The 72,089-nt window shown below is 40.5% G+C and overlaps 2 protein-coding genes across 3 annotated transcripts; one reads left to right on the forward strand and one right to left on the reverse strand.

Moving 5' to 3' along the window:
• Positions 1-12,321: 12,321 nt before the first annotated feature.
• On the reverse strand, positions 12,322-31,171 carry stx6 (syntaxin 6). The gene is made up of 8 exons (XM_028572511.1): positions 30,940-31,171; positions 29,511-29,680; positions 29,241-29,335; positions 28,554-28,613; positions 27,938-28,066; positions 19,905-20,011; positions 16,919-17,013; positions 12,322-14,978 (listed from the first exon to the last, which is right to left on the reverse strand). Exons 1-8 carry the CDS (start codon positions 30,972-30,974, stop codon positions 14,902-14,904), a joined length of 768 nt encoding a protein of 255 aa, XP_028428312.1. The 5' UTR covers positions 30,975-31,171; the 3' UTR covers positions 12,322-14,901.
• Positions 31,172-32,388: 1,217 nt separating this feature from the next.
• On the forward strand, positions 32,389-42,568 carry LOC114551464 (ELAV-like protein 1). 2 transcript variants are annotated; one of them, XM_028572509.1, is made up of 8 exons: positions 32,389-32,622; positions 33,696-33,745; positions 35,267-35,326; positions 35,614-35,833; positions 38,936-39,039; positions 39,486-39,639; positions 39,806-40,031; positions 41,596-42,568. In XM_028572509.1, exons 2-8 carry the CDS (start codon positions 33,710-33,712, stop codon positions 41,915-41,917), a joined length of 1,122 nt encoding a protein of 373 aa, XP_028428310.1. In that variant the 5' UTR covers positions 32,389-32,622; positions 33,696-33,709; the 3' UTR covers positions 41,918-42,568. The 2 variants fall into 2 exon arrangements, with proteins under 2 accessions (XP_028428310.1, XP_028428311.1); XM_028572510.1 differs by having other exon boundaries at positions 35,614-35,782.
• Positions 42,569-72,089: the final 29,521 nt, after the last annotated feature.

Below are 72,089 nucleotides of genomic sequence, written 5' to 3' on the forward strand. Positions count from 1 at the left end.
TCTTGCCTCAGCATACTGCTCAGCCACACACTCATTCCACCCAGGTCTGATGTTAAGTACCTTACATTTACTTTTACAAAAGGGTTCACTAGAAGGATTAAGACATTTCACAATAACATCATACATAGTACAAAGTTTTTCAACATGTTGCACATCCTTACAATTCATATCTGAACACATTAGGGCCTCATGAGGCAGGGCAATATTATTTAAGAGACTTTCCGTTCGCAGTGAGTATCCAGCCACCACCTCTTTGCTCAGTTTTGACCAGTCCAGTTTACTTGAAAAAGCGACATTATTATTTCTGGACAGCAGGGGAACATTCTCAACATCTATCAGTGCAGCAATAGGTATGTGATCAGAGGTAGCAAGTTCATAACAAATCTCCACATTACCCAGTGAGGCATGAGCATCAGCTGTGGTCACAATATGGTCCAGCCAAGATGTTGTGTGCCACGCTTCACTAACGTAGGTAAAACTTGTGTCAGGCAACAGAGCTTTACTCGATAAAATTAATTTAGACTCATTACAAAACTTCTGCAGGTGTGCTGCAAATAAGGATTTGCTATCAGACATGTCAGCATTAAAATCACCCATAACATAGACACAGGATGAGCTTTTATCCTCTATGAATGAATGAATAAAAGCTAACCTGTTCAGAAATTCGTCCTCATGCTCATATGATTCATACGGTGTATAAACATTTAAAATAATACATTTCTTTTCACTACAGTTACACTCTAATCCAACGGTCCAGGCAACATTTAGATGCACTACCTTCACCATTGAGTCATATTTGATGTTCCACAGTATAGCTGACACAGTGTGTCCTACTCGCAACCCACAAGTGTTGTATGAAACAACACGCATTTAATGTTTTTAGTTGCTCCCAACGGAGCAGCTGGCCTTCATCCCGTCCTCGCCCACACATGTAATAGGTACCCCAGCATTGTTACCGTGCAGCAGCCCCTCATCTCAAGAGCGAGGGGCCAGACGGACCAGACGGACCTCCGTCTTCTCCTCTAGGGCGACGAGGCTAATAGTAGCGTCGGACAAAAGACCCAGCGGGCCAAAGCTGCGGGTCGTACAGCTCCGCCACATCATTACATTCAGCGGAGATACAGAAGGAGCTGAATCTACTCTGTGTCGTCTCTATTTTGCTACATGTCACTTCCCGGCCCAGTTTCATTTTTAAATACTCACTGAGAGTGTTGACATCTAACCTGAGTTGAAACTTTGTAGCAAATACCTTTACCATCTTTGTTTTGACAGCCAGTATATTGCTAACCACACCAGTCCCGATTATGCCGGTCTTCTTTCTCACATACCTCTCTGAAGTGTTTACAATATGAGGTGTAGGGATTCGATGGGCAGGGTTCTCAGGTACCTGCTTCAGTCGTACCTGCTTCAGTCAGCTCCCATCCTTTACCACCGTGCTCCATGGGGGGGGTCTGCGTTCATCCCAGGGCTGGATCTACAGACTGGACTGGTTGACTGCTGTCGGTCCAGCCAGGCAATACAGTAAACCATCCATTAACCCCAGAAGGAATGCAGGGGGCAGGATCAGGACCCGGCGGCTTCTCCATCACAGTCGGGGGAAGACCTGTCACACTGGGCGCAGGGCCCGGTTGTATCTCCACAGCAGAGAGACAGGCAGCCAGAAAAGTAGCGTCCGGGCCACAGTGCCCCTCCACAGCAGTCAGCCGGCTGTCGAGTTTAACAGAAACCTCCCGCAATGTTTCACAGGCAGCTACCTGAGTTCCCATAGTTCTTTTTAAGTAGTCAATGTCAACATTGATTTGGTGCATATTTCCAAGAAGCACAGACACATCGATGTGTTTAAATGAGACGGGGGTAATTCATCCAGGAAGTGCGATACGAATCTTGGGGTCTCTTCACCGCACTCATGAAGCGCTTGCAGGCACATTTTGACATTGTTAATGTCCTTCTTTGGTCCCCTTTTGGGAGATCCACCGTTTGTTGTGTGGAAGGAGTTCTGACAGAACTGCCTTTGAAGACTCAATCCGCTCGGAGCTGAAACTGCTCGTTACTATCGCCACAATATCATCGTGACTTAGTGTTCGCATTTTGATCATAATAAAGTTCAGCAACTCATCCTCGACTACGACTCTACCGTCTTCAGTGTGGTAAATCTCCGGTTTAATTCGAGTAAACTCCCCACAGCACCGCCATGATCCTGATGATGAATTTCAATACTACAACTACTCCTGACAGTACTCCTGACAATACTACAACTACTACTGACAATACTCCTGACCATACTACTGACCATACTACTGACAATACTACAAATACTCCTGACCATACTACTGACAATACTATTGACCATACTACTGACAATACTACTGACAATACTACAAATACTACTGACCATACTACTGACAATACTACTGACAATACTACAAATACTACTGACCATACAACTGACAATACTACAAATACTACTGACGATACTACTGACAATACTACAAATTATACTACTGTAAATACTTAACAATCCTGTTTCTTGCTGCTACATATCTGGTTTCATTGAACCTTCAGAGTCTGAGTTCTGTGGTTTATTGATGATATATAAACACATAAAACACATAAAACACATGATCTGCGGTAACACCGTGAGATAGTCCGCAGAGCAGCAAAGTGCAGCGCAGGTAAACACCATCTCTGCTTCTGGCTTCGGTTGTGTCTTGTAAGATCAGCGGCAACAATGTCAAGGTAAAGCAGCTTTATTTCTACAGAATTCAATTCAATTCAATTTTATTTATAGTATCAAATCATAACATAGGTTATCTTGAGACACTTTACAGATAGAGTAGGTCTAGACCACACTCTATAATTTACAAAGCCCCAACAATTCCAACAATTACAGTAATTCCCTCAAGAGCAAGCAGTGAGACAGTGGCGAGGAAAAACTCCCTCTTGGGAAGAAACCTCGGACAGACCCAGGCTCTTGGTAGGAGGTGTCTGATGGGCCGTTGGGGGTGTGATGAACAGTGGCGATAATAGTCATATTAATAATGGAACAGTGACTTCAAATGGTAGTCGTAGTAGTTCATGTCATATCAGGGCGCGGCAGGGCGTTACAGGATGTAGCGTCGCCCAGCAGAGCATGGATGGACGTAGCGGGAAGCAGCAGGGTTCAGCAGGAAGCAGCAGGGTTCAGCAGGAAGCAGCAGGGTTCAGCAGGAAGTAGCAGGGTTCAGCAGGAAGCAGCAGGGTTCAGCAGGAAGCAGCAGGGTTCAGCAGGAAGCAGCAGGGTTCAGCAGGAAGCAGCAGGGTTCAGCAGGAAGCAGCAGGGTTCAGCAGGAAGCAGCAGGGTTCAATAGGGAGCAGCAGGGTTCAGCAGGAAGCAGCAGGGTTCAATAGGAAGCAGCAGGGTTCAGCAGGACGCAGCAGTAAGCAGCAGGGTTCAGCAGGAAGCAGCAGGGTTCAGCAGGAAGCAGCATGACATTGCAGGGCACCGCTGAGCTCAGCAGGGAGTGCAGCAGGACCACGACGACAGCTGGAACCAGGATCTTGGTGCCAACGTTCTCCAAGGAAATACGCTGGGGGAAAAAACATAAGGACTCCGGGGAGTAAACTCCCCAGAAGCTAGGATTAGTAACAAGCATTTCTGGGACGGGATACACACAAATAGTAATAGTAAAAGTAATAGAAAGGGAGAGGAGAGAGCAGCTCAGTGTGTCAAAGGAAGGAAGGAAGTCCCCCGGCAGTCTAGAACTATAACAGCGTAACTATAACAGCGTAACTAAGAGAGACAGGTCATAAGGAGAGGTAGCCTGTTCGGGCTTTAATCTCTCCCCTGCCGGATCGGGCTTGGCTGGCCTGCCTCCCTCTACTTTTGTTATATATTATTAATCTAACAATTATGAAGAGAAGCAGGTGGGCCAGTTAGGTGAACACTGCAACTCCTCACTCCCTAACTATAAGCTTTATCAAATAGAAGAGTTTTAAGTTCATTCTTGAATGAGGTGACAGTTTCTGCCCCCCGAACCCAGATCGGGAGCTGGTTCCATAAGAGAGGAGCCTGATAGCTGAAGGCTCTGGCTCCCATTCTACTTTTAGAGACTCTAGGTACCACCAGTAACTCTGCATTCTGGGAGCGCAGTGCTTTAGTGGGACAATAAGGTATTAGGAGCTCTTCTAGATATGATGGTGCTAGACCATTTACAGCTTTGTAGGTCAGGAGAAGGATTTTAAAATCAATCCTGTATTTTACAGGAAGCCAATGCAGAGAAGCTAATACAGGAGAAATATGATCTCTTCTCTTAGTTCTGGTGAGAACACGCGCTGCAGCATTCTGGATCAGCTGGAGAGTCTTAAGGGACTTATTTGAGCAACCTGACAGTAGGGAATTAGAATAGTCCAGCCTGGAAGTAACAAATGCATGGACTAGTTTTTCAGCATCGTTTTGAGACAGGATAGTCCTAATTTTGGCAATGTTATGAAGATGAAAAAAGGCTGTTCTTGAGGTTTGTTTTAGATGGGCGTTAAAGGATATATCCTGACCAAAAATAACCCCCAGAACCACTCAGCACCAAGGCAATTCAAAATGCTTTACATAAAACATTACAGAGCAGTTAAAAACAAAGATTATAAAGAATCAGACAGACAAGAATACAACATACAGAGCAGTGTAAGAAAAGAATAATTAGTTAAAGAAAGGCAGCATCAAACAGAAAAGTCTTCAGCCTTGATTTAAAAGAAGAGAGTTGTAGCGGAGCTGCAGTTTTCCAGGAGTTTGTTCCAGATATGTGGAGCATAAAAGCTGAATTAATTTAAAGTTCGATTGCAGCACTCAGCGGCAACTCTGATAGTTGAACGACACCAATGCTAGTTCTTCCGCTGAGTGTCTGCACCGCTAGCCAGCGCAGAGACAAGGTGAAAATGTATTCAACTGTAGCCGTTTCCATCCAGGTTTAATCGGTAAATGGCTTATCTGATAAACGCTGATGGAAATGTTATTTGCCGAATAAATAATGAATTATAACAGCTACTTTAGACACATGCATCTGCATCTCATTGCAATGTTTTAATAGTGTTGTTGTTGCAATATTAATCATTTATCATACATTTCGGCTAGCAAACTTTGTTTCCAAATGTTAGTTTGAATGTTGTGCGATTCAGTGTGAAAATGAATGGAAACACCTTAAAATGTCTCAAATATATTCAATATACCAATCTGACTGCAAAACAGCATGTGACGTCATTACGCAGGTTTTTATTCACTTTAAAGCCGTTGGATGGAAACAAACTTTCACTGGCTTTATTTGCATGAATGTTTTTAGCAAACTTCAGATAATTTGATTGACAAGTGGATGGAAACATAGCTAGTGCAGAGCAGTTTTACTCTGGATCATCTGTAGACGGGTTAACGTATTAAGTTAGCAGCTCATTAACAATGTGTGTCCTGCAGGTGTTTATGTGGAGGACATGGTGGACAGCGGTACGGAGAAGTTGTATGCCGGCCTGTTGGCGGTGGGAGATGAGATCCTGGAGGTGAACGGGGAGAAAGTGGCTTGTCAGAGTCTGGACCAGGTGACCCAGCTGCTGACCCTGAACCCCTCTGCTACAGTCCGGGTGCTCCGGCACCGCAGGACGCCTCCACGCTGAACAGACACAGCTACAACCACCTAACTGCAAAAACAACCAGAACGACCAGAACGCTGACTGAGCAAAGCCACAGGACCTGATCCGCTGGTCAGACCAACACTTAGAGAAAAAAGTGAACTGGAAAGAAACTGTAACTTCACTGCAACTTCCACAAAAATGGCATCAAACTGCTGAGCTGCTTCTGGTCCAGCCAGAACTTAGAACACGTTCACACCTGTTCTTCTGTAGACTCGGGGTTAAGGTACATTTGGTTGTGTTAGCATTCACGCTGCACTTTGTCAAACACCAAACATGCTCACATTGTTTATCTTCTTAAACATTAGAAACATTAAAAGAGAACCAGAAAACCCAAGCCTTTGTTATACTGGCTGGCATTTGTTTACAGTGTTTTGTGTTTGACAAAGTGCAAACACAACCAAATGAGAAATGCAGCAATGCATAATCTTCATCCCTGAATGGCACCAAGTCTACAGAGCTACGGGTGTGAAAGCGACCTAAGTCTGTAAACTGTGTGAAAGGTTGAAACTACAGCTAGTAAATTATGTTTTTGGTTCTCTTCCTGTATTTGGGTTGGGTCATTCTCACCTAAAGTGAACTGAACTCTAGATCTCTGTGAAGAGAACAGCGGACTGACCAGAGTTTGTGATAGCTGTTCTACATGAAGTGAAGAAGACGTTCCACTCAGACAGTCTGACAAAGTTCAGCAGTTTGTCTCAATCTAAATACTTCAGTGAGGGTACATACAGTACACGTAGTACTCTGTGCACACTTGTGCAGTGCATTAAGTTTCGACGGGGTAGTGTTGCACTGACAGGAAATGATTCTTCTTTTGTTTAATGGTAAACTGCAGCTGGGAGGAGCGTTTCCGCCACCTACTGTTACCAACAAACATATACCGGCTTGTTTTCTCACTGACTGACGGCAGTATAGTGGTACTCAGAGGTGGAGATGGAGCCTGAGTAACGTAGACTCAGAGGTCGAAATGGAGTCTGAGTAACGTAGACTCAGAGGTGGAGATGGAGTCTGAGTAACGTAGACTCAGAGGTGGAGATGGAGCCTGAGTAACGTAGACTCAGAGGTCGAAATGGAGTCTGAGTAACGTAGACTCAGAGGTGGAGATGGAGTCTGAGTAACGTAGACTCAGAGGTGGAGATGGAGCCTGAGTAACGTAGACTCAGAGGTCGAAATGGAGTCTGAGTAACGTAGACTCAGAGGTGAAGATGGAGTCTGAGTAACGTAGACTCAGAGGTGGAGCCTGAGTAACGTAGAGGTGAAGATGGAGTCTGAGTAACGTAGAGGTGGAGAAGGAGTCTGAGTAACATAAACTCAGAGGTGGAGATGGAGTCTGAGTAACGTAGAGGTGGAGATGGAGTCTGAGTAACGTAAACTCAGAGTTGGAGATGGAGTCTGAGTAACGTAGACTCAGAGGTGGAGCCTGAGTAACGTAAACTCAGAGATGGAGTCTGAGTAACGTAGAGGTGGAGATGGAGTCTGAGTAACGTAAACTCAGAGGTGGAGATGGAGTCTGAGTAACGTAGACTCAGAGGTGGAGCCTGAGTAACGTAGAGGTGGAGATGGAGTCTGAGTAACATAAACTCAGAGGTGGAGATGTAACTGGACACTTTACGACACATCAGCTGACTTTAAATTAAGCTTTTCTCTCTTTTGGATTCTTGTTTAATTTTCTCTTCAGACCTGCTGTCAGGTTTAATAAAAAGATAAAGTGATATAAAGTGATGTTGTTTCACGCAGTAACAGTGTTGTACATATATTTACAGTATTTAAACGTCTGCAGTATTTCAGTCTCATGGATTTTTATGTTTATATTTTCTGACAAAATAAAGAAACGTTGACCAGAAGCTTTGTGCCTCCTGTTGATTTGTTACGAACTATAAATATTCAGTTTGTTTCTGTTTCATCATATTTATTTAAAATACAGATTGAAGAGCTGAAGTTATCAACAAAACCAATATAATTAGTGCTGTCAAACGTTAAATTTTTTTTTATCGCGATTAATTGATGAATTTCTATAGTTAATCGCGATTAATCGCATGTTTTATCACATGATTAAAATTATATTATTTTGCATTTTAGAGCTGTTTTTAAGTACATATTAACCAGGGAAAGCAATTCTGATCAGTGTATCTTGATTGGGAATCAAATGAATGCAAATAAAGTGACTTTATGAACTTGACTTTAAGATTTGTATTTGTTTATTTATTTATTTACTGTAAACAAAAGAAAAATTTGTGATCTGTCATTATTGCACGATTCCTCCAAGTACCTAACTGAAAAACTAAAAATCCCTATCCTTACCAGAGTCAATATAGTGTGCAGTAACTTCTAAATAATGTTGATGACTCACTGACGTCCAGTGATCACCAGTTAATGAGTTCCAGTGTGGCTGCCTTCTCCGTGGAGTTCAGGCTGTGTGTGTGTGGGGCTGCTGGCCCCCTCCACGGCAACGTATAAGACGGGTCAGAACATGCCAACTGTAGTACGTCTTTAAGACCCGAGTCCTCTACGATGCTGACAGGTCTGCAGTTAGTTGCCACCCATTTTGCAAAAGCTGTAGTAATGTTTTTGGATTTGGTTTCATCAACAGGTTGGTGAGTAGCACTCTCTAAAATAATGCTTCGCCTGAGCCCACTAGCATCAACCTGAGTCCCGTTAACTGGACTATGCTTAGCTCGAAGGTGGTAGATCCAGCTTGACGTGCTTCAGTGATATTTTAATTCAGCTTTACACAATGTGCCTATGGCTTTCGACTTGTCTACGAGCTGTCCGGGAGTTTTGGAAAAAAAAAGCTCCATTCAGAGTTGTGTTGTGCTGTTGTATTTCTCCATCATGCTGCAGCCAGCAGCAGGAGGATGTGTTAGAGGAAGTATGGCAGCTTGATGATAAGTACTTTAAAGTATTTCAGTATAGTAGTGTCTAGAATTAAAATAAAGATTGGACCCCTTCCTTATTTATCAGCAGCATATGAACAGTTATAATATATTTATAACAAACTAACATGTTTGTGTGCAGATTCAAAGGTCCCATGGCATGAACATTTCACTCTGAGGTTTTTTAACATTAACATACGTTCCCCCAGCCTGTCTATGGCCCCCCAGTGGCTAGAAATGGTGATAGGTGTAAACCGAGCCCTGGGTATCCTGCTCTGCCTTTGAGAAAATGAAAGCTCAGATAACCAATCAGGAATCTTCTCCTTATGAGGTCATAAGGAAAAAGGTTACCTCCCCTTTCTCTGCTTTGCCCACCCAAAGAATTTGGCCCACCCATGAGAGAGAGACATCATGGCTTTCAAACGAGCAAAGTGGCAGTTGGTCAAGACCACACCCCCAACCTCCACCTTGCCCTCCCTCTCTCCTCCTCAATAGCTACAGACACAGAAATGGCACATCCTAAGGAAAGCTCATGGTGGGACTAGGGGTGGGAGATATTGACAAAAATTAATATCTCAATATTTTTTTTCAATATCTCGATATCGATATTCAGACGATATTTTTGAAATCCTTCTAGAAGTTAAAAGAAGCCCTGTTCGGAGGCTATTTCAGTGGTTCTCTTGGGAAAATGTACAAGCAAGATGAAATCATAACAATAAACAAAGGGCTCTGTTCTGTAAGATATGGCACACAACCATGTCCTTATTGGAAGCAGTCCTGGAGCTGGGACAGGGCCGGGTCAGACCAGGTTCTGATAGTCCTTCTACTGGGCTGTATAGTCCTTCTGACCGAGACTTATGCTGGGATCAGGAGTTGGATGTGATCTGACTGGCCCAGGTGAGGGAGAGGAGCAGTTCTGTGTGCTTTTTTGATGTTAGAGTAACATGGTCTAGTGTGTTCTTCCCTCTAGTAACACAATCTACATGCTGGAGAAAGTTGGAGGGGAACAGACTTTAAGGACACCTTGTTAAAGTCCCCTGCTACAATATGTATCCCCCCGCGCTGCAGTTCGTTCACTATGGTTAGCAGTGAACCAAACTTTTGCTAACGTTAGCATCGGGGGCTATGTAGACGGCAGTGTGCTGTTTTCGTAGTAAATAAAATGGTCAGTATATTACCGACAGGGCTCCAGGTCAGGTGAGCTGTACTGGGCAACGATCCTGCTGTTGGTACTCCATTCATTGTGCACAACAATGCAGTCCTCCGCCTCTGGTCGTGCCGGAGTTATGTTCTCATTCTGCCGGTAGATAGCTTGCTAGCTCGGCGTGCTAGTTAGCTGGCCGTGCTAGTTAGCTCGGCGTGCTAGCGCCGACAACAACCTGGAGGGCTCGGTCAGGCTATTTCCTCCGGGATGTTATGAGCTGCCTGGAAGGCTCTCGTAACGGCTGTGTTGTATCGTGGTCCTGTATTGATTAGTTCAGTGTGTTGTATCGTGGTCCTGTATTGATTAGTTCAGTGTGTTGTATCGTGGTCCTGTATTGATTAGGTCAGTGTGTAGTATCGTGGTCCTGTATTGATTAGGTCAGTGTGTTGTATCGTGGTCCTGTATTGATTAGTTAGTTCATCGTGGTGTATTGATTAGTTATCGTGGTCCTGTATTGATTAGTTCAGTGTGTTGTATCGTGGTCCTGTATTGATTAGTTCAGTGTGTTGTATCGTGGTCCTGTATTGATTAGTTCAGTGTGTAGTATCGTGGTCCTGTATTGATTAGTTCAGTGTGTTGTATCGTGGTCCTGTATTGATTAGTTCAGTGTGTTGTATCGTGGTCCTGTATTGATTAGTTCAGTGTGGTTGTATGTACTTGTATAAATATACACTGAGAGGAGAGCCACTGCACAATCGCGCACCGCCATCTTTGTTGACATGAGTGAACGTCATAACGCACAGGTAAGAACTAGTAGCAGTTTACTCTCGTGCGGGACGATTGTGATTTTGTACAAAAAAATACAGTCAAACAAACCCCTACAGTATTAAAATCGCTACATATAATTGTTTAGAAGGTTATAGTGTGCGCTATTTGTTTTCTCTTTAACTTCCTTCAGTTCTTTTCATGTTTGGGGGGTCGGATTGTACAAAGTATGAAATATTTGATATCCCAATTTTTCCCAATTATCGTCCAGACAACAATTTGGATATTATCGTCTAAACGATATATCGCCCACCTCTAGGTGGGACTGGCTCTAGTGGCTGTAATTCTGCACCAAGGCTGAATTATGGGAAAGACACTTCAGATACAGTATTAGGGGGACCACTAAGGTCTATATAAAAGAGACTTCATATACAGTATTAGGGGACCACTAAGGTCTATATAAAAGAGACTTCAGATACAGTATTAGGGGACCACTAAGGCCTATATAAAAGAGACTTCAGATACAGTATTAGGGGGACCACTAAGGTCTATATAAAAGAGACTTCAGATACAGTATTAGGGGACCACTAAGGTCTATATAAAAGAAACTTCAGATCCAGTATTAGGGGGACCACTAAGGTCTATATAAAAGAAACTTCAGATACAGTATTAGGGGGACCACTAAGGTCTATATAAAAGAGACTTCAGATACAGTATTAGGGGACCACTAAGGTCTATATAAAAGAAACTTCAGATACAGTATTAGGGGACCACTAAGGTCTATATAAAAGAGACTTTAGATACAGTATTAGGGGGACCACTAAGGTCTATATAAAAGAGACTTCAGATACAGTATTAGGGGGACCACTAAGGTCTATATAAAAGAGACTTCAGATACAGTATTAGGGGACCACTAAGGTCTATATAAAAGAGACTTCAGATACAGTATTAGGGGGACCACTAAGGTCTATATAAAAGAGACTTTAGATACAGTATTAGGGGGACCACTAAGGTCTATATAAAAGAGACTTCAGATACAGTATTAGGGGACCACTAAGGTCTATATAAAAGAAACTTCAGATCCAGTATTAGGGGGACCACTAAGGTCTATATAAAAGAAACTTCAGATCCAGTATTAGGGGGACCACTAAGGTCTATATAAAAGAGACTTCAGATACAGTATTAGGGGACCACTAAGGTCTATATAAAAGAGACTTCAGATACAGTATTAGGGGACCACTAAGGTCTATATAAAAGAGACTTCAGATACAGTATTAGGGGACCACTAAGGTCTATATAAAAGAGACTTCAGATACAGTATTAGGGGACCACTAAGGTCTATATAAAAGAAACTTCAGATACAGTATTAGGGGACCACTAAGGTCTATATAAAAGAGACTCCAGATACAGTATTAGGGGACCACTAAGGTCTATATAAAAGAGACTCCAGATACAGTATTAGAGGACCACTAAGGTCTATATAAAAGAGACTTCAGATACAGTATTAGAGGACCACTAAGGTCTATATAAAAGAGACTCCAGATACAGTATTAGGGGACCACTAAGGTCTATATAAAAGAGACTTCAGATACAGTATTAGGGGGACCACTAAGGTCTATATAAAAGAGACTCCAGATACAGTATTAGGGGACCACTAAGGTCTATATAAAAGAGACTTCAGATACAGTATTAGGGAACATTAAGGTCTATATAAAAGCATCAAAAGAGTACCACGTCATGGGACCTTTAAAGACGTCTATTAAAACCACATTTCTATCAAGTCAGACACTTTTAAATCGGCTTTATATTGTTTTATTATTGATATACTATATACTGCTGATAGGTGTCTTCATTTCAAACAGGCAGAAAACCATTTAAAGATCAGTCAGCTTTTATTTTCTGAATCCGTTTATTGAAACACATTTCAACTTCACGTCACTCAGAAGTCCACAGAAATAAAATAATAAAGACAGACGGACAATTTCATACACAGATCAAGGGTTAGGGTAACCCTAATATTAGGGTTACCCTAACCCTAATAACAGTTTAAAGGCTCTGACACACCAACCCCGACGGCCAGCAGGAAAGCCAGTCGAACTGATTAGTATCCTCGAGGTCCAAAAACTGTCTCAGAACACACCGAAGCAACGCCGACTTGAGCGTACGTTCTGCGCGAGAGCGAGACGTAATACGCCTCCATAACAGCAGGCGGCGCTAATCTGATTTGTCACACAAAAAATGTAACCATAAATGAGGGAACATCTCTCTAGACGTGGTAATCACAGAGCACGCTGTTGTCAGTCCTTGTTTTCATCAGAGTGGTTATGGTAGTCAAGAAGGATCGTTGTTGTCATCACTCGCTGAACACAAGGAAATACTACGGCTAGTAATAAGAAGAAGATACTGGTGTTGGCAGCTCTCTGATTCACTAGTTAAGGGTTAGCACTCCAACAACAGAACACACCGAACAGACTCGAGTCACCAACCTCGCCAGACTGTCTGACGGCTGATTATCGGGTTGATGGGTCAGTGCCTTAACTTCACACTAAACGCCTTCAGCAGTATTTCAGTCATTTTGTTCTGCTGCTCTGATTCATGATGCGTCAGCAACATTAAAAGTGTTTATTATTAACATTATCATCATTATTAGTCTTAGTATTATTAGTATTTTTATTGTTATTATTTCAGGGCTCAATGTTGGTTTAGTTGCCAGAAGTTCTGAAAGGAAACATTGACGGATGTATTTCTAAATTTAAAACACCGAACATTTCTATAGTTTCAGTTTCAGTTGAACTTGAAAAAGTTTGATTAATTAGTTAAAATCTGCTGAAGAACAAAATATTATATTAAAAGTTAAAGATGCATAAAATACTGACTTATGTTGTAAAATTACTGGATGGATTTATGAAGAGTTAAATGTTTATAAATTCTGTATTTAACAACTTTTACTTCTGAACACTGCTTTTATTTTGTCAACAGGAACAGGAAACAGACGTGAGATTTCACCGCCACGAGTACCGAAAATCAGATGGTTTGGGACGATGTGATTGGCTGCTTCGTCATATCAGACAGACAGTTACTTTGCTCGCTAACCTTCAGGACTGCACTTTCTGCTGCATTTCACAATAAAAGCCTTCCAGAGGAAAAGCTTTTATTGTGAAGCTGCAGCAGGAAGTGGGTTGTTTAACAAAGTTCACAATTAATACACTTCAGAATTAAAGGAAACAAAACATACTTAGTAAAATAAACCGATGAAGGATTAACAGCATAAAACATAAAGATTCAGTCAGTGAAACAAAAAACACAAAATCTGTAAACACAAACAGGAAGTTTAGTGTTATTACATTATTATATCATATATAGATATCACAAGCTCCAAACTCAGACTAAACAACCAGAGTCATACTGGTGTTAAACGGGGATTAAACCACAGTTAAACTGGAGAAACAGTTTAGGTAAAAGTGGACTTAAACTTAAGAGTTAAACTGAGTTTAAATGGGGAAAAGACAAAGTCAGAATAGCATTACACTTGGAATGAAACTAGATTTTAATTCCAGATTCAAGTGGAGTTAAGAGTTTAAAGTTACACTGAAGGTATTACAGCTAAACTGGAGATAAACTGGAGTGTAAATGGTTATTTTCAGCCCTTTAAATAAAACAAACATAAAACATCAAAAGAACGTGTTTTCACCTGTTTGACCTCTGCCATGATTTTAACTAACATTTAAAGAACCCCCCCAAAAAAAGTGCCATTCAGTCTGTAGAGTCCAGTAGAGTCCGGTAGGGTGTGGTAGAGTTCAGTAGAGTCCGGTAGAGTCGTGCAAAGTCTTGTCCGAATAGTAGTTGCTTCCCACCACAGCACCAAGCCAGTTTTACAAACGCCTCTTTTACTACGGTGGTCTACGGAGAAAATCCTTCCTGGGCCGCAGGGGGATTTTTAGCTGCAATACTGCAAGAGGACACTGCCAGGCTGAGTGCTGTTCCTGGTGTTCCTGCTAGCTAAACAGAGAAAGTGATTCATCTGAACACATGTTAACATTAGCCTGCTTGTGTTGGATGGATGGCACAAATTGTTCCTGTTATCTGCGGCCGAGTGTTTACACGGAGGCAGCGTGTTACGGCCGGGTTTCAGGGTAAAACTGCAGAGTGATCAGCGCGATAATACTAATGGTTTTGTTCTGGCAGCTTGAGTCTCCAAGACTTTGCTCACAATGGTGCAACAGTGGGAAAGCAGATAGTGTGGTCCAGTACAGTCCATTAGAGTCCATTACAGTTCAGTAGAGTCCATTACAGTCCAGTAGAGTCCATTACAGTTCAGTAGAGTCCATTACAGTCCAGTAGAGTCCATTGCAGTTCAGTAGAGTCCATTACAGTTCAGTAGAGTCCATTAGAGTCTGATATAGTCTGGTATATTCCAGGAGACACAGGTTTAAGGTTTAAGACGAGTTCTCTGCTGACTGGAGGCATCAATCAGAGGATGAAGAAGAGGAGGATGACAACGAAGAGGATTGCGAGCAACACGCCGATAGCACACCACTGGCGACGGTCTGTCGAGAGACACACTGTTAATATCAAATCATTCATCATTAACTGACTATTACGGTCTATAACTAACTATAACTGTCTATAACTAACTATTAATGTCTATTACTGTCTATAACTAACTATTACTGCCTATAACTAACTATTACTGTCTATAACTAACTATTAATGTCTATTACTGTCTATAACTAACTATTAATGTCTATAACTAACTATTAATGTCTATTACTGTCTATAACTAACTATTACTGCCTATAACTAACTATTACTGTCTATAACTAACTATTACTGTCTATAACTAACTATTAATGTCTATTACTGTCTATAACTAACTATTAATGTCTATAACTAACTATTAATGTCTATTACTGTCTATAACTAACTATTACTGCCTATAACTAACTATTACTGTCTATAACTAACTATTAATGTCTATTACTGTCTATAACTAACTATTACTGTCTATAACTAACTATTAATGTCTATTACTGTCTATAACTAACTATTACTGTCTATAACTAACTATTAATGTCTATTACTGTCTATAACTAACTATTACTGTCTATAACTAACTATTAATGTCTATAACTATTACTGTCTATAACTAACTATTAATGTCTATTACTGTCTATAACTATTACTGTCTATAACTGACTATTACTGTCTATAACTAACTATTAATGTCTATTACTGTCTATAACTAACTCTTACTGTCTATAACTAACTATTACTGTCTATAACTAACTATTAATGTCTATAACTAACTATTAATGTCTATAACTATTACTGTCTATAACTAACTATTACTGTCTATAACTAACTATTAATGTCTATAACTATTACTGTCTATAACTAACTATTAATGTCTATAACTATTACTGTCTATAACTGACTATTACTGTCTATCACTAACTATTAATGTCTATTACTGTCTATAACTTACTATTACTGTCTATAACTAACTAACTATTACTGTCTATAACTATTACTGTATGTTTTGAAAACTTTAATAATAAATATAGCTGCAAGCAGCAATGAAGGGGCCAAGCAGTACACTAGCAGCAATGGCGTCGCCACGACATGAGCAAGCACTCACAGCAACTTTGATGGCAATTGGATAAAGAATGGCTGAGATATCAGCTCATTTACTTTGTTACAGTGCCCCTACAGGCCAAATTACACCAATGTCCCTGTGCGTTCTCACAATCAAGTGCCAAGTCCATGTACCAAGTTTGATTTCAATACATGTAAGCGTTGCTGAAATATGACCCTACTTCCTGTGATTATAGCGCCCCCATAGTGGTCAAAAGTCACGTTTCTTCAGACTCCTCCTAATTGGGTCATGAATCCAAGTATTGAAATTGGTTTTGATACGCGAAAGCCTCCCCAAGATATGAGTTCACGTCTTGTTTAGCGGCTTTGCCGTTGAATTTGATTGGCTGTGATGGGCAAGGGCTTTCGAATACCAATATGCAATGGAATAACTTTTGTGCGGCTTGGTCTGAAGATCATCTGTGCCAAGATTTGTGAAAATCTGAGAAATTTTGCAACCTGTGAAAACTTTTTAGTGTTTTTGATGAAATCCAATATGGCGGCCGGATCAATTAGGTTGACGTCACAAATTGGCATGTGTCGGCCCTAGGACCTCCCACGGTAGTAAGTTAATCGCATGGATGCCACTTCAACTTTGACCCATTGGTGGCGCTAGTCTGCATGTGGTGGAGACCTAAAACTTGGTGAAATGAATTATGGGACTGTCCCGAATCAATGTGCCACTTTACTGTATGGTTCTATGGGCTGCCATAGAACGGCTTCACTGCTTGGCCCCCAATAACTCACTTTATCTATTACTATCAATCACTGTTTCTCTACTCTAGCTTTATTTGTGTCACTACTGCAGTGGAAACACAGAGTGTGTGTGGGGGGATGTTTACGGGCAGTTTACCGCTGGTCATGTGAGACACTTTGGCCAGTTTCTTCATGACGGTGTCCATCTTAGACTGAGTGTTGTCCACCTCATGAGTGAAGTCATCCAACATCCTGCAGGGAAAACACAAAGAAACTTAACACATGTGGACAGCAAACAACCAGCAAACAACCAGTAAACAACCAGCAAACAACCAGCAAACAACCAGTAAACAACCAGCAAACAACCAGCAAACAACCAGCAAACAACCAGTAAACAACCAGCAAACAACCAGTAAACAACCAGCAAACAACTAGGGTGGTATTTCAGAAAGCAGGTTTAGTGAAAACTCTGAGTTTGTTAACCCTGAGATGAGGGAAACTCTGGGTTTTCTGTTTCAGAAAGAGAAGGAACTTCACCTCAGAGTCAGTTACTATGGTAATGGAGCCTGTGAACCTAACCTGGTCGGGAGCAGGTTTTCTTCAATAAACCTTGAGTTTCTCTCAGTCGCCTCCCTCTGACACAGCCCTCTTTCATTTCCTCATTCATTCATTCAGTCTGGATCAGGCGCATTGTAGTGCAGTTTGTTATCGGCATGAATAAAATAAATTATGTTGGTTTATTAATCATGTTAGGCAGACAATAAAACATTTTATTTCTCAAAACATGGCATTTCCTTTTGTCTACGATCCCGTTGATGAAGAAGCTGCTTTATTTTGCAGGGTGTTATATGGTCGGGAGATGATATTGAAGCCCAGACATTTTAATTTTCAGATAACTTCCTATTTGAGCGGTATAGTTTTTCTTCCCAGTCGATCACTTATGTACCCTACATAACCTTATCTGTCCTCATATCACTAACGTATATACATAATCATATCACTAACGTATATACATAACCTTATCTGCCTTCATATCACTAACGTATATACATAATCATATCACTAACGTATATACATAACCTTATCTGCCTTCATATCACTAACGTATATACATAATCATATCACTAACGTATATACATAACCTTATCTGCCTTCATATCACTAACGTATATACATAATCATATCACTAACGTATATACATAACCTTATCTGTCCTCATATCACTAACGTATATACATAATCATATCACTAACGTATATACATAACCTTATCCGTCCTCATATCACTAACGTATATACATAATCATATCACTAACGTATATACATAACCTTATCCGTCCTCATATCACTAACGTATTTACATAATCATATCACTAACGTATATACATAACCTTATCCGTCCTCATATCACTAACGTATATACATAACCTTATCTGTCCTCATATCACTAACGTATATACATAATCATATCACTAACGTATATACATAACCTTATCCGTCCTCATATCACTAACATTATATACATAATCATATCACTAACGATATACATAACCTTATCCGTCCTCATATCACTAACGTATATACATAACCTTATCTGTCCTCATATCACTAACGTATATACATAATCATATCACTAACGTATATACATAACCTTATCTGCCTTCATATCACTAACGTATGTACATAATCATATCACTAACGTATATACATAACCTTATCTGCCTTCATATCACTAACGTATATACATAATCATATCACTAACGTATATACATAACCTTATCTGTCCTCATATCACTAACGTATATACATAATCATATCACTAACGTATATACATAACCTTATCCGTCCTCATATCACTAATTATATACATAATCATATCACTAACGTATATACATAACCTTATCCGTCCTCATATCACTAACGTATATACATAATCATATCACTAACGTATATACATAACCTTATCCGTCCTCATATCACTAACGTATATACATAATCATATCACTAACGTATATACATAACCTTATCTGTCCTCATATCACTAACGTATATACATAATCATATCACTAACGTATATACATAACCTTATCCGTCCTCATATCACTAACGTATATACATAACCTTATCTGTCCTCATATCACTAACGTATATACATAATCATATCACTAACGTATATACATAACCTTATCCGTCCTCATATCACTAACGTCACCCATCTATGCTCTTACATCCCAGCAGATTATTAGTGTCGTATTACGTTTTTTGCAAACAGCATTTGTCTTTACAACATTGGTGATGTGGAGCATGTTAGTAAAGCCACTGTAGCAAAGCGCCGTCAGAAGAGTGTGACTCGCTCTGAAACGTGTTTTAAACGTTTTTAAAAGTAGTTCCACAGTATTGCAGGAGAATGATGTAAACCCTTTGAAATAAAAGATTATGGATTATAATTCTGTTGATGATGGTGCTGCAGCCTCAGAATGGGATTAGTAGGACTAGGACTTCTTCGTACGCAGTGTTGCACCTAAATGAAATAGATTATAGCTTCAATACCATTTCACCAGTAATATTAGGCTATACTTATGATTAAATATGATATATACTATATTGGAATATATGCGTTTACTCTAGCAGCAATTTTCTCCCACGCAAATTCTCTCTCTTTTGCAGCAGCCGCTGTGTTGCTTTTTTTTAACTCGCTGTTTGTGCACGAGTATTTCCGGAGATCCGTTTGTTTGTGGTTGTTACCACTGGAAACAACCAGCAAATAATCTGATATAATCATCTCAGGTAACAAGCTAACCATCGCTAAGTGTTAATGCTGGGAACAATTGTATATTTATAGTTGTATCCATATGATGTGACAGATTTAGGTTAATATTTCACCAGGTCCGAGGGCTAGAGGGATGTGTTAAGTAGACCCCATAAAGTTATCCTACAACTGATTTTAATACTGTACTGTCTGGATGGTAGCTACAGGACATGCTTTGATTTCAATAGATTTATGGGACAGATCAGATGGTCAGAGACTTGTCTTGGACTTCCAAAAAATGACTTGTGAACATCTCTGGTGCAACCCCTCCTTCTAGATGAGGCCACGGCTACATCCACCCTGCTCCGTGATGTATATTGTGTGAAGCTCCTTACACTGCCTGTTCATCCAGCTCCATGCCGATCCTCTCAGACATGTTCTTCAGGACTCCGATCGTTCCCGACACCAGTTCCAGCTGTTCATCTTGCTGCTCCGCCATCAGCTGTTAAAACACACAGAGAGACACACACACACACACACACACACACACAAACACACAGAGAGACACACACACACACAGACAGACGCACACATTATAAACTTCCTTTGAATCGTCGCTAAGGTTACTATAATTGCCACTGTTATCAACTGCTATCATTGTCTCTGTATATCTGTATCATTGTCTCTGTATATCTGTTTCAGTGTCTCTGTATATCTGTATCAGTGTCTCTGTATATCTGTATCAGTGTCTCTGTATATCTGTATCAGTGTCTCTGTATATCTGTATCAGTGTCTCTGTATATCTGTATCAGTGTCTCTGTAAATCTGTATCAGTGTCTCTGTAAATCTGTATCAGTGTCTCTGTAAATCTGTATCAGTGTCTCTGTATATCTGTATCAGTGTCTCTGTATATCTGTATCAGTGTCTCTGTATATCTGTATCAGTGTCTCTGTATATCTGTATCAGTGTCTCTGTATATCTGTGTCTCTGTATATCTGTATATCTGTATCAGTGTCTCTGTATATCTGTATCAGTGTCTCTGTATATCTGTATATCTGTATATCTGTATATCTGTATCAGTGTCTCTGTATATCTGTATATCTGTATCAGTGTCTCTGTATATCTGTATATCTGTATCAGTGTCTCTGTATATCTATCTGTATCTGTATCAGTTTCTCTGTATATCTGTATCAGTGTCTGTATATCTGTATCAGTGTCTCTGTATATCTGTATAGTGTCTGTATATGTATCAGTGTCTCTGTATATCTGTATATCTGTATCAGTGTCTCTGTATATCTGTTTCAGTGTCTCTGTATATCTGTATATCTGTATCAGTGTCTCTGTATATCTGTATCAGAGTCTCTGTATATCTGTATCAGCGTCTCTGTATATCAGTGTCTCTGTATATCTGTATATCTGTATCAGTGTCTCTGTATATCTGTATCAGTGTCTCTGTATATCTGTATCAGTGTCTCTGTATATCTGTATATCTGTATCAGTGTCTCTGTATATCTGTATCAGTGTCTCTGTATATCTGTATAAGTGTCTCTGTATATCTGTATATCTGTATATCTGTATCAGTGTCTCTGTATATCTGTATCAGCGTCTCTGTATATCTGTATCAGTTTCTCTGTATATCTGTATCAGTGTCTCTGTATATCTGTATCAGTGTCTCTGTATATCTGTATATCTGTATCTCTGTATATCTGTATATCTGTATATCTGTATCAGTGTCTCTGTATATCTGTATCAGTGTCTCTGTATATCTGTATCAGTGTCTCTGTATATCTGTATCAGTGTCTCTGTATATCTGTATCTGTATCAGTGTCTCTGTATATCTGTATCAGTGTCTCTGTATATCTGTATCAGTGTCTCTGTATATCTGTATCAGTGTCTCTGTATATCTGTATCAGTGTCTCTGTATATCTGTATCAGCGTCTCTGTATATCTGTATCAGTGTCTCTGTATATCTGTATATCTGTATCAGTGTCTCTGTATATCTGTATCAGTGTCTCTGTATATCTGTATCTGTATATCTGTATCTCTGTATATCTGTATAGTGTCTCTGTATATCTGTATCAGTGTCTCTGTATATCTGTATCAGTGTCTCTGTATATCTGTATCAGTGTCTCTGTATATCTGTATCAGTGTCTCTGTAAATCTGTATCAGTGTCTCTGTATATCTGTATCAGTGTCTCTGTATATCTGTATCAGTGTCTCTGTATATCTGTATCAGTGTCTCTGTATATCTGTCAGTGTCTCTATATATCTGTATCAGTGTCGTCTCTGTATATCTGTATCAGTGTCTCTGTATATCTGTATCAGTGTCTCTGTATATCTGTATCAGTGTCTCTGTATATATCTGTATAGTGTCTCTGTATATCTGTATCAGCGTCTCTGTATATCTGTATCTGTATAGTGTCTCTGTATATCTGTATCAGTGTCTCTGTATATCTGTATCAGTGTCTCTGTATATCTGTATCAGTGTCTCTGTATCTGTATCAGTGTCTGTATATATATCTGTATATCTGTATCAGTGTCTCTGTATATCTGTATCAGTGTCTCTGTATATCTGTATCATCTGTATATCTGTATATCTGTATATCTGTATCAGTGTCTCTGTATATCTGTATCTGTATATCTGTATCAGTGTCTCTGTATATCTGTATCAGTGTCTCTGTATATCTGTATCAGTGTCTCTGTATATCTGTATCAGTGTCTCTGTGTATCTGTATATGTATCTGTGTATCAGTGTATCAGTGTCTCTGTATATCTGTATCAGTGTCTCTGTATATCTGTATCAGTGTCTCTGTATATCTGTATCTGTATATCTGTATGTCTCTGTATATCTGTATCAGTGTCTCTGTATATCTGTATCAGTGTCTCTGTATATCTGTATCAGTGTCTCTGTATATCTGTATATCTGTATCAGTGTCTGTATATCTGTATCAGTGTCTCTGTATCTCTGTATATCTGTATCAGTGTCTCTGTATATCTGTATCAGTGTCTCTGTATATCTGTATCAGTGTCTCTGTATATCTGTATCAGTGTCTCTGTATATCTGTATATCTGTATATCTGTATATCATCAGTGTCTCTGTATATCTATCAGTGTCTCTGTATCTGTATATCTGTAGTGTCTCTGTATATCTGTATATCTGTATCAGTGTCTCTGTATATCTGTATATCTGTATATCTGTATCAGTGTCTCTGTATATCTGTATCAGTGTCTCTGTATATCTGTATCAGTGTCTCTGTATATCTGTATCATCTGTATATCTGTATCAGTGTCTCTGTATATCTGTATCAGTGTATCTGTATATCTGTATCAGTGTCTCTGTATATCTGTATCAGTATCTCTGTATATCTGTATCAGTGTCTCTGTATATCTGTATATCTGTATCAGTGTCTCTGTATATCTGTATCAGTGTCTCTGTATATCTGTATCAGTGTCTCTGTATATCTGTATCAGTGTCTCTGTATATCTGTATCAGTGTCTCTGTATATCTGTATCAGTGTCTCTGTATATCTGTATCAGCGTCTCTGTATATCTGTATATCTGTATCAGCGTCTCTGTATATCTGTATCAGTGTCTCTGTATATCTGTATCAGTGTCTCTGTATATCTGTATCAGTGTCTCTGTATATCTGTATCAGTGTCTCTGTATATCTGTATCAGTGTCTCTGTATATCTGTATATCTGTATATCTGTATCAGTGTCTCTGTATCTCTGTATATCTGTATCAGTGTCTCTGTATATCTGTATCAGTGTCTCTGTATATCTGTATCAGTGTCTCTGTATATCTGTATCAGTGTCTCTGTATATCTGTATCAGTGTCTCTGTATATCTGTATCAGTGTCTCTGTATATCTGTATCATCTGTATATGTATCAGTGTCTCTGTATATCTGTATCAGTGTCTCTGTATATCTGTATCATCTGTATCTGTATCTCTGTATATCTGTCATCTGTATCAGTGTATCTGTATATCTGTATATCTGTATATCTGTATCAGTGTCTCTGTATATCTGTATCAGTGTCTCTGTATATCTGTATCAGTGTCTCTGTATATCTGTATCAGTGTCTCTGTATATCTGTATCAGTGTCTCTGTATATCTGTATCAGTGTCTCTGTATATATCTGTATCAGTGTCTCTGTATATCTGTATCAGTGTCTCTGTATATCTGTATCAGTGTCTCTGTATATCTGTATATCTGTATCAGTGTCTCTGTATATCTGTATCAGTGTCTCTGTATATCTGTATATCTGTATATCTGTATCAGTGTCTCTGTATATCTGTATATCTGTATCAGTGTCTCTGTATATCTGTATCTCTGTCTGTATATCTGTATCAGTGTCTCTGTATATCTGTATCAGTGTCTCTGTATATCTGTATCAGTGTCTCTGTATATCTGTATCAGTGTCTCTGTATATCTGTATCAGTGTCTCTGTATATCTGTATCATCTGTATCTGTATCTCTGTATATCTGTATCAGTGTCTCTGTATATCTGTATCAGTGTCTCTGTATATCTGTATCAGTGTCTCTGTATATCTGTATCAGTGTCTCTGTATATCTGTATAAGTGTCTCTGTATATCTGTATATCTGTATCAGTGTCTCTGTATATCTGTATCAGTGTCTCTGTATATCTGTATCAGTGTCTCTGTATATCTGTATCAGTGTCTCTGTATATCTGTATCAGTATATCTGTATATCTGTATATCTGTATCAGTGTCTCTGTATATCTGTATCAGTGTCTCTGTATATCTGTATCAGTGTCTCTGTATATCTGTATCAGTGTCTCTGTATCTCTGTATATCTGTATCAGTGTCTCTGTATCTCTGTATATCTGTATCAGAGTCTCTGTATATCTGTATCAGAGTCTCTGTATATCTGTATCAGTGTCTCTGTATATCTGTATCAGTGTCTCTGTATCTGTATGTATATCTGTATATATCATCAGTGTCTCTGTATATCTGTATCTGTATGTATATCTGTATCAGTGTCTCTGTATATCTGTATATATCTGTATATCTGTATCAGTGTCTCTGTATATCTGTATCAGTGTCTCTGTATATCTGTATCAGTGTCTCTGCATATCTGTATATCTGTATCAGTGTCTCTGTATATCTGTATATCTGTCAGTGTCTGTATATCTGTATATCTGTATCAGTGTCTCTGTTTATCTGTATCAGTGTCTCTGTATATCTGTATCAGTGTCTGTATATCTGTATCAGTGTCTCTGTATATCTGTATCAGTGTCTCTGTATATCTGTATCAGTGTCTCTGTATATCTGTATCAGTGTCTCTGTATATCTGTATCAGTGTCTCTGTATATCTGTATCAGTGTCTCTGTATATCTGTATCAGTGTCTGTATATCTGTATATCTGTATCAGTGTCTCTGTATATCTGTATCAGTGTCTCTGTATATCTGTATATCTGTATCAGTGTCTCTGTATATCTGTATCAGTGTCTCTGTATATCTGTATCAGTGTCTCTGTATATCTGTATCAGTGTCTGTATATCTGTATCTGTATCAAGTGTCTCTGTATATCTGTATATCAGTGTCTGTATATCTGTATATCTGTATCTGTATCGTGTCTGTATATCTGTATATATCTATATCTGTATCAGTGTCTCTGTATATCTGTATCAGTGTCTCTGTATATCTGTATCAGTGTCTCTGTATATCTGTATATCTGTATATCTGTATCAGTGTCTCTGTATATCTGTATCAGTGTCTCTGTATATCTGTATATCTGTATATCTGTATCAGTGTCTCTGTATATCTGTATCAGTGTCTCTGTATATCTGTATCTGTCTCTGTATATCTGTATCTCTGTATATCTGTATCAGTGTCTCTGTATATCTGTATCAGTGTCTCTGTATATCTGTATATCTGTATCAGTGTCTCTGTATATCTGTATATCTGTATCAGTGTCTCTGTATATCTGTATCAGTGTCTCTGTATATCTGTATCAGTGTCTCTGTATATCTGTATCAGTGTCTCTGTATATCTGTATATGTCTCTGTATATCTGTATCAGTGTCTCTGTATATCTGTATCTCTGTATCTGTATATCTGTATATCTGTATCAGTGTCTCTGTATATCTGTATCAGTGTCTCTGTATATCTGTATCAGTGTCTCTGTATATCTGTATATCTGTATATCTGTATCAGTGTCTCTGTATATCTGTATCAGTGTCTCTGTATATCTGTATCAGCGTCTCTGTATATCTGTATATCTGTATCAGTGTCTCTGTATATCTGTATATCTGTATATCTGTATCAGTGTCTCTGTATATCTGTATATCTGTATCTGTGTATCTGTATATCAGTGTCTCTGTATATCTGTATATCTCTGTATATCTGTATATATCTGTATATCTGTATATCTGTATCTGTCTCTGTATATCTGTATCAGTGTCTCTGTATATCTGTATAGTGTCTCTGTATCAGTGTCTCTGTATATCTGTATCTATATCAGTGTCTCTATATAGTATCTATATCTGTATCAGTGTCTCTGTATATCTGTATCAGTGTCTCTGTATATCTGTATATCTGTATCAGTGTCTCTGTATATCTGTATCAGTGTCTCTGTATATCTGTATATCTGTATCAGTGTCTCTGTATATCTGTATCAGTGTCTCTGTATATCTGTATCAGCGTCTCTGTATATCTGTATCAGTGTCTCTGTATATCTGTATCAGTGTCTCTGTCTCTGTATATCTGTATCTGTATATCTGTATATCAGTGTCTCTGTATATCTGTATCAGTGTCTCTGTATATCTGTATCAGCGTCTCTGTATATCTGTATATCTGTATCAGTGTCTCTGTATATCTGTATCAGTGTCTCTGTATATATATCTGTATCTCTGTATATCTGTATCAGTGTCTCTGTATATCTGTATCAGTGTCTCTGTATATCTGTATATCTGTATCAGCGTCTCTGTATATCTGTATATCTGTATCAGCGTCTCTGTATATCTGTATATCTGTATCAGTGTCTCTGTATATCTGTATCAGTGTCTCTGTATATCTGTATCAGTGTCTCTGTATATCTGTATCAGTGTCTCTGTATATCTGTATCAGTGTCTCTGTATATCTGTATCAGTGTCTCTGTATATCTGTATCAGTGTCTCTGTATATCTGTATAGTGTCTCTGTATATCAGTGTCTCTGTATATCTCTGTATATCAGTGTCTCTGTATATCTGTATCAGTGTCTCTGTATATCTGTATCAGTGTCTGTATATCTGTATATCTGTATCAGTGTCTCTGTATATCTGTATCAGTGTCTCTGTATATCTGTATCAGTGTCTCTGTATATATCAGTGTCTCTGTATATCTGTATCAGTGTCTCTGTATATCTGTATCAGTGTCTCTGTATCTGTATCAGTGTCTCTGTATATCTGTATCAGTGTCTGTATATCTGTATCAGTGTCTCTGTATATCTGTATCTGTATCTCTGTATATCTGTATCAGTGTCTCTGTATATCTGTATCAGTGTCTCTGTATATCTGTATCAGTGTCTCTGTATATCTGTATCTGTATATCTGTATCAGTGTCTCTGTATATCTGTATCAGCAGTCTCTGTATATATCAGTGTCTCATCTGTATCAGTGTCTGGTATCTGTATCATCTGTAAAGTGTATCTAGTGTCAACATCTGATAGGTCTCTCTGTATAAAGTGTATCTAGTGTCCTGAGATAGGTCTCTCTCTGTAAAGTGTATCTAGTGTCCTGAGATAGGTCTCTATCTGTAAAGTGTATCTAGTGTCCTGAGATAGGTCTCTATCTGTAAAGTGTATCTAGTGTCCTGTAGATCTGTATCTAGTGTCCTGAGATAGGTCTCTATCTGTAGGTCTGTATCTAGTGTCCTGAGATAGGTCTCTATCTGTAAAGTGTATCTAGTGTCCTGAGATAGGTCTCTCTCTGTAAAGTGTATCTAGTGTCCTGAGATAGGTCTCTCTCTGTAAAGTGTATCTAGTGTCCTGAGATAGGTCTCTATCTGTAAAGTGTATCTAGTGTCCTGAGATAGGTCTCTATCTGTAAAGTGTATCTAGTGTCCTGAGATAGGTCTCTATCTGTAAAGTGTATCTAGTGTCCTGAGATAGGTCTCTCTCTGTAAAGTGTATCTAGTGTCCTGAGATAGGTCTCTCTCTGTAAAGTGTATCTAGTGTCCTGAGATAGGTCTCTATCTGTAAAGTGTATCTAGTGTCCTGAGATAGGTCTCTCTCTGTAAAGTGTATCTAGTGTCCTGAGATAGGTCTCTCTCTGTAAAGTGTATCTAGTGTCCTGAGATAGGTCTCTCTCTGTAAAGTGTATCTAGTGTCCTGAGATAGGTCTCTCTCTGTAAAGTGTATCTAGTGTCCTGAGATAAGTCCTGTTAGGATCTGACTGTATAAATACAGCTCACTCAGCGCTGTGTACCTGCTGCTGGACCTGCTGCTCCTCTATAAACTGAGAGTTGGCGGTCTGCAGTGTGCGGTCCAGTCGGCTGTATTTATCAGGACCGGCCTGCCAGCTTGGACCCTGAGCACCGTGCTCGCCCAGCAGAGCCTGGACATCACAACAACACAAACACACATTTTACAACAACATCAACAGCTCTACACCCACCAAGAAACCTCCCCCCTACCATCACTTTAACCTCCAGAAACCTGTGTTCTTAACCCCCCAATGTACCACAATTACTTTATATTTCACTGTTTCCATCAGATGGTTTATAGATCTCTCCTTACACCCCCACAAGTCTGATCTCTGGTCCTGCCTACCTGGAGCAGATGACCAATCAGAGAAGGCCGGCTTATAATTAGGTAAGACTGAGCCGAGAGTAAAAGAAACTGTTGAAACCGGAGTTCAGAAGAGTTGGAAGTCTCAATGTTTTAGCTCACAGGGGTTTCTCTAAAATAAGTTTACCTCATTATTTAAAGTTTTGGCCACATTTAACATGAATATCCAACATTATAACACTGTAGATATGATAGAAAACACGGACAAGCATAATATGTGACCTTTCATTAGAGATCAGATCAGGTTCAGTTACCTGTTTGTTGTTTCTGTCCCCTGAAGCAGCAGTTGGACTCGACATCTGCTCTTTCATGTCCTTCAAGAGAAACAAACAGTCAGTAGCCAATCAGATCGTTTTAAACCAAATCGGCCAATAGCAGATCAGCACATAGAATAACCACAAGTGAAGCGAAGCTGTTTAATGTTGACTGAAGACACTGTGGATGTCTGCTGTCGACCAATCAGAGCTGCTGTCTGCAGAATCATTTTCTTTCTGTTTTATGTGAGATGTACAGACCTGCACTAACTGCTCACCTGAACACACCTTTACAGACACTACCTCCTCACCTGAACACACCTTTACAGACACCGACTCCTCACCTGAACACACCTTTACAGACACTACCTCCTCACCTGAACACACCTTTACAGACACCGACTCCTCACCTGAACACACCTTTACAGACACTACCTCCTCACCCGAACACACCTTTACAGACACTAACTCCTCACCTGAACACACCTTTATGGACAGGTGAGTTAAACAGACAGGTAGGTTTAAGGGGAAGCGTACGTTGACGGTGCGTTTATGGGAAGTGTACCTAGATGGTGCGTGTAACGGAAGTTAGGGGAAACGTACCTTGACGGTGCGTTCAGGGGAAACGTACCTTGACGGTGCGTTCAGGGGAAACGTACCTTGACGGTGCGTTCAGGGGAAACGTACCTTGACAGTGTGTCTAGTGCTCGTGATGAAAGCTTTCCTCTTCGACAGCTCGGCTGCGTCCAGGTTGAACTTCTTCGGGTTGGACTCAACGATGCGTTCACCGACAGTTAAGGAACACGCTTATCTTTAAAGGCTCAGAGTGAAATCCCTGAAGTTAAAACACACGTGGCAGTTTGAAGGATAAAATATAAAGTTATATAATAATTATATCTATCTATCTATCTATATATATATATATATATAAAAATAAATAAAACAATTAGAGGATATTGATGGTCTCGTCGAGGTCCTCCAGGTCCCACTCGATGGACCGTAAACTGTTCCTCAGCTCATTGGTCGTCCAGTCCATTTCCTCCTTGGAGGCTCCGCCCCCTTCCTGCAGCAGCTCGCTCCATCGCTGGTGGAGGCTCTGCGCCGCGTTCACTGCCTTCTGCACCTCGCTGCAACACACACACACACATATATATATATATATATATATATATATATATATATATATATATATATATATATATATATATATATATATATATATATATATATATATATATATATATATATATATATATATATATATATATATATATATATATATATATATATATATATATATATATATATATATATATATATATATACACATATACATATATACACACATATACATATATACACACACATATACATATATATACATATATATATATACATACATACATACAAAATATATATATATATATATACAAACACACACACAGATACTTGGATATATATTTATTGATTGTTTATCTTCATAAACAATCAAATCTATTAAATCACTTGTTCCTCACTCACTCTTTATATATATATATATATATATATATATATATATATATATATATATATATATATACACACACACACATACACTCTGCAACCCATTCCGCCTCTTTATTGTAATGTTTAACAGACATTTGGTATATATTTGTTTCTGTATTTATTGTTTATTTCAAGTTTGTTTCTGCACCAATCACAAAGGGAAGTGTTGCTAACTTTAGCCTAATGAACTAACCCTAACTTTAGACTGATTAACTAGCTAACCCTAACTTTAGACTAATTAGCTAACCCTAACTTTAGATTGGTTAACTAGCTAACCCTAACTTTAGACTAATTAGCTAACCCTAACTTTAGATTGGTTAACTAGCTAACCCTAACTTTAGACTAATTAAGTAACCCTAACTTTAGACTGATTAACTAGCTAACCCTAACTTTAGACTGATTAACTAGCTAACCCTAACTTTAGACTAATCAAGTAACCCTAACTTTAGACTGATTAACTAGTTAACCCTAACTTTAGACTAATTAACTAACCCTAACCCCTAGCTAACTGATTCTGATGTTGATGTCTCTGTGTGCTAACAGGCTAACACTGAGTGCTAACCCGGTAGCACAGCGGTTAGCTAGCGGCTCATCTGCTGTGAAACACAAAATTAAACTGGATTCTGTCTCTGTGGTGGAGTTAATTATCTTTAAAGTATCAGGTCCCCGCAGGCTAACACAATCCGTTAGCATTAGCTCTGTTATCACGGTGAGAACAGTTAGCCCGTTGTTAGCATTAGCTCTGTTATGACGGTGAGAACAGTTAGCCTGCTGTTAGCATTAGCTCTGTTATCACGGTGAGAACAGTTAGCCTGCTGTTAGCATTAGCATGTTTTCTGACCCTTTAACGACGAAGAACGGGTCCTCCATCGACATGTTGCTGTTTCCAGTTCAGTCGGAGCGGAGCTCCATCTCTCAGGCCTTCAGCTGTCCGAACTAACCCAACTTTATCCTCCGTTTCTCTGCTTCCACTCAGTCTGTCTCCATCAGAAACTCCGCAGCCAGACTCCGCTTTGTTTACATGCAGAGGCGGAAGTAACGTCACATGTGCTCAGAACGGGTCATCGTAACTAATGCTGCGTTCATGCCACCTGGGAATAACAGGCACCGCCCCCCTGGTTACGTGGTTTTTCCGACTGGCAGCGTTCCCATGGTCGGGATGAGTGTTCTTCTTCTCCTGTTATTTTGCCGTTTGGCATAACAACTTTTTGCATGACTGCCACCAACGGTTGGCCGTAGCCGAGAGCATCAGGTGTGTGAAAACATGGAGACCACAATAACAGAAGATTTTCTGCTGTTTTCTTAGCATCCAAACAGCACATGGACAGGTGTGTGTTTGTGTTATCTGCAGGACAACCAAGGGAAAAAGACACGGATAATGTGTTGTTTTATACATAGGCCTATGTATATACATAGGCCTAACCCTAACCCTATTTTAATATAATATAACATAATATAATATAATATAATATAACATAATATAACATAATATAACATAATGTAATATAATATAACATAACATAACATAATATAACATAACATAACATAACATAATATAACATAACATAACATAATATAACATAATATAATATAACATAACATAATATAACATAATATAATATAACATAATGTAATATAATATAATATAACATAACATAACATAACATAACATAATATAACATAATATAATATAATATAATATAACATAATATAACATAATATAATATATTATATTATATGGGCTCTGCAGTGGGTAGAGCAGGTGAAATCAGTGATGTGCTCAGACTCTTATCATTTTACATGACACAGAGGGAAGTTTGGAGCCCTAACCCAGGTCTGATCTTATGGTAGAGCTTTTAATATTAAGATGGAGCAGGGAGAGTCAGTGGGGGTCCTGTGGGTGCCAGCCCATGTGGGGATAGAGGGGAATGAGCTTGCTGACGGGGCATTAAAAAGGGAGGCTGACTTGAGAGTGAATTTGGGGTCAACTGAATGTAGGTCAGTTATTAGTAAAAGCATCCGGGCTGTGTGGCAGGGGTGTGGCAGAGGGAGAAGAAGGACAGCATCATTACAGCATCCAGGAAAGGCTGACAGACTGTTAGGATGACTAGGCTGAGGCTGGGGCCTTGTGGATTGGCATGGGAAGCATGAAGATGGGCTATGTGGAACATGTAAACAACAACAGACAGTTAAACATCTGGATCCTGCAGAAACCAGCCTGGGACCATTAAAGCGAACCGGATTATTCCTATGGAAACAGGGTACTAAAAGGGGAGCTATTTTGCCCTGTGGGAGGCAGCAATGTGCCGTAAGGCATCTAGTCTGCCAGAAATTGAAAGAAGAAAAAGAAGAAGATGATGTGGTCTCGCGATACTTCCCTCAGCGGGCCGTGAGTTTGTTTCCTTTGTGTGGAGCGGAGAGCAGCTAACACGCAGCAGTTAATCTCCCGCTATTAACGAGGTTTGTTGGCTCATTATCGGCACCAAGTCCCCGATATCTTCACATCAGATCATCACAGTTACAGGTAAGAACAAAATGTTAGTTAGCAGCGTTAGCTCCCGCTTTTTGTTCTGTTAGCAGCGTTAGCTCCCGCCGTTAGCCTCACACACGATGTATGTTAGCAAGGTTAGCCTCACACACGATGTATGTTAGCAAGGTTAGCCTCACACACGATGTATGTTAGCAAGGTTAGCTCGCGTTGTTAGCCTCACACAAAATGTCTGTTAGCAAGGTTAGCTCCCGCTGTTAGCGCCATTAGCCGCGCTGCTAACGCTGTATGGCTAACATGTGGCTATATTTATCTGGTAGTTAGCTCTATATTTAGCTGGTAGTTAGCTTTGCGTCGTCACATTTTTCATCGTTTTTAATTCAAACCAGCGTTTAGTGGGTCAGCAGGCCCCAGGACCCGGCTTGTCCGGATCAGTCCCGGTCTCAGTGTCCGATCCGCGGGAAATGTCCAGAGAGGACACACACACACACACACACACACACGGGTATATAGATATACGTTACATGTCATTTAGCTGACACTTTTATCCAAAGCGACTTACAGTTGCTCTATATATATTATCGGAGGTAACACACCTCTGGAGCAACTAGGGGTTAAGTGCCTTGCTCAGGGACACATAGGTTGATGTATTGCAGTGGTAATCAAACCCAGAGCTCCCACACCAAAGGCACGTGTCATATCTACTGCGCCATCACCACCCACAAATATATAGACACACACAGATATATAAACACACCATAGATATATAGACACACAGACACACACACAGATATATAGACACAGACACAGATATATAGACACACACACAGATATATATACACACACAAATAAATAGAGAAAACACACACAGATATATAGACACACACACACAGACATATCTACATTTTCTGCCTGTGTACGTTTCTTATTTTCTTTTCTTCTTCAGCTGTTTGAGCTGAGAGCTGCCTCTGATTAACTAACATCTGATTCTGTTTTATGATAACAAAGATGATTCTTTTCTTCTGCTGTATTATATACATTGCTAACAAAGATGATTCTTTTCTTCTGCTGTATTATATACATTGCTAACGTCTCCTCCCCCCCCACAGACGATACTGTTGCCATGGCACTGAGACGAGGACACATCCGCTACCTGAAGGTGAGTCAGACAATAGGCTCGTTGGAGATGAGCCAGGTGAATGCTGGGTAGATTGTGATCCTGACTTGCTCTGACGTTATGCACACGTGGGCAACGATAACCTCACAAGATCAAGGCGGCCGCAGGTTTGAGACCCAGGCAGCCCAGTTGCTCTCCACCGACTACAAGACCCAGGCGGACCCAGGGGCATGCTGGGAAACGCAGGCCTCTCAGCTGATTGGTTCAGAATTGATTCAGCATGATGACGTTTTATATAAACTTTTTGATTTTGAATCAGAGGGATTTTACTGTGATTAGTCTGATTTAACCCCTTAACGCCGACTGTAGCTAATCTGCATCAAACCCCTTCCATTCCGACTGTAGGCGAGATAGCGTGTGTATTCCCCACAATGCCGGTTTGTTTACATGCGATACATAGCTAGGAACCTTTTGCATGCACTGGTTTCTCGTAGGACCGGTCGGAGTGGGAAATACATCCGGTTCACGGAAGCGAAATTAAACCTAACCCTTACCATATTTTACCATAATGCCTGTTGTCGGTAATTTGCATCATACCTAAATTTATATCTATTCCATATGCTATAGACAAATTAACAATCTCAACTTAATTTAGCATCAGCTTGGAGCCAGAAACACACATAATATTTTGTTTATATAATTGTGAATAAATTCAGGCGTCAAGGGGTTAAATTCTGAACAGAACACCTGTTGTGAGGCTGATAGTTACATTTAGAAGTCAGAGAGACTAAATCTGTTCAGATTACAGATCATCTCCAGTCTGGTGATTAAAATCAGCACCAGATCATCTCCAGTCTGGTGATTAAAATCAGCATCAGATCATCTACAGTCTGTTGATTAAAATCAGCACCAGATCATCTACAGTCTGTTGGTGATTAAAATCAGCACCAGATCATCTACAGTCTGTTGGTGATTAAAATCAGCAACAGATCATCTACAGTCTGTTGATTAAAATCAGCACCAGATCATCTACAGTCTGTTGATTAAAATCAGCAACAGATCATCTACAGTCTGTTGATTAAAATCAGCAACAGATCATCTACAGTCTGTTGATTAAAATCAGCACCAGATCATCTACAGTCTGTTGATTAAAATCAGCACCAGATCATCTACAGTCTGTTGATTAAAATCAGCACCAGATCATCTACAGTCGGTTGGTGACAATGACATGTTGATGTTTGAACGTCTCGAGGTTTGGACATAAATGTCATAAAAAAAAAATGGAAATATTCTGGAGCCTATTCTGCCGTCAAAACTGCCGACGTTGTCTTTGCTGTAATCAGATCAGAATATATTTATGGGAAACATCCATGTGTCCAGACAAGGCTAGCAGCAGGTCAGACACCTTTCTGGTGGGGAAAGACGTAGAAAACACCACGCAACAGAAAGGCCACGTAGCCAGTGTGTAACCGGCCTAACTCTGTACCTGTACAAACCCCCCCCACCTGTGTGTACCATATTGTGTGTAACACGTGTGTGTGTGTGTGTGTGTGTGTGTTTCAGGTGTGTGAGGTTCAGACGTCTCAGAGTGATGTCAGAGACTGTAAAGGAGCCGCTGGAAAGGTATTTAATATTTCACTTTTTACTACCAATCAAGTTCTAGACTGTGTTTGATGTAATAACGTGTGTGTGTGTGTGTGTGTGTGTGTGTGTGTGTGTGTGTGTGTGTGTGTTTTAGGAGCTGTATGATAACGGCTACAGCGAGCAGATGATGTAATAATGTGCAGATTTTAGGAGCTAATGAATGTGTGTGCAGATGTTTTAATAAGCTGTGTGTGTGTGTTTTAGGAGCTGTATGATAACGGCTACAGCGAGCAGATGATGTAATAATGTGTGTGTGTGTGTTTTAGGAGCTGTATGATAACGGCTACAGCGAGCAGATGATGGAGGATGAGGATGCCAGGACCAACCTGATCGTGAACTACCTGCCCCAGAGCATGAGTCAGGACGAGCTGCGCAGTCTGTTCAGCAGCGTGGGGGACGTGGAGTCGGCCAAACTGATCCGGGACAAAGTGGCAGGTAACTCCTCCCGAAGTTCTGCAGAGCACCAGACATCAGAGTACGACTGCGGTAAGACACGGAGCGTACTACACCTTTATTTGTCCCTGAAGGTAGCAGGAATATACCCCCAGCTGGGAGCATACTCAAGTTCCTCCAGTCAGAAATATAATATAAGAAGGGAAGTAGTTCCACTAGAGCTGCATCTCAGCAGAACAACGGTGTGAACGGACACTCAGAAGATACTGCAGTACTACTGAACAGAGACAGACGCAGTAGGATTACAGTATATTTCTCTGCTCAGTGCTAATGCTAACGGGCTAGTTAGTACTCCAGAAGTATAGTATCACCAGAAGTTCTGATACTGGAAGTAATACTGACTTCAGAGTCCGGCTGTCAACCAATAGTCTGAATTCAGATAAACGTTAAGACATTTGAAAATGAAAGTGATGAAGCAGCATAACTGCGTCCGTCTGCGTCAGCCTTTCTCTTCGCTGCTCGCTAAACGCTCAGCGACTCAGCACAATCAGACGTCACACACACAGCCTTCTAAACGCTGTTTCCTACACACACACGCAGAGACACACACACACACACACACACACACACACACACACACGAGACACACACACAGAGACACATAGTCATCTAAACGCTCAGCGACTCAGCACAATCAGACGTCACACACACAGCCTTCTAAACGCTGTTTCCTACACACACACACACACGCAGAGACACACACACACACGCAGAGACACACACACACGCAGAGACACGCAGAGACACACACACGCAGAGACACACACACACACGCAGAGACACACACACACGAGACACACACACACACACGCAGAGACACACACACACACGCAGAGACACATACACACGCAGAGACACACACACACACACGCAGAGACACACACACACACGCAGAGACACATACGGTCATCTAAACGCTCAGTTTCACACACACAGCAATCTACACGCTGTTTCCTACAGACGCGCACACACAGACACACACAGAGACTGACACACACACAGACTGATAGAGCTGATCTGATTGGTTGTTGGGCATGTTGACTCCACCCCTTTAGATGTCTTGGTTCCATCCTCCTTTTTATCATTGCTTCAGATGTTATTTTGGGTAATGTTGACAGCTGTAATACTTGGTGTTAGCAGTTCTACTTCCAGTAGCTGTACTAGTTGAACTGTGTGTAGTATTTCCTGTGTGTTTTTCTCCCAGCAGCTGTTTTTATTTCTCAACTTTTGTCTTTTTAAATGTTTTTATCCACAGATGTTTTTGATTTTATATTTAAATGTGTTTTTAATCTCTGGTGTTTTTTAAAAGACAACTCTGTTTTTGTCTGAACTTTATCTGAATACTTTTCTTTTCTGCACTGTTGTAACATTTTTTATTTATTTTCATATATCAGGTTTACTGACTTCAGGTATTAACATCTGGACGGGCCATATTGAGATTATATGTATCTATATTTATATATGTATATACATACCTGTCCATGCTACACACACAACTATAACCCTTATATTACGTAGCAGATGGAAAGTAACCCTAATAATCCCTCAGCTGTTTATCAGTAGATGAAGAAAGGTGTATTTTATAAACTATTAGTCAGAAAGTGTTCCCCGTATGGCCCGGCCCAGATGAAGATTGGTTTTAAGTTTTGAACTGAATCTAATGATGTCCAGATGTTTGAACTGATGTTTTATTTTATTTTCCAGGTTTTGGAAATGTCTGTAAATCTTTAATAACGATGTTTGAATTTCTTGTTCTGAACAAATCGAGAAAACAGCCGACTCCACTTTCTGCTCTGAACGTTTCCTCAGAGTGAGAGCTCCTGTTTGTAGTCTTTGGTGGAGGGTGAGGGTGTGGCCTTGACCAACTGCCACTTTGCTTGTTTGAAAGCCATGATCTCTCTCTCTCTCTCTCTCTCTCTCTCTCTCTCTCTCTCTCTCTCTCTCTCTCTCTCTCATATATCGTGGGCCAAATTCTCTGGGTGGGCAAAAAAGAGAAAGGGGAGGTAACCTTTCCCCTTATGACCTCATAAGGAGAAGATTCCTGATTGGTCCATCTGAGCTTTCATTTTCTCAAAGGCAGAGCAGGATACCCAGGGCTCGGTTTACACCTATCACCATTTCTAGCCACTGGGGGGGGCCATAGGCAGGCTGGGGGAACGCATATTAATGTTAAAAAAACCTCAGAGTGAAATGTTCATGCCATGGGACCTTTAAGGAGCTTCTGCGTTAGCTTCACCCTTCAGACCCTAAACTTGGTCTGTTATTTTCCCCTTTCAGAAACCAAATCCTCCAAATGATTCCAATAAAGAAACTATTGGATGGAATCGTAATTTTTGAAACGATTCCAAGTAGGAATCGTTTCTCGATGCCCATCCCTATTATATAGACCCTATTATAAGACTCACTCTGACTATATACAAAGTCTCACTCTGACTATATACAAAGACTCACTCTGACTATATACAAAGACTCACTCTGACTATATACAAAGTCTCACTCTCTGACTATATACAAAGACTCACTCTGACTATATACAAAGACTCACTCTGACTATATACAAAGTCTCACTCTCTGACTATATACAAAGACTCACTCTGACTATATACAAAGTCTCACTCTGACTATATACAAAGTCTCACTTTCTGACTATATACAAAGTCTCACTCTGACTATATACAAAGTCTCACTCTGACTATATACAAAGACTCACTCTGACTATATACAAAGACTCACTCTGACTATATACAAAGACTCACTCTGACTATATACAAAGTCTCAGTCTGACTATATACAAAGACTCACTCTGACTATATACAAAGACTCACTCTGACTATATACAAAGACTCAGTCTGACTATATACAAAGTCTCAGTCTGACTATATACAAAGTCTCAGTCTGACTATATACAAAGACTCACTCTGACTATATACAAAGACTCACTCTGACTATATACAAAGACTCACTCTGACTGTACACAAAGTCTCACTCTGACTATAACCGAAGAAAGGAAGTGGTGGTGTGTTCTCTGGGTCTGTTCAGAATAATGTGATGTTATGGAGAGTTTTGTTTATGTGTGGCGGCTGTAACACACAGTTTTCTTCTTTTATTTTGTTGTTTTCCTTTGTGTTTCTCTAGGCCACAGTTTAGGTTACGGCTTTGTTAACTTTGTTAACCCTAGTGATGCAGAGAGGGCTATCAGTACCCTCAATGGCCTGAGGCTACAGTCTAAAACTATCAAGGTAATGTGCAACAGCTGCTCTCTGCCTTTCCTGTCTGATAGATGTTTGTGTCCCAGCAGACGCCACCAAGGTATTTCTCTGATGTCATGTTTGTTATAAATCGACACGTGTTCGCTCTGAATCTGTGGTTTTATTCAGTTCAGTGAGACTAAGTGCCGAGCTTTTCTTTTCATAAATTTATGCTTTTATTTTAACAAAAGTGCCAAATGATCTGAGCCTTTTTTGGATGCTTTTATTTTTGTCTTTTTGTTTATATTTTATTTGGGAGAAATCTGGATAAATGTTTTTTTATTTTTATTCATTGAATATTTTAGACATATATTTAAAATGATTTTCTTTAAAAACTGGCTGTAACTGTTTTATTTTGTTGAGTGTTGATTCTTCGTGTCTGAGTTGTGTGTGTGTGAAGGCGAGAGAATGATCCTCTTCCTGTTTCCTGTTGTCAGGTTTCCTTCGCGCGGCCGAGTTCGGACACGATTAAAGATGCTAACCTTTACATCAGCGGGCTGCCGCGCACGCTGAGTCAGCCCGACCTGGAGGACATGTTCACTCGCTTCGGACACATCATCAACTCCAGAGTGCTGGTGGACCAGGCCTCAGGTAACTGACCAATCACAGCCCTCAGACAGCTTTACACACAATGCCAGGCCTCTAACTGACCAATCACAGCACTGATACGCTCTTTAACCCCCTTCTTTAAACCCCTTTAACCCTAACCCCATGCGGTGTTACTGCCCTGCTCACCTGTGCTCTGATTGGCCGACAGGTCTGTCCAGGGGCGTGGCCTTCATCCGTTTCGACAAGAGGTCGGAGGCCGAAGACGCCGTCAAACACCTGAACGGGCACACGCCCCCCGGTTGCTCTGAGCCAATCACAGTCAAGTTTGCTGCCAACCCCAATCAGGCCCGAAACTCCCAGATGATGTCACAGATGTACCACGGCCAATCACGTCGCTTTGGAGGCCCCGTCCACCACCAGGCGCAGAGGTTCAGGTGAGAGGGAGTGATATAATATAACAGTCTCTGTTTCTGCAGCGTTCAGTTATTATTAATCAACATGCAGTGTTTAGTGCTTATTACTAATGAACCTGTGGTGTTTAGTTATTACTAATAATGAACCTGCAGTGTTTAGTTATTAATAATAATGAACCTGCAGTGTTTAGTTATTAATAATAATGAACCTGCAGTGTTTAGTTATTAATAATAATGAACCTGCAGTGTTTAGTTATTAATAATAATGAACCTGCAGTGTTTAGTTATTAATAATAATTAACCTGCAGTGTTTAGTTATTAATAATAATGAACCTGCAGTGTTTAGTTATTAATAATAATGAACCTGCAGTGTTTAGTTATTAATAATAATTAACCTGCAGTGTTTAGTTATTAATAATAATGAACCTGCAGTGTTTAGTTATTAATAATAATTAACCTGCAGTGTTTAGTTATTAATAATAATGAACCTGCAGTTTTTAGTTATTAATAATAATGAACCTGCAGTGTTTAGTTATTAATAATAATTAACCTGCAGTGTTTAGTTATTAATAATAATGAACCTGCAGTTTTTAGTTATTAATAATAATGAACCTGCAGTGTTTAGTTATTAATAATAATGAACCTGCAGTGTTTAGTTATTAATAATAATTAACCTGCAGTGTTTAGTAGGGGTGTGACGAGATCTCGTTGTACGAGATCTCGCGAGATTAAAACGTGATGAGATTTCTCGTCGAGGTGAAAAGTTGTCTCGTGAGGCGATGTGATGTCAGCGTGATGGAGCGTGGAGTTACTATTGAAGATCCCCCTGCCACTTTTAAATCATTTGTGTGGCAACATTTTGGTTTTCCCGCGGAAATAATAGACGCCGAAAGAGTGACAGACAAGACGAACACAATATGTAAACATTGTAAGAAAAAAATGCCTAACTACTACTAACTAACTAACTAACTAACTACTACTAACTACTGCACCCGCGAGTCGGGTGCAGTAGTAGAGAGCTGTGGTGGTGCTGTAAGTGTTAGCCGCGGTATACAGCATTTTTTTCTTACAATGTTTACATATTGTGTTCGTCTTGTCTGTCACTCTTTCGCCGTCTATTATTTCCGCGGGAAAACCAAAATGTTGCCACACAAATGATTTAAAAGTGGCAGGGGGATCTTCAATAGTAATTTCACGCTGACATCACATCTCCTCACGAGACAACTTTTCACCTCGACGAGAAATCTTGTCACGTTCTCGTGAACCCAATCTCATGATGTGTCTCGTCTCGTGGAGTAAGCGTCGTTATTAATAATAATGAAACTGCAGTGTTTAGTTAATAATAATAATGAACCTGCAGTGTTTAGTTATTAATAATAATAATAATAATAATAATAATGAACCTGCAGTGTTTAGTTATTAATAATAATAATAATAATAATGAACCTGCAGTGTTTAGTTATTACTAATAAATGTAGTTTAGTCTGTTACAGCGGGACATAGGTCAGTCCCGTACGTCCTGTCCCGTACGTCCTGTCCCGTACGTCGTGACCCGTACTTCCTGACCCGTACTTCCTGTGTTCAGGTTTTCTCCGATGAGCGTGGACCACATGGGCGGCGGCGGGGGCGGAGTCTCTGGCAGCGCGTCGGCCGGTTGGTGCATCTTCATCTATAACCTGGGCCAGGACGCAGACGAGGCCATCCTCTGGCAGATGTTCGGCCCCTTTGGCGCCGTGGTCAACGTCAAGGTCATCCGAGACTTCAACACCAACAAGTGCAAAGGCTTCGGCTTCGTTACCATGACGAACTACGAGGAGGCCGCCATGGCGATCCACAGCCTCAACGGGTACCGGCTGGGGGACAAAGTTCTGCAGGTGTCCTTCAAAACCAGCAAGGGACACAAGTAGAGAGAAGAGAGGGGGGAAGGGGGTGGATAAGAAGAAACGACAGAGTCCGATAGATTTTCTTTTTTTTTTCAGTTTTCATCAGTTTTGTCGATATAATAGATAAATATTTTCTCCCAGCATGCCCCGTTTGTGTTCGGCTGTATGACATCATTGTTGCGGTAAAGTTCTTCTGAATATTGTGAAGTTTGAGAGAGAGAGAGAGAGAGAGAATCAGCCGGTCAGTTATTTTCTTGTTTTAATGTATAGAAATACTTCATCACGTTCAACAGACATTACAGAATATTAAATATGATTACTCTTTATCTAACGATGTCCAACTATCATCTCAACTCAGTTTGTTCTAAACTTTTTCTTTTTAACATTTCTACAGAAGTCTGTCGGAGAGTTTCTGCAGAAACAGATTTTATTTCCTGCTTTTACTAAAAGTCTTCTGGCGGACTAAACCATTCATATGTAGTTCTTCTCTGGTTTTTCATTTGTAATCTGTTTTTGAGTTGCAGCTCCATTGTGATGTTGGACTGTTCATTCAATAATAAATCTGCTTATGTAAACTTTCCTGTGATGTATTTTTACTGCATGTTTTTCTGACGTCTTTTAAAGTTTACTGGGAAATATTTACAATGAACATTAAACTTTTCCCCCTTAAAGATACGTGTAAGTTTGGTTGTCCTTTTAAACGTTTATTGCAGGTCAACATTGTCCCACTGGTTCATACAAACAATTATATTTACATTTTCTTTTTCATACAGTAACCGAACCGCAGAGACCACAAACAGACAGGTGTAATAATTTGGTTTCTAAATATGTGTTGAGGTAGTAAACAAAGACAAACCAGACATTGGGCATCATGATGATAAACTGTTGGGACGGAGACCATGAGGTATTCTGGATCAGTGTGTCTCTGGACCATGAGGTAGTCTGGGCAGTGTGTCTCTGGACCATGAGGTAGTCTGGGACCATGAGGTAGTCTGGGTCAGTGTGTCTCTGGACCATGAGGTAGTCTGGGACCATGAGGTAGTCTGGGTCAGTGTGTCTCTGGACCATGAGGTAGTCTGGGTCAGTGTGTCTCTGGACCATGAGGCAGTCTGGGCAGTGGGTCTCTGGACCATGAGGTAGTCTGGGTCAGTGTGTCTCTGGACCATGAGGTAGTCTGGGACCATGAGGTAGTCTGGGTCAGTGTGTCTCTGGACCATGAGGTAGTCTGGGACCATGAGGCAGTCTGGGTCAGAGGGTCTCTGGACCATGAGGTAGTCTGGGTGAGTGGGTCTCTGGACCATGAGGTAGTCTGGATCAGTGGGTCTCTGGACCATGAGGTAGTCTGGGTCAGAGGGTCTCTGGACCATGAGGTAGTCTGGGTCAGAGGGTCTCTGGACCATGAGGTAGTTTGGGCAGTGGGTCTCTGGACCATGAGGTAGTCTGGGTCAGAGGGTCTCTGGACCATGAGGTAGTCTGGGTGAGTGGGTCTCTGGACCATGAGGTAGTCTGGGTCAGTGGGTCTCTGGACCATGAGGTAGTCTGGATGAGTGGGTCTCTGGACCATGAGGTAGTCTGGGTCAGTGGGTCTCTGGACCATGAGGTAGTCTGGATCAGTGGGTCTCTGGACCATGAGGTAGTCTGGGTCAGAGGGTCTCTGGACCATGAGGTAGTCTACAGTGCTTAATTTGTAAAGTGGCAGGTCCCGGAGCGCAGAGGGCGGGGTGATCCGGCGATTAAAGACTGACCCTGCCTACGTAGCTTCTCTGACGATAAACACCTAAACAACGCTGTGTGTACATCAGAACAATGCTTATTTCTATTTCAGAACACACACTGCATCGGTGCGAAATGTAAAAAAAAAAATAATACACTGCAACAATCGTTTTCACAAGCAGCAATTATCCATCGGATTATTAAATTAACCAAAAAACCCACCGTGGTCTCCACATTCTTGATCGGCAGAAACATTTTTTTGCTTGTTTGGGATCTGACCGGCCAGCGTATTAGAACAAGTAAAGCAAACTTTGTCTTTCTGACCTCCCCCGAGGTAAACGAGGCTCTAACAGCAATCTCAAGCAGCACCAGCGATGCTGGGCTCACTAGAAGCGCAGCGCTGTTGAAGTGTCTTCACTCCCCCCTCCGTCTCCCCTCCCTCTCTCCCCTCTCTCCGTCCCTCTCTCCTCCCTCCCTCCCCACTCCATCTTACCTTGAAAATTCATCTCAAAACGCATCGAAAATGCAAGGACAAGATTTTTGTGGAACTTCAATGGGGAATTAAAGCTGCGAGCAGCGATAGACGGGCCCTCGCGCCTCTGCGCGTGTCGGGGTTACCGGCGGACGCCACTCCTTTCGACCGCGCGGCACTCAGACGCCGCGAATCGTCAACAATTAAAAGGGAACGATAGCTCACACAAGACTCTACGTCATACAGTTCATTAGCTGTGAAAAGGGGCGTGGCAAAAGCGTAGGGGGCGGGTCAAACCATCACCAATTAAAAAGGAAGTCTGTGCTGAGTTCATTGATACCTCACACAAGACTCTACCTTAGATGGGTCAGCATTTATTCAAAAGGGCGAGGCTTCAACATAGGGGGCGGGCCAAACCATAACCGATGAAGAAGGAAGTCTCTGCTGAGTTCAATGACACCTCACACAAGTGTTTACATCAATTGGGCCATTAGTAATAAAAAGGGGCGTGGCTTAAGCATAGGGGGCGGGTCAAACCATCACCAATGAAGAAAGAAGTCTATGCTGAGTTCAATGATACCTCACACAAGGGTATACCTTAAAAAGTTCAAATTTTATGAAAGAGAGCGGGGCTAAAGCTTAGGGGGCGGGTCAAACCATGACCAATTAAAAACGAAGTCTCTGCTGAGTTCAATGACACCTCACACAAGACTCTACCTTAAACGGTTCAAATGTTATGAAAGGGGGCGTGGCCTGAGTAAGTGGGCGTGGCCATAGTATAGGGGGCGGCTCAGTATCACACGTAGACCACACGTTCTGAGTTTCATGTAAATCGGATGTTTGTCATATAAGTTAGATTTCCTGTTGCCAGCGGGGGGCGCTATGACCAAAAGTTAATTTTAGCCTGTAGGTGTCCTCAGGCCTGGACCCTTGTCCATCGGGAGAAATTTCGGGCAGATACGACAACGTACACTCAAGTTACAATAACTTCTTTGTTCATCGCTAAACACTCAAAATGGCCGCCACGCCACGCCCACACCGTCTGACGAAAAGTTTTTCTTTTAACAACTTTTCATCTTTAACATCTTAAGATGGCACAGACCGAGTTTGAAGTTGATCGGATGAAATCTCTAGGAGGAGTTCGTTAAAGTACAACATGTGGAAATGGCCAAAATCACACTAATTTCGAACATTTAATTAAAAATGGCGGACTTCCTGTTGGGTTTAGGGTATGGCTCTAATGAAGTTTGTTGTACATCTTGACATGTTACATATGTGTACCAAGTTTCGTGAGTCTACGTTAAATGCACTGCAGGGGCTCAATTTTATTAACTTTCTAGGGGGCGCTAGCGAGACATTTTTGTGCGCCTATTCCCGAAACCCTTAAAATACGTAAATTTTCACCAGACTTGATGCTGCCGCCAAATTTGGTGAGTTTTTGAATATGGTAAGCCCCTCAAAAAGCCAATTCATTTGACGGGAAAATAATAGAAAGAAAGAAAGAAAAATAATAATTCCTTCAGTTTCAATAGGGCCTTCGCCGCTGTCGGCGCTCGGGCCCTAATTAAAGCTGCAAGCAGTGATGGACGGGCCCTCGCGCCTCTGCGCGCGTCGGGGTTACCGGTGGACGCCGCTCCTTGCAACCGCGCATTTGCGCGGCGCCCAGATGCCGCGAATCGTCAACAATTAAAAGGGAACTCCCCGCCGAGTTCAACGATACCTCACACAAGACTCTACGTCAGGGGTCACCAACACGGTGCCCGCGGGCACCAGGTCGCCCCCAAGGACCACATGAGTCGCCCGCATGCCTGTTCTAAAAATAGCACAACTCACTAGTGAGCTGCGTCTGAAATTTAATTGTATTGTATTCTGTTGCTATTCTTTTTTTAAATCACACTTGCATTTATATATATTTAAAAATGACAATATCTTAAAAATATGTTCATTATACATGAGTTTAGATAAGTTTAGGTGAACTCTGACCTACTGTAGTTCAAAGGTCAGTATTGTGCGCGTGACAAAACCAATGCTCGTGGAGAGGAAGCTCGCGGGCGCAGCAAAGATGGTAGCGGAATTCAGTTTCTTGCCCCAAAAACATGGCAGAAAAAAGGAAGAAAACGTATCACTTTCACAACGAATGGAAGGAGGAATTCTTTTTTACTTCTGTGAAAGAAACCTGCGTGTGTCTCATTTGCGGGGCTACTGTGGCGACGGCAAAGCGGCACAATGTGGAGAGACACTTCACTACGTGTCACAAAAGCTACCATGCTAACTACCCACTGGGAAGTGCACTACGGACAGAAAAAGCCCGTGAGCTAAAGGCAGCTTTGGGTAAGCAACAGTCTTTTTTCACGAGGTCGGCGAAAAAAAGTCACAAAAAAAAGTAACCCAAGCCTCGTTGAGAGCTACACATTTTCTGATCAAGAAGAAGAAGGCATTTTCAGACGGAGAAGTTGTCAAAGAAGCAATGATGATAATTGCTAACACTGTACTTAAAGACGAGAAAAATGGAACCGATCTAATCTCCACTCTCTCCGACGTCCAACTGGGTGCCTCTACGATAGTTAGGCGAGTGTCAGCTATGTCTGGTAACTTGGCCGATCAGCTGGACCGGGATCTGGCGAAGTGCCGCTGGTTTAGCATCCAGTGTGACGAGTCCGTGGACAGCAGCAGTACAGCGCAGCTGTTAGTTTTTATCCGGATGGTGTTTGAGGATTTCTCCACAAGAGAAGAACTCCTGACACTACTGCCCTTAAAGACAACTACGAGGGGAGTTGACATTTATAACACGGTGAAGGAGTTTTTCGTGCAGAAAAAGGTACCATTGGAAAAGCTGGTAGCGGTGACTACAGACGGGCTCCTGCTATGATCGGCCGACATACAGGTTTCATCGCTCACTGTAAAAGTGACCCAGACTTCCCAATATTTCTGCATTACCACTGCATCATTCACCAGCAGGCGTTATGTGCAAAAGTGATCGGCTTTGAGCATGTGATGACTCCTGTTGTCAAAATCATAAACAACATCCGCTCCAAAGCAAAACAGCACAGGATTTTCCAGGTGCTGTTGGAGGAGATGTCAGCTGAATATGGTGACCTGCTGCTACACACAGAAATCCGATGGCTCAGCAGAGGACGAGTTTTACTTCGTTTTTTGTCACTTTTGGGTGAAATCAAAGAGTTCAAGCAGTCCAAAGGCGAAGACGTCTCACTGCTAGTGGACACTTGACCTTGCATTTTTGACGGACATTACTGGGAAACTAAACGACTTGAACTGCAAGCTGCAAGGCAAATGTAAGACTGTTGTTGATATGATAAGTGCTTTAAATGCATTTAAAGCCAAGATGAACATTTTCTCTGTGGATTTACAGAGAAAAAAGGTGCTGCACTTTCCCTCTGTGCAGTCGGTGCTGAAAGACAATGCTTCTGCATCTGAGACATTTGACAAAGTTGCAGAAAAGTACTGTGAAGTCATAAACAGACTTGGGCAAGAGCTTGAGAATAGGTTTTGTGACCTTCATCAGCTTGAGCCATGTGTGTCGTTCATTTCCAATCCTTTCATGAATGTGGACACAACATGCTTTGCTGAGCAACTAAGTGCAACGTTCAACTTGGATGCTGGACAGGTGGAGATTGAAATCATAACACTGCAAAATGACCTCCACCTCAAAGCCTACCAGGCTGCACCAAACTTTTGGTGCCTTGTTGACACAGAGAAGTACAGTGGAGTATGCACAGCAGCTATAAAGGTTGCTAGCCTGTTTGGTTCAACCTATCTCTGTGAATCAGCGTTTTCTGACATGAACTTCATCAAGAACAAACACAGAACACGCCTCACTGATGCACATCTGAAAGACTCACTCACAGTTGCAGTGTCAAGTTACACACCAGATTACAATACACTGGTGAACAGCATGCAATGCCAGTCTTCCCACTAACAAAGAAACAGATACCAGATGTCAGTGGCAACATGGCAGTGCCATGACGAAGTTGAATTACAATATTGAAGAATTGTGTTCAATTTAAGTTTGTTCATGACATGTAACAGTTATAATTTTGTTAAAAATGCTGCATATTTGGTCATTAGTTCAAAATGTGACAAAATGTATTTTAAAATATGTAAGTTGATTTTTCTAACATTACCTAATTGATAACGTTTTGAAACAGTGCAACATAGTTAATGATTTGTTAAAAGGGTTTGTCACTGGCTAGTGAAAATGGGACATTTTTCCAATGAAATGTAGTGATGCAAGTGATCATCTGAAAATGTAACAATTACTGAGATTAAAGTGCTGAATATCGATATCTGTTTCCCACCTTATTGTCATTGTTTAATTATTGTGAGAAATCATGAACCAGTGTCTTCACATAGATGAGTATTATTAATCATTATTAATAATGTATAACTAAAGGCAAACTGAGCAAATTTGTTGTTTCAGAAGAGTGCATCAAACTGGTAGCCCTTCGTATGACTCAATACCCATAAAGTAGCTCTCAGTTTCAAAAAGGTTGGTGACCCCTGCTCTACGTCATACGGTTCATTAGCTGTGAAAAGGGGCGTGGCTTAAGCATAGGGGGCGGGTCAAACCATCACCAATGAAGAAGGAAGTCTCTGCTGAGTTCAATGATACCTCACACAAGGGTCTATCTTAAATGGTTCAAATTTTAAGAAAGGGGCCGGGCTTAAGCATAGGGGGCGGGTCAAACCATCACCAATGAAGAAAGAAGTCTATGCTGAGTTCAATGATACCTCACACAAGGGTATACCTTAAAAAGTTCAAATTTTATGAAAGAGGGCGGGGCTTAAGCATAGGGGGATGGCGGACTTCCTGTTGGGTTTAGGGTATGGCTCTAATGAAGTTTTTTGTACATCTTGACATGTTACATATGTGTACCAAGTTTCGTGAGTCTAACGTTAAACGCACTGCAGGGGCTCAATTTTCTTAACTTTCTAGGGGCGCTAGCGAGACATTTTTGTGCGCCTATTCCCGAAACCCTTAAAATACGTAAATTTTCACCAGACTTGATGCGGCCGCCAAATTTGGTGAGTTTTTGAATATGTTAAGCCCCTCAAAAAGCCAATTCATTTGACGGAAAAATAATAGAAAGAAAGAAAGAAAAATAATAATTCCTTCAGTTTCAATAGGGCCTTCGCCGCTGTCGGCGCTCGGGCCCTAATAAAGATTAACAAGACAGATAATAACATTGAACACAACACAAACAGTAGTTTATTTTTTTCATTTAGGAGATTAATTTTTCCTGGTGACACAGGAGGGGCCGAATCCAATAAAAAAGGTTCCAGATCCAACGTCTGAGGTGCTGGAACATGTTCCGGTGTGTTCCGGCTCAAATTAAGCCCCGTTAGTCTGGATCAGAGGGTCTCTGGACCATGAGGTTAGGTGGGTCTGTGTGTGTGTGTGTGTAGGGAACATTACTTTAACTTGATTAGAGCGTTGTTGGGAAACATCCACATTACTTTTAGTTAATTTGTTAGAAAGACAGCCCTGTTTCTGATAAAGACCCTCACTTTGGTTTCCTGAGAAGCTGCAGCATACAGTATATGCTCAATGTTCCCAGGAAATGCAAATAGGTGATGAGGGCCCTCTGGTGGTCAGAATTGGAAATTGTTCAAAGACTACAATCACATATTATGTGAAGATAGAGAGAGAGACAGATAGATAGAGCAGTACAATGGCTGTATTTATTAGGGGTGCACCAATCCGATATTTGGATCGGGTATCGGCCCCGATATTGACAAAATAGCTGGATCGGAAAAATTAACAGATCCACGGGCCAATCCAGTTTTTTTTTTTTTCACTCCATCGCAGCACTGGGACCCCTGTTAACTGCGTAGAAAGTTGTTAACCAAGAAGAAAGTTAGCTAGAGGATGAAGAGAGTTAGCTAGAGGATGAAGAGAGTTAGCTAGAGGATGAAGAGAGTTAGCTAGAGGATGAAGAGAGTTAGCTAGAGGATGAAGAAAGTTAGCTAGAGGATGAAGAGAGTTAGCTAGAGGATGAAGAAAGTTAGCTAGAGGATGAAGAGAGTTAGCTAGAGGATGAAGAAAGTTAGCTAGAGGATGAAGAGAGTTAGCTAGAGGATGAAGAAAGTTAGCTAGAGGATGAAGAGAGTTAGCTAGAGGATGAAGAAAGTTAGTTAGAGGATGAAGAGAGTTAGCTAGAGGATGAAGAAAGTTAGCTAGAGGATGAAGAGAGTTAGCTAGAGGATGAAGAGAGTTAGCTAGAGGATGAAGAGAGTTAGCTAGAGGATGAAGAGAGTTAGCTAGAGGATGAAGAGAGTTAGCTAGAGGATGAAGAAAGTTAGCTAGAGGATGAAGAGAGTTAGCTAGAGGATGAAGAGAGCTAGAGGATGAAGAGAGTTAGCTAGAGGATGAAGAGAGTTAACTAGAGGATGAAGAGAGTTAGCTAGAGGATGAAGAGAGAGTTAGCTAGAGGATGAAGAGAGTTAGCTAGAGGATGAAGAGAGTTAGCTAGAGGATGAAGAGAGTTAGCTAGAGGATGAAGAGAGTTAGCTAGAGGATGAAGAGAGTTAGCTAGAGGATGAAGAAAGTTAGTTAGAGGATGAAGAGAGTTAGCTAGAGGATGAAGAGAGTTAGCTAGAGGATGAAGAGAGTTAGCTAGAGGATGAAGAGAGAGTTAGCTAGAGGATGAAGAGAGTTAGCTAGAGGATGAAGAGAGTTAGCTAGAGGATGAAGAGAGTTAGCTAGAGGATGAAGAGAGTTAGCTAGAGGATGAAGAGAGAGTTAGCTAGAGGATGAAGAGAGTTAGCTAGAGGATGAAGAGAGTTAGCTAGAGGATGAAGAGCGAGCGGAGATACACCAGAACTACGTGTGCTCAAGAGAGGAGCCGTCTGTTGTTCCCAAGTTTTTTGTTTCTAACAAATCAGACATAATTTAGCCACTGTTGCTGCCCGTCGCTCTAACGTTACTCGGCCGTGCTAACGTTACTGTGCTAACGTTACTGTGCTAACGTTACTGTGCTAACGTTACTGTGCTAACGTTACGTTAGACCTGTCACTTTAAGCATGCAGCGGAGCAACATTATGAACGCAATCCACCTCCGGTCCCGCTACAGACCGCTGAGAAAGACGGGTTCAGAGCAATGATTAAAACTATATAAATAAATATATATATATATATATATATATATATATATATATATATATATATATATATATATATATATATATATATATATATATATATATATATATATATATATATATATATCTTAAATAACTTAAGATGTCTGGCCTCGCTGAAATACGTCCGCCAACCTGCTAACATTATATATATATATATATACTGTATATTATTATTATTATTATTATTATTCAAACAGCGAAGGAGGCTGACAGCGGAGCTCCGTTCACTCTCCCACTACAACAACCTAACTTACCTGTGGCCTAGGTAGTGGTTATACAACTAGCTTACAACTATTTAGTTTTGAAAGGGAAACAATGTTAAAGTTGTTTGTATGTGTATTCATTAGATTTGAGTTTATTTTACTACTTTGCAGTTTGCACAATACAAATAGTTTAGCTTCTGTAACTGTTTGATGGATTCTCCTTCATATAAAGTTATTGTATAATGTCGTGGAGCCAAACCCTTTAGTAATAAAAGCTCTTAGTAAACATGATGACATTGACTTGTTTTTGAGATATTCTATGTACTCCTGACAGTAGAATATGCCATTATAAACCTATATAAAGGTGGCCCATTATTATTTATTTAAATTTATTTTAAGAAGTTTGATTACATTATTTTCGATTTGAATACAGTTTTTTTTTTAAATAACAAATGAATAAGAATTCAATACATTACATCTATTTTATTTTGTCTTTAGGAAGTTAGGAAAGTAATGTTTAGTTAGGAAGGTCTGGTGCCTTCAGTCTCTTCCATATGGTGGAAGGAAGGTATGAAGTGGAAGGTATACAGTTTATTATTAATTCTTCCATATGGTGGAAGGAAGGTATGAAGTGGAAGGTATACAGTTTATTATTAATTCTTCCATATGGTGGAAGGAAGGTATGAAGTGGAAGGTATACAGTTTATTATTAATTCTTCCATATGGTGGAAGGAAGGTATAAGGTGGAAGGCATACAGTTTAATATTAATTCAGCAACGGTATCGGATCGGTATCGGGTATCGACAGATACACAAAGCCCTGGCATCGGTATCGGGACTGAAAAAGTCGGATGGGTGCATCCCTAGTATTTATTTCTTGCACTGGAGATGGACGTATAAATTAGTTTTTATACTGTAAAATTATCAGCACAAATGCAACATTAAAAATACATTGAAACCAGCTTTGTATTGATATTTAGGATTTATAATCAAATCAAAGTATGGACTGCATTCCCCCAACTGGCAAATTTGATGCTGCAGTTTGAAGTTGTGTGTGTGTGTGTCATGGGTACTGCCAGGAATTTTGGGCCCCATGACAAAAAAATCTAATTGGGCCCCCTCTGCGCAGCTGTTGTCACCACATCTCTAGGACCTAACTGTCCCATCAAAAGCTTTACAGAACTCTAATTAAAGGCTTGCAACTGTCCTGCTTCTTGTAGTTCAATACTAATACAATATTTACTGCTGGTGATTTGTACATGCATGCAAGTCTACTATGCAGTTCACTATTTGATGCAAGATTAAAAGCAACCATAAAAAATGTGCTGAAGGCCATCTTTTACAGTCTCAATGTATTGTTATTGTAAAATTTGTCAAAATGGAAAATTCAACAAAATTGTTATGAATTATTAATGAAAGATTTATCATCCTCTCAAAACAATGAAAACAGCAGATTTTGTAACTTAGCTGCACAAATACAGTATACCAACAAGAAAATAAAGTGGACATGTAAAATGGAAATTCCATACCAGGGTTATTATACTGCTACAAAACAGATCAATTGATCACTAAATCAAAAGGTTTTGAGGTTTAGAATATGGTCATAACAAACTAACAGTGTCAGGATTTGTGACGTGAACCCAGAAGCCGACTGAGACAGTTTGATGTTTAACACCGGTTATTGCTGAATCAGACCAGGTAGCAGAACGGACAGGTGGGAAAATCCTCTCAGGCGACAGAGCAGGTTGTGGACACAGGCAGGGAGACGAAGCATGCAGGACTGGTGAAGGCAGGCTGAGCACAGCAGAGGGGTTCTCCTTCAAACACAAAAGAAACAGCATTCAGGCTTGCAGGCACAAAACAGAAGGTTAAATATAAGAAAAGTGGGAGGGGGGGGTATTGGATGTCAGTGTACGGGCTTATCTGCTAATGTTAGCTGCCGACCCTTACCTTGAAACCATCCAGCAAATAGACGGTACCGTAGGGTGATTAACGTCACCGCTCATTTTACACACAGTTTACCAACCAAACTAAAGGCTGAGTGGACATTACTAGCTACGGTTTTCATGTTGGTTTGGAGCAGTATGCACCCCCACTAACCTGGAAAACAGTAACGTTAATACAGAGTGTCGGAGGAATACTCTCTGTGTGTATATGTGTGTGTGTATTTGTGTGTGTATCTGTGTGTCTGTGTGTGTGTGTGTGTATCTGTGTGTGTGTGTGTCTGTGTGTGTGTATCTGTTTGTGTGTGTGTGTATCTGTGTGTATCTGTGTGTGTGTATCTGTGTGTGTGTGTGTCTGTGTGTGTGTATCTGTGACTGTGTGTGTATCTGTGTGTGTGTGTCTATCTGTGTGTGTGTGTGTATCTGTGTGTCTGTCTGCGTGTGTGTATCTGTGTTTCTGTGTGTGTGTGTGTCTGTGTTTCTGTGTGTGTGTGTGCTTATTTACTCTGCTGCTACTTACCGTGCAAAGTGACACAAGACCAGTGAATAAGAAGCAGCACCAAGGGGTCCCATCTGATCTGAATGAGAGAAAATATGTAGAAATCAGTCAATTCAAAAGAATAATAACCAGTGAGAAAAATATATACAAACAGCAGTGGTGGAAGAGGAATTCAGATCCTTTACTCAAGTAAAAATACTAATACCACTCTGTAACAATACTTTGTTTTACTTGTACTTCAGCAAAAGTGTGTATCATCACGAAAATGTATTTAAAGTATTACAAGTTCTCAATGCACATATTTTAGAAACTTGAAACAGTCAAAACAGTTCTTTCAATTAATTTATAATACAACAGCGTAGTCTCTAAAGACCTTTTGTATGCAAAAATCTTACCTTGTAAACTAACTGGTAACTTTGTTGTGTTTTTCAGACTGATCTAATGAAGTGGCGTATGTATGGCACCCCAATTCGTATGCCATTATTGGTGTGTTATCAAGAACCATTCTCGCTTTCTCTGCCCTGTGGGTGTGTTTCAGCCTACCGGCACGGCCCCGGCTCACCGTCTCGGATGCTCATGGGCAACAGGTTCATACGTCCAACAATACTCCTATTTGCAATCATTTTAATGAAGGCGTGTGTACTTATGGGAATTGCTGTTTTCTTCACATATGCAGCGATTGTTGAGATGCTCATGACCTTTTACGTCATCACGCTCTTTTTCCAACTGACTGAAAGACAACATTTCGCACCTCGACTGCCATGAAAAGAAACGTTACTTTAAAAAAATATCCTCGTTAGGATGTGATCCCTACTCGATACCTGATAGGTTCTTCCAGCCTCTGTCCGCTGCTACCGAACTACCAATCCTGGCATTCAATGACATATATATATATATATATATATATATATATATATATATATATATATATGAGGGAATTACTGTAATTGTTGGAATTGTTGGGGCTTTGTAAATTATAGAGTGTGGTCTAGACCTACTCTATCTGTAAAGTGTCTCGAGATAACCTATGTTATGATTTGATACTATAAATAAAATTGAATTGAATATATATTTACCTTATACATAATCTGTCGCCATACACTGGTGAAAGCCTCAAAGCGTACAAGGTACCGAGGCATATCGATACTTTGTTGCGGGCTGGGTCCTTGACTCAAAGATATGGCACCTTAACAAGAAGAAGATGTTTCTCGTGAAAGGAAAGGTAAGTGTTCTTTTAACCCAACTTTGTAAACTGCTGTTAGCAGCTAGCATAACAACTCAAGGCTATCTAGACTAACTTCTAGCAGTTCTCTAGTATATGTCAGCACAAGGGAGAGCTAAATCATCTGGTCATGGTTTCAAAACAAACTACAAGAAGGAATGAAAAGCGTTGTGTTTTCATGTTTTTGTTAAGGGTCTAGCAGGGAAAGGCGGACCCAAAATGCAGAGAGCAAGCAGGCAGGAGTAAGTTGAAAATTAGGATTTAATGATGAAACACAAAAAGAAACCAAGGAAGTCCTGAGCGCAGCAGCAGGAAAAAACAACAATACCAAAAATGAAACAAAAGGAAATCCATGGAGCAAAAAACCAGACACGAACCAACACCGGGAGACACAACAGGCACACACAGAAACATACAAACAATGATCTGACACTGGACAAGGGGAACACCAAGACTAAATACAGAGGTTAATGAGATAACACAAGACAGGTGACACAAGGGCTGGGAAACAGGTGAAACACATTAGGCTGGGCAGAGTAATCAAAAAAGGCGGGAAAACACAAGACAGGAAGTAAAACCAACAAGACAAGACAAAAAACAAGACCGTCAAAATAAAACAGGAAACAGAGCACAAAACAGACCCACCAAAACCATAACAGTTTTAGGGAGGAAATAACAGGCATGGTCTTTTTTAAGAGCTCTCTCTCTCATAATTCAATTCAAGGTTGCTTTAACAAGTGTTTTTACTGTAACAATTAGAACATTGACAGCATTAAGGGAAACTGTAACATGAAATACACATACTCACTCTCTCTCTCTTTCTCTCTCTCCACTCCCTTAGTACACTATAAAAAATCTGTTGTGTGTAACATGGCATTGTGTTGTAAATGCATTGATTGACAACTGAGTTGATTTTACTAGACTAACTGGTCTGCTGTCTTCTCTTAAGGTCGTCACATGACCCCCACACAACCATGGATCGTGGTCCATGATGATCGGACAATTTTAATGGCCCACTGCACCTGCAAAGCGGGACTGGGTGAAGCATGCTCACATGCAGCTGCTCTCATGTATGCTGTCTTAGCAGCGGTAAATCTGAAAGATGGACTGTCCAGTACAGAGATGCCCTGTGCCTGGGTTCTTCTGAGCAAAACTGGCAAGGTGCAGTACAGGAAATCTGCAACATCTCATTCATGAAGAAGAAGACTGTACCATACTCCCCACTACCCAGCATTCCTGTCGCTACAGAAGAGGAGTATATGGACTTCTACCAAAAGCTGTATGAATGTGATGTTCAGGAAGAAAGTACTAAGGGGACTGCTATCTTGTCTGTGATCGAGGGCCACTCTCACAGATACAAACCAAAGACCTTTTAACTCAATTTGCCAGAACCACTTTCTAAATTATATTCAAAGGCAAAGTTGCATGCTGATTTGTCGTCCTTACTAGTAGAGAGTGAAAGCATCTTTGACAATCTTCAGATAACAGAGCAACAGGTATGTACTGACAAATTGCAAATCTTTAGTTTTAATGTTTACATTAATAGCTTTATTTTGTTGAAATAGAATTACATTTTTCAACTTTCAGTCCTTATCGGTAGAAGAGGCAACCAGAGCACAGTCTGCCAGTAAGGTTTGGTTTGAGCAAAGAGCAGGCAGAGTACCAGCGTCAGTCTTCCACGAAGCAGGCGGTGCTGCATCCTTGATTAAGAGGATTTGTTATCCCCGGTCCTGTCAGGTGTCTACAGGGCAATGAGGTAACGATAGAAATGTACAAAGAGAGAATACATATCAAAGTATGCTGCCCAGGGCTGGTTTTCATTCTATTTGTCATAGCCATATTTCAGAGGAACAATGATGCTCTTACAATCCCACATAAAGGACTTAAATGATACAAGCTGAGAATATGATCCCAATCCTAAATATACAATGTTTCCATGTTTCTCAAAAGAGACTGCCATTACATGTACATAATGGTGTGTGCACTCCATAGAGAATAATTAATACATTATTCTGGATTTGCAGTGGTATACTGTAGTTTGCTAATTAAGTATTCTCTATTTTTCTAGATGGGGACATGTGAGTGAGCTAACAGCAAGGACACAGTACATCACAGCATTGCAAGATCATCACATTGATTTTCAAGTGCAGACAACAGGCCTAATCATCAACCCATCACTGCCATGGATCGGTGCATCGCCAGATGGAACTATTACCTGTGCTTGCCACGGTAGAGGTGTGCTTGAGATAAAATGCCCTTTTACTCTTAAAGATCAGTCTATTGTCAACAGCTGCAATGCTGACACAAACTTTTGTCTAATGGCAAAGGACATGTGATAGCGCTAAAGCCAAATCACAAATATATGGCACAAGTCCAAGTACAAATGCGCATTGCTGAGGTCCAGTATGGTGACTTTCTAGTGTGGAGTCCCACTGAAATGTTTATTCAGCGCATTCAGTTTGATGAAGTGTTCTTCAATGAGACATACAGTGGAGTAGAAAAATGTTAGGATAAATAGGATTTTGCCAGAACTTCTTGGGAAATATTACACAGTACCACATCCAGTGGTTTCCCCAACCTCAGAGCAGTCCCAGTCAGGGTGCTATTGTGGTGAACCAGCTGGAGAGCCAGAGAATGTAGTAATGTGTGCATCTAAACAGTGCAAAAGAGGGCTCTTTCACAGGTCTTGCTTGCGTTTGACTAGAGTTCCAAAAGTGTGGAAATTTTATGAATGCAGGAAAATCCAGAATAAATTAAACACTGTATTAGTTAAGATTCCCTGTTGTGTGGGCTACTGTTAGGTTTAAAAAAAGTTAAAACATTGGTGATGTCTGATAAAAATGTACTTTTAGTTGAATGAACACTGCAGCTGGAGGAAGCACTGAATCAACCGATTGCATCACACCACACTAATCAGCATTGGTCTGGCTCACACCTTCTCAAGCTTCTAAAGAATTGATTAGGTCATTGCTGATTTAGCATGAAAGTAAAAGCGCTAGAAAGACTTATTGTTTAAACAACTTTGAGAGCCATTGCCAGTTGAGCCAGACGTGATTAAGACAAAGAACGAGTATTGCTGTAGTTTGGAAACAATTGACACCGTCTCAGTAAGATCCTGTGACCGGGTGTAGCCTCAGGAACATACAACTTTTCGATAAATATTTCAAAGCAATCAATAATACTGGTACAATTTTCAAAGCCGTTTCTATAACACATTGGGAGACTACAAAGGATCTGATCTCTGCTTGGCCACTTTATGATATTACACAGCCTGATATTCATTACATTCAGTGTGTTGTTGAAAACCCGACCAGCAGTTGACGTTGATACATGAAATACATGAGCTAAAAAGAAAAGTGGCAAGTTCATTCTCAGCCGCATTAATGTCAAAAGAAACTGCTGAAAACGGGACAAACTGGATTTCAACTTTAGGAATGATGAGATAAAAGAGAAAACAATTAGTTTTACATATGAAGGAAGGCCAGTTAATTTATGTACTTTATCATCTTTGTCCTTCAAACCTTCTTGGTCGAAAGACAATGACTTTACTTGACCCTTGAGCTTCCAAATTTCTGTCTGTAATCTTACGCACTCCTCATTTAATTGTTTCATTGTGGCTTCACAAGAGGCATTTCCACAGGAACCTAGAGCTAACCCTACATCACTGCTAGTCTCCATTCCAGGCTCCTCTCTGTCAATCTCCTGTCCCTCTTCTCCATCCAACTCATGTCCCTCTTCTCCACCCAACCCCTCTTCATCTCCCCCGTCAATTTCCTGTCCATCTTCTTCATCTAACTCATGTCTGTCTTCTCTGTCAAACTCTTGCATGTCATCTTTGTCCATCTCCACTCCCTCTTCTTCTTTGCCAGTCTCTTGTCTGTCCAAACTAACTGCTCTTTTTCTCTTCAGTTCTTGTGTTTGTTTGAATCTTGTCATTTGATTAATCCTCTTCCTCTTGTTGGGGGAGCTGAGGTACGGAAATATTGTTGGGACAAAGTCAGGGTTCAGAGGGTTCTGGCTCTTCACACCTGGTGAGACAAATAATTCACAGTAAAATTTAGATTATGAATAACTATCTCTAAATGTCAACAATGTGGAAGAAAGCTACAATGTCAGTAAAATAAACAATACTAGTATGTTAAGTTAATAAGGACTGAAGAACTCATATGTGCTATGCTTTGCAAAACGGTGACTCCAACAAATGCTCCAGGCTGTTTTCAGACTAAAATCTTAAACTGGTTCTAAGCTTGAACAAATATCCTCAGTTTATGACTGATGTGATGTCTACCAGATATTGTAACAAGGTTTTATTAAACGTTAAACTGACCTTTGACAGTAAAATCATGCTGTTAGACAGTAAATTAACCAATTCACCCTGAGTTATTAATACTGTTTGAAAAGATTTGTATGTTATTATCTTTAGGTTGGCGATTAGCAACCGTTAGCCGTTAACAATATGTTGACATCCACACTTACCACAGACAAAATGAGCACTGCACAGACGAGTGTTTGCAGTTGGTGTCCAGCCTGTACTCTTGATGGCTGCAAGCCACTGATGCCACACAACATACTGAAGTCATAGCTAGTTCCTTTTATTCTTTTCTTTTCTTTTCTGCGTTTAATGGCGGGTCACAACCAACTTGTTTAGGTGGAAAGCGCCACCTACTGTACCGGAGTGTGTAATATCAAGGCTTAAGTACTTCACTAGTTCCTTCAATATGGTCCAGCTGCGGCTTGCCTTCTCAGTTCTTTTTCGATCTCGCTGAATCAGGTACTCAAGATGGCGGCTGACAAGTTTGAGATGTGCGTGACGTCAGTTGTGACGTCAGATCATCTGATATTCATCAATACATCCTTCACAGTGGCCTCTTTTTGGTGTCAGGTGGGATTCCAAATTCTATTTTAGTGTGCGTCTGACTTTCGGTGCAGGAGCAGCCCGTGTATATTTAATCATGTTTCTGAGGCACTTTGCTGGATCCTGCTTAACAGGGTTGGGGTTCCTTCGGTGATTCATTTGCTGGATGATTTTTTTCTCGTTGACCCCCCTTTTGATAGTGTCGGTTCGTTGGGCTAATTGAGACGTTTGTTTTCTTTCTCTTGGTGTCCCTCTGTCTGAGGTGAAAACTGTTGGTCCTGTTACACGTTTGGAGTTTCTGGGCATCACCATCGACTCGGTTCGCATGGAAGCGTCTCTTCCACTTGAGAAGTTGGAACGCATTCGCGGCATAGCTACGTCCTTTTTGTCTGAGTGTAACTAAGCGGCAGTTGCTCTTGTTACTGGGGCATTTGAATTTCGCTGTGCACGTCATTCCGTAGGGGTGCTCTTTCATCTCCAGATTACTTGATTTGGCGCCTTCTGTTCTTGACTTGCATGATGTTTTGTCCCTGGATGATGGCTGCCACTCTGATTTGCGCTTCTGGTCTCCACTTCTGGATGACTGGAATGGCATTTCTTTTTTCTATGATGATTTGGTACATTCTTCTGATTCTCTGCGGCTTTTCACTGATGCTGCCCCTTCCACGTGGTTTGGGGGTTATTTTCAAGGGCAGTGGTTCGCTGGCCACTGGCCTCCCACTTTCTCCCCTGCTGATTCCATGGCTCTCTTTGAGATTTACCCCATTGATATAGCTTGCAGCGTCTGGGGCGGTCTATGGAAACAGAAGCGTATTTCGGTCCTGTGTGATAATCAGGGTGTTGTTGACATTATTAATAGAGGGCGCTCTTCATGTAGTAATATAATGCCTTTGATGAGAATCATCACCTGGTCTTCAGTCACTCACAATTTTATCCTTACTGCTCGCCACGTCTCTGGGCATTTTAACTCTGTGACTGATGCTTTGTCTCGTTTTCATTTCCAGACCTTTCGGAGCCTCTGCCCGGCAGCCAGCCCTGTACCAGTAGTGCTTCCTTCTCTCACAGAGATAGCAATTTATTGATTCATAATCCCTGTCATTCTTATTTAGAAGCAGCTAGGGCTTATATGAGGAAGGGCTTAGCTGTGTCCACTCTGAAAACATATGATTTTGCTTGGTGTACTTTTGCTCTATTTTGTGTTTCTATTGGTGTCCCCCTTAAACCTGATCTCCTTAATAGTATTTGTGCTTTCATTTGTTATTGTACAGATACTCGTCACTTTAAACCCCAATATACACAAGGGTTACTGGCCGGCATTCAATTTAATATCATGTGCTATGATCCATCATTTCCAAGCTTATTTTCTACTCTGGCTGTTAAACTAATTTTAAAAGGTATAGCTAAAGCTCACCCTTCGGCCTCCAATCATAGGCAGCCTATTACTTTGAGTATATTGCATAAATTAGTGGCTGTTCTTAGGCATGGTGCTTTTCCTCATATATTGATATATTACTCAAGGCTGTTTTTATGGTTGCTTTTTATGCTTTCCTCAGGTCCGGTGAATTTTCTACACATTCAAAATCTTTCAACTCCAGTAGGGATATTACATTTTCTGATCTGGTATTTCATTCTAATCATTATTGCTTGAAACTTAAAGGGGTGATAGAATGCAAAACCGATTTTACCCTGTCATAGTTGAATAACGACAGTTCGTTGGGTAAATAGGACATACATAGAAGCTCAAAGTCCCACTGACACCCCTCTACTGTGAAAATCTCATTTTGAATCTGCCGCTGAAAACGGGCGAATCTCAACAAAGCTGGTTGCTTACGTAAGCATCTCAAAATCCGGAACCTTAAGAGAACAGTCACGCCCCAACATTTACATAGGCTACACAACTGACCTGAGATCAGGTAGAACATTTACATAGGCTACACAACTGACCTGAGATCAGGTAGAACATTTACATAGGCTACACAACTGACCTGAGATCAGGTAGAACATTTACATAGGCTACACAACTGACCTGAGATCAGGTAGAACATTTACATAGGCTACACAACTGACCTGAGATCAGGTAGAACATTTACATAGGCTACACAACTGACCTGAGATCAGGTAGTACATTTACATAGGCTACACAACCGACCTGAGATCAGGTAGTACATTTACATAGGCTACACAACTGACCTGAGATCAGGTAGAACATTTACATAGGCTACACAACCGACCTGAGATCAGGTAGAACATTTACATAGGCTACACAACTGACCTGAGATCAGGTAGTCTTCTGAATCTAGCTAGGTCACGCAGATCTCTGCTATTCCATTACAAAATTCACTTCTGAAACTTTTTTATGCGAGAAATCAACTATGTAAAGCTCAAATATGGGCCGTTTTGCGAAAATGGATGGCTGATTGCAAATTTTGTACGACTGTGTGTCGGAGTTCAGCGCCGGTGCTGCCTGTGTTGCTGCCTCGCCGCCTGGCCTGCCTTCCTTCACAGACCCTGGCCTTTCTCTGAGCTCGATTGAGCTCCGTTACGACTGGCAGCCCACAGCACTCCATACCCGCGCAAAGTCACCGGATTTTGGCTAATGGACTACTAGACACTGGTGCTCTGACAGAGCTCCAGGGCCTGCAGCTCCCCTCTTCCTAATGCCAGGTGTGTGTGAGTGAGAGCGCGGTCAGCGAGCTTGTTACGCCAGCAATCTCTTACCACAGGTTCCAGTTAATCTTATAATGTGTGTAGCTAATTATAATGTGTTGAGTTATTTAAACAAACGATCGGTGAAATACATGCCTCTTGTCCGCGAGTCTCAGTGATAGAGCCTGCGGCTGGATGGAGCTAGCTAGCCTCTTCTTAGAATTCCTCTGGAATTCACAAAAATTCATTAACTTGAAATCGGACACCGTTGTTAGCTTTATAAGACATTTAGTTAGATGTTGTATAACTGGTTTGACGAAATTCAAACTGTAAATATACTCGGAATTACGCCGAAAATGAAGCTAACTATCTGTGATTTGTAGCTACACACAGCTAGGATTGAAGGGACAGTCGCAACTAACGAAACCCTTACAGCTCACAAATATTCATTAACTTGAAATCGGACACCGTTGTTAGCTTTATAAAACATTTAGTTAAATGTGTAAGAGTGGCGTGACGAAATTCAAACTGTAAATATACTCCAATTACGACCAAAAATGAAGCTAACTAGCTGCAATCTGTACACAGGATTGAAGGGACAGTCGCAGCTAACGAAACCCTTACAGCTCACAAATATTCATTAACTTGAAATCGGACACCGTTGTTAGCTTTATAAAACATTTAGTTAAATGTGTAAGAGTGGCGTGACGAAATTCAAACTGTAAATATACTCCAATTACGACCAAAAATGAAGCTAACTAGCTGCAATCTGTACACAGGATTGAAGGGACAGTCGCAGCTAACGAAACCCTTACAGCTCACAAATATTCATTAACTTGAAATCGGACACCGTTGTTAGCTTTATAAAACATTTAGTTAGATGTTGTATAAGTGGCGTGATGAAATTAAAACTGTAAATATACTCGAATGACGACCAAAAATGAAGCTAGCTAACTAGCCGCAATCTTGTACACATAGGATTGTAGGGACAGTCACAGCTAACGATACCCTTACAGCTCACAAATATTCATTAACTTGAAATTGGACACCGTTGTTAGCTTTATTAGACATTTAGTTAGATGTTGTAAAACTGGCGTGACGAAATTTAAACTGTAAATATACTGGAATTACGACCAAAAATGAAGCTAACTATCCGTGGTTTGTAGCTACACATAGATAGGATTGAAGGGACAGTCGCAGCTAACGAAACACCTAGCTAAACTTCACAAATATTAATTAACTTGAAATCGGACACCGTTGTAAGCTTTATAAGACATTTAGGTATATGTTGTATAGCTAAGTGGCGTGACATTGTGTGTAACATGTGGTAAGAGATTGCTGGTGTAACAAGCTCGCTGACCGCGCTCTCACTCTCACACAACGGGCCATTTAGCTAGCAGGAAGAGGGGAGTTGCAGGCCCTGGAGCTCTGTCAGGGCTGCCAGCCTAACGGAGCTCACAGCAGGCCGGGGTCTGTGAAGGAAGGCTGGCCGGGCGGTGAGGCAGCAGCACCGCCGTTTAAGTCTGACACACAGTCTTACCATATTTGCAATTAGCCATCAATTTTTGTAAAACGGCCCATATTTGAGCTTTATATAGTTGATTTCTCACATAAAAAAGTCTCAGAAGTGAATTTGGTAACGAAACATTGCAGTGTCTGCAATATGAGATTCTGTCGCTTCTCTAATGTGTGTGTATTGGGGATTCGCTCAACCAATCAGCGCGCATCTCTAATGTCTGCCTATGACAATTCGCTCAACCAATCAGCGTGCAGCTCATCTAAATATTCACGAGCATACCATATTTGGAAGAAAAGCTCTTGTTACAAATAGGGCCAAAACACAGGGATGCATAAGGGCCAATAAAATATCAACCAGGCCATTTTCAGCCCAACCAATGTTACATACCCCATTAGGAGACCATAAGGAACAGTGTGAAATACTCTATATAATCATTCTATCACCCCTTTAAGCATTCTAAAAGAGCCTGTTCTATCGTTGTGGCCCAGACAGACTCACAGTACTGTCCTTTTAAATCTATGATTAGATATTTGTCACTAAGGCCGCACACTAACTCCCTCTTACCTCTATTTCTGATTCCTGGCTTTTTCCCTCTGCATAGATGTTGGTTTAATCAGCATTTGAGTCCTCCTCAAGGCTAATATGTCACCCCAGCATTATTCTGGGCATTCATTTAGGATAGGAGCTGCTACTACTGCTGCTAGTCAGGGCATATCAAGTACTTCTCTGCAACAGCTGGGACGATGGTCATCCTCTGCCTACGCATTGGTCACTGTCGAGATGCGATTGTAGGCTACTGGCTTTGGCCGTGTTTCATCAGGCTTCGGGCCATAACGAATGCGAGTTTGCACGTGCACCGGCTTGATTGCCGAGTTATTGCATTTATGTTGCAAACGGCTGTGTGCCATGGTACATCTTTTGTTGATGTTTCTTATTTTGCCTTTCTTATTTTCCCCCATCCTGTAGCAGATATTTATTTGCCTTTCTTATTTTTCCGGCCGGGCGGCTGAGGTTATGTTTTGCTCCGGCAGTCGCCAAGGTTTGGTTTACGGCTGTCGCCGACATTTTTATTTGCCTTTCTCATTTTGCCTTCATTATTTTGCCTTTCTTATTTTGCATTTATTTTTCATGGGTCTGATGGCTATGGATATTGGCCAAAATTCCATGTGTTTATTATTTTGCGGCAGTCATATGCCGAGGTTTGGTTTTGCTTACATCGGCGAGTGCCGAGATTTAATTTGCTTCGGCCGTTGGCCGAATTAAATTTTTCATGGCTGTGGGCAATAATCTTTCTGGGTTTGTTAATTAGTGCAGTTGTAAATAACTTTGCTTTCTCGTTCGTTCTACAGATTCATGGGGCTCATGAGGTATGTATGTGCCAACCAGTCTTCTTCACTAGTTGTCATTTTGGGGGATATGTTTGGGTTACACTACCCCTTTATGACATTTGGTTTCGATGGAGTCCAATCTCCAGAGACTTGTTACATTTTCATGTTTGTCTGTACAATAACTATGTTCATATTTGCAAGGAAGTCTCTCCTGATTGAAATGGAATGTGATGGAAAATTTATAAATTGCACATGTATTGTTACTGGAATGTGACCATGTAAAATAAACATCACTAAAGTGTTGTAATTGAATGAATAAGAATTTATAGCCAATATCAATATACACACACATTTGTGATAGTCTACTTGTTTTAGAAACAAATAAACAAGACAAACACAAAACAATTTTACATTAAGTCATAAGTAATAGCCTTGTATAAAAAACAAAGATTTAAATATATGTTACATTTGTACACAATTGTTTAACATTGGGACACTAAGGAAAACAATGTTACTGACACCCATGCTATTGCGAGGGGACCACAGATTGGCAAATGTTGCACAGAGGACAGCACACTCTGACCATCTTGTCCAATCCAATCCATTTTATTTATATAGCACATTTAAAAAAACAAAGGTTTACAAAGTGCTGAACAAGGGATAACACATAAAAACACATATAAACACATAGGTCACATAAATCAACATACAATCGCACAGTTCTCATGCTGGGTTAAAAGCCAAGGAATACAAGTGAGTTTTAAGATGAGATTTAAAAGAATCGAGGGTCAGGGCCAATTTGACCTGTGGAGGTAGCTCATTCCACAGTTTAGTGGCTGCAGCTGAAAAAGCGCAGTCGCCCCTGGTTTTTAACCAGTTTTTTGGAGCAACCAGCCGAAGTTGGTCAATAGACCTAAGTGACCGTGAGGGGGTGTAAACTTGTAAGAGGTCTGAGATGTAGCGAGGAGCCAAACCATTTAGTGATTTAAAAACAAACAATAACATCTTAAAATGTATTCTAAAATGGACCGGGAGCCAGTGTAGCGAGGCCAGGACTGGTGTTATATGTTCCTGTTTGTGAGTTCCGGTTAAAAGACATGCGGCCGAGTTTTGTACTAACTGTAAGCGTGAAAGAGAGGTTTGGTTTACACCAATGTAAAGTGCATTACAGTAGTCTAAACGAGTTGAAATAAAAGCATGAATCACATGCTCAAAGTGCTTAAGAGATAAGACAGGTTTAATTTTAGATAAAAGGCTCAAGTGATAGAAACTGGTTTTAACAACATTATTTATCTGTTTATCAAGTTTAAAACCATTGTCTATTTTGACAGTCAAATTTGTGACTATGGGTTTCATGTATTGGTGAATATTCACCATGGTAACAACCACAAACAAGCAGGTCGGCGGAAATACTCATGAGCAAATACAGCGAGCAGGGGCGGAGCTATACTCTCAGTACAGTGGGGGCGGAGCTTCATCATGGGGCCCTCTGCTACCAAGTCATTTTAAAATTAGAACCGTTAAATAAAAACGGTAAATTATCTGATGAATGCATATGTTATGATGTGTCACTTGTTGAGCCAAGTAATCCTATATGTCAAATAAAACACAAAGAAAAGACAAATTTTTTGACAAGTTTGTATTGACAAACAAACAAACAAAGCAGTTTGCAAGTCAAGTAAAAATGTTTCAGCACCACGGACAGCGACAGCTGATGGACAGCGATGGTGCTGAACAGGCCATGTGCTCTCAATCTGTGCCACGCTATATAATTGACATTGCACTATTATACTGTATTTAACACAACGTTGGTTTACAACTCCATTGGTATGCGAAATGTGCTACATGAAAACTCAACTGGGATGAAAACTTTGAGTAAAACTGATTTATAACATTCTGAGTGACTTATTCATAACTAAAATATAAATTCTTAGACAATTTTTTTCTTATCATTTAGTTGTCTGCTTAACGATCCTCAAGAACAAATACATCTAACAAAACTATCTACATATCATGGTTTCTTATTAAATCTTCATCCTCCTCTCCTTCATGGTGGCAAATCTGCCCACGGCCTCATCCATGCAGGAACGCAAGTATGTCTTAATGAGCCGCAGACGGCTGAAACTTCGTTCGGCGCTGGCGCTGCTGATAGGAAGGGATTTATAAAGCAATAAAAAATTGAAGCGCCGTCTGCTGTCCTCGATCTGGTCATCCTCTGTGCCCTCGTCAAAATGCCTTTTTCTCTTGCAAATCCTCTGCTCCGCAAACTTGGTGGCTGCATGGCTTTCTCTGTTCTATACTTCTATACGACAATTCACCATGACGTCACAACAATAATAGATGTTGTTCCGGGTGGCAAAAGCCGAAGCGTTCCTATGGCAACGCTAGTAAATTGCTTGGAAGGGAGACCCACCATCGGCAGTAGCCTAATTTACATTTCAACAGGTAACTTGATTCAAAAACAGACGTGCTGGAAATTCAGACATAGTTAACATGATAATTGAGGGACTGATTAACTAATTCCGGAGAAAGCAATAAATGAAATGCCTAACCTTGGTCATAGTAGATGGTAGTAGACCAGCGCTACATATGTAGTCTACCATCATTTTTAAATTAGCCTCAGCCTACTATTAAGTAGTTAGTTTTTTTAGTGACTGTTGCTGTTTGACTATGTTAGGCTTTGGTAGATGTTCTATTTCCCTGTTATCTAACTAAAAAGGCTATGATCGTTTTCTGTTGCTTGGATCAGATGGCACAGATGTGAGCTTTTGACGGTGAAATAGATAGCGCGCTGTAGCCTAGCGCTACTCAGCACTCAAACTAAACTTGCGGTGATGATGAAACCAATGTGGTACACACACAACTAGCTATGTTTTGCTTTTCCTATTTTTTCCATTGACATTTGATCAGTAGCCTACATGACACTAGAAGTTTGCAGTCTGATCTTCAAAAGAGACTTTACGTTTACTAATATTAGTCTCAAATTTCCTCAGCTGAAGATAATTATGCTCTGCTATGATTTTGTAGATGGACAGTTTTGACGTTTTAAAGAGTTGAAGAGCAAGCAGGGTTGGCAGCAGAAAGGTAAACTTATGAATCATATAATTTATGGGTTCATTAAGATTTCCTCTTGGCAGTTTTAATATTGGTTGTTTGCACATTCTTCCAGTCACTCTGCAATTTAACAGAACCACTTTTTTTGATATTGAACACTAGTGACCTGACAGAGCAAAGCAGAATAGAGAAGTGAGTGCAGTGAGAGGGAGCCCAAAGACAGGCAGGAGCAGCCAGTCAGACAGAAAGAAAGCAGGCAGTTGCTTTCAGAGACAGACTAAGGGAGACAGAATGTTTTTTACATGAAATATGTCTAATCTTTCTGCATATGTTTTTCAGTTGGACAAATCTGATTCCAATAGGTGCATTAGTAAACTGAAGCTCTCATTTGAAGATCAGATTCTGTCTTTGCCAGATCCATACAATCTAGATGATGGCTGGTATGCTGCTGAAGCTTATAAATTGCCCCTGTTCAGTATCTTGACCTTTTTAACTACCTGATTAACACTCCAGGCCCTTGTACAGGTGAGGCTTTGTGAGCCTATAAGTCACTAGAGGCTTATAACTATTTTGTTTGTGATCATGTCCAAAACATCAAGCAGCATGATCTATCAGAATCAAGTCCTGTTGCTGTTGTCGCTGCCACAGTGGCTCCAGGACAGCGGATCAAAGAAGAAAAGTACAAAGCCTGGGTTTGTGTTAGTAGAAATGGCTGTATTGTTACAACCCACTACACTTGTGCAGCAGGTTTAGGAGAGGCCTGCAGCTACATTGCTGATCTACTGTTTGCCATTGAAAGCATTACACAAAGCAGAGACAGAACTGAAGTGTCATGTACTGATATCCCATGTCAATGGAAGAAATGTGAAAAGAAAAACATAGCTAGCTGTACTGCTGAAAATCTTGACATGTCACATCCAAAGCATGGTAAGGTATTGAATGGCAGACAGAGGAAAAAAGGAAGGAAGTACCAGGGTTATCTATCCAGGAGCAACAGCAAGCCTTTGCAGAGCTGAGAGAGATCCTGCCCACTGCAACAGTTTTAGTCAGGGACAGCAGTGACACCGACACTGCTTCAGAATCAGAGGATGCTGGAGACTACCCACAACTCCCATAAAGATTAGCAAGACTAACTAATGTTGACAATTGCTCTCCACAGACTATAATCGATGATGCCATTCCCACCAAGGCACAGATTGACAATCTGTCTCAAGCAACTGTTGCTCAGTCCCAGTCACACCTTTGGAGTGCTCAGAGAAGAGGAAGAGTGACTGCCAGCAACATCCACAGGGTCATCAAACGCAAAGCAGATGGAGCTTCAGCTGTAAGGACCATCATGCAGTATGATACCAAGAGCATCTCCCACATCCCTTCAGTAAAATGGGGTACTGAGCATGAAGACACTGCAAGAGATGAGTTTTATCGGCACATGACAACAGTACACACAAACTTTGTTTTGAAACCTACAGTCCTTGTCATCTCCCAGCCTTACCCATTCCTTGCAGCATCACCTGATGGGATCTCAACATGTGACTGCCATGGAGACGCAGTTCTGGAAATGAAATGCCCTTACAAATACAAGGACCTGTGCTCTATTGAGATCCTACAAATACAAGATCCAACTTTTGCTTAGATACCAATGGTAATCTGAAGAAGGCACACCAGTATTATGATCAGGTACAAACACAAGTGCTAGTGACCAACTGTACCCAGTGCAACTTTGTTATTTGGACAGAGCCTGGCCTTGTCATCGTCAGTGTGTCACGAGATGAAGATCATATCACTAATTTGTTGCACCAAACTAAAGTGTTTGTTGAAACACACCTTATCCCAGAACTCCTTCAGAAGAAAATGGAAACAAGTCAGGGTGATGCAGTCATTTGCACTTGCAGCAGACCCAAGTTTGGAAGGACCATAATCTGCTCTAATGAAAACTGCAGTGTGAAAATGTACCACTACAGCTGTGTAGGCATCAAAAGAAAGACAAAACAGTGGCTATGTGGCAGATGTAGATAATGCAGACATGAATATGTACAGCACTAACACTTTTTCTATGTAAATGATATTTGTAGATATATATATATATATATATATATATATATATATATATATATATATATATATATATATATATTTTATTTTTAGATTTTTTTTGGGCATTTGTGCCTTTATTCGATAGGAAAGCTGAGATATGAAAGGGGGGAGCAAGAGGGAAGACATGCAGGAAAACCGTCACAGGTTGGATTCAAACCCTGGACCTGCTGCATCGAGGATTAAATCTCTGTGCCTGCTCTACCAACTGAGCTAATAGGCCACCGTAGCTGTATAGTGGATCTAGTCTTGCCTTTTTCTCATCTAGTAAATATTGTAATTATCTTTTGTTATTGTGCTTTGATTAAATGTTTTAAATAGAAAGTAGACTGTTAGCTCAACTTGTGCTGAAAAGAAAAAAAGAGACAAAAATTACCTAATAAATGTTTATTGAATATTGCAAACAATCTTTGTGTACCTCTATGCTCCACGAATGAATAATACTTTACTAGTTATGTTAGGAGAGGTGCTGTTTATCCAGTTGTGGATTAGGCTAGTTCTAGGTATGGCATTAAGGGGAAAAGAACATGACAATGAAACCAAGTAAAATTGTGTTCAAAGATAATGGACATTTATTAAAGATGTACATACATATTTATCTTAAAACAGAAAAAAATATTATTACTATTAGTAAATTATTATTATTATGACGATGATGATGATGATGATGATGATGATGATGAATAAAGAGTGTTAAAGTGATTCTTTGTTTTCTGTTTTGTGTAAAGCTCTTTGTGACTGTTGTTAAAAACCTAGTTTTATTTATATATTTACTTAATATTAAAAAGACACACAGGTAAGTTTAAATAAAGTTATTAAATACCTAATATAATACATATACTATATATTATTAAACAGCATTATTTAAAACATGTTTTATTCACATTATTAATGAGATTAAGTCTTTCATTAAACTTTGCCTCACCTGTAGCTTGCCCCGCCCCCTCTGGGCTTCCGTAGATCTCCTTTATATAGCCCCGCCCTCCCTGCTGCTGTAACTTCAGAGCCGCGAAGCTTAACGGCCGTGCAGCAACGCGGATCTGTCTCCCTCCCTGAATTACCGTTTCTTCGGACCAAACGGAGCCTCTGCCCGCTGGAACGGTGGACATACTAACGGAGATATATCGGTGTTACCGTGGAGACAGAAACGGAGACGTTTCGGGTGAGTTTTCTGTGTTTGTGTCGACTTCAAAGGGAGTGTTTTTTCACCGCTGAGTGAGCAGGTGATTTCAATCAGCAGAGTCATGAAGTTAGAGTTCCTCTACAGAAAGGAGAAACTGGTCCTCCATCTGAACTTCACTTACCAATACTTTATTAGGATATTTCAATTTGTTATAAATAATTTACACTTTATTTTTAAACTTGTATGGCCTATTCTGATTGGCTGTTGGCATTTTTTTTAAATGTAATGATGCAAGGTGTTTCGGTGACGTAGCCCCTTATAGCCATTAGAGCCGTTAACGTCTCTCCAGCCAAAGCCGAACCGTCCTC

Source organism: Perca flavescens, unplaced genomic scaffold (assembly GCF_004354835.1).
Source record: "Perca flavescens isolate YP-PL-M2 unplaced genomic scaffold, PFLA_1.0 EPR50_1.1_unplaced_scaf_1, whole genome shotgun sequence".
NCBI classification, from domain to species: Eukaryota; Metazoa; Chordata; class Actinopteri; order Perciformes; family Percidae; genus Perca; species Perca flavescens.

What these genes read in the sequence shown, in the direction of transcription:
- stx6 (XM_028572511.1), bottom strand. Translation starts at nt 30,974, where the DNA reads ATGTCGATGGAGGACCCGTTCTTCGTCGTTAAAGG. An exon ending in GCACTAGACACACTGTCAAG is followed by an intron (nt 28,614 to 29,240) that starts GTACGTTTCCCC and finishes TTTCTCTTGAAG; the next exon opens with GACATGAAAGAGCAGATGTC. An exon ending in AGCAGCAGGTCCAGCAGCAG is followed by an intron (nt 20,012 to 27,937) that starts GTACACAGCGCT and finishes GTGTTTTAACAG; the next exon opens with CTGATGGCGGAGCAGCAAGA.
- LOC114551464 (XM_028572509.1), top strand. Translation starts at nt 33,710, where the DNA reads ATGGCACTGAGACGAGGACACATCCGCTACCTGAAG. An exon ending in GACACATCCGCTACCTGAAG is followed by an intron (nt 33,746 to 35,266) that starts GTGAGTCAGACA and finishes TGTGTGTTTCAG; the next exon opens with GTGTGTGAGGTTCAGACGTC. An exon ending in TACAGTCTAAAACTATCAAG is followed by an intron (nt 39,040 to 39,485) that starts GTAATGTGCAAC and finishes TCCTGTTGTCAG; the next exon opens with GTTTCCTTCGCGCGGCCGAG.